The 72,089-nt window shown below is 36.5% G+C and overlaps 2 protein-coding genes across 2 annotated transcripts; one reads left to right on the top strand and one right to left on the bottom strand.

Moving 5' to 3' along the window:
• The first annotated feature begins 17,969 nt into the window (after positions 1-17,969).
• On the top strand, positions 17,970-20,793 carry LOC114476100 (brain-specific homeobox protein homolog). The gene is made up of 3 exons (XM_028467376.1): positions 17,970-18,334; positions 18,935-19,125; positions 20,461-20,793. The coding sequence occupies exons 1-3, from the start codon at positions 18,091-18,093 to the stop codon at positions 20,707-20,709; spliced, it is 684 nt and encodes a 227-aa protein (XP_028323177.1). The 5' UTR covers positions 17,970-18,090; the 3' UTR covers positions 20,710-20,793.
• A 10,532-nt stretch (positions 20,794-31,325) lies between these two features.
• LOC114475303 (jhy protein-like) lies at positions 31,326-58,364 on the bottom strand. The gene is made up of 7 exons (XM_028465993.1): positions 58,249-58,364; positions 51,427-51,980; positions 43,635-43,754; positions 40,806-41,158; positions 39,725-39,989; positions 33,957-34,091; positions 31,326-31,520 (listed from the first exon to the last, which is right to left on the bottom strand). Exons 2-7 carry the CDS (start codon positions 51,538-51,540, stop codon positions 31,326-31,328), a joined length of 1,182 nt encoding a protein of 393 aa, XP_028321794.1. The 5' UTR covers positions 51,541-51,980; positions 58,249-58,364.
• Positions 58,365-72,089: the final 13,725 nt, after the last annotated feature.

Below are 72,089 nucleotides of genomic sequence, written 5' to 3'. Positions count from 1 at the left end.
AAATATGTCTCTGGGTTTGGCTGCACACGCTACACACTCGACCAAAGGTTGGGGTCAAATAACAACAGAAGTAAACAAACCTGCGTTATTTGTGTTAATGTTTTTTTTAATGAATTAAACATCTTATATTAACCTACAAAATTAACGCAATGATTTTGACAAAACTAATAATTATTAGTTCTGGGACTTTAGCACATTAATTTTGATTAACTAATTACAGGAAAATAATGCACCCCAAACAGCGTGGATCTGTTCTCATTTCGTTATATCCATAAAACTGATGCACAGACCACAACACAAGAAACAGAAGAACCAGAGGAGAAGTTGTTGCTGTGCATTGTGGGCGTTAATTTTAGTTTAAATAAAAACACTGGATGGAAAACTAAAGCCCAACTGTGTGAAAATTGTTATAGAAAGTTTGTGGATCAGCTGAGCTCTGCTAGCCTCAGCTAGCACCTCAGTGTTAAATATATAGCAGCTTGCACCTCAATGCTAAACATGTAGCAGCTAGCACCTTAATACTAAACATGTAGCAGCTAGCACCTCAGTGTTAAATATATAGCAGCTTGCACCTCAATGCTAAACATGTAGCAGATAGCACCTCAATGCTAAATATATAGCAGCTAGCGCCTCAATGCTAAACATGTAGCAGCTAGCATCTCAATGCCAAACATGTAGCTGCTGGCACCTCAATGCTAAATATGTAGCACCTAGCAACTCAATGCTAAATATGTAGCAGCTAACACCTCAATGCTAAACATGTAACAACTAGCACTTCAATGCTATCATGTAGCAGCGAGCACCTCAATACTGACATGTAGCAGCTAGCACCTCAATGCTAAACATGTAGCAGCTAGCACATCAATGCTAACATGTAGCAGCTAGCACCTCAATACTGACATGTAGCAGCTATCACCTCAATGCTAAACATGTAGCAGCTAGCACATCAATGCTAACATGTAGCAGCTAGAACCTCAATACTAACATGTAGTAGCTAGCACCTCAATGCTAACATGTAGCAGCTACCACCTCAATACTAACATGTAGTAGCTAGCACCTCAATACTAACATGTAGTAGCTAGCACTTCAATGCTAACATGTAGCAGCTAGCACCTCAATGCTAACATCTAGCAGCTAGCAGGGACAATGGTCCTAGTGGAGCAGACAGTGTCTCCACACTGACACTCAGAACCAAAATGAATAAATCCATGAGTGACAAATGAACAAAGTCAGTGATAAATGATTGTAGTGACAGTCGACCACTCTGTGGTAGAGGATGTGGGCGGGGCTAGAAGCGCTGCTACAGATAGCATCGTCTGACCCAACTTATCAACTGTTATGTAGAAAAACTATTTCAAACTAAATTCATCATCTTCATCAGTTTATTTCATGATATCCACAGATATTCTAAATATTTTACACTGTTCAGTTAATATTTCTCTGGAATGTTCTGGACTAACTGATGTTTTTATTTCAATACAAAAACACATTTGTTTTAGAAAGTTTACCAAAAATCCAGAAAAGCATGAATATATCTTAGTTAAATGTAAGTTAATGCTTTATGAACAATGCAATCATAATATTCTTTTTTCATATTGTACATTATGTTAGCACTCAGTGATGGAAATAATAAACACTATTTAATTGTTTAAGATCATTTATTGTTTTCATTGATTCAGTCAGATACTAAAATACATTTAAAATTGAAAATGTTGCTTCTTGTGTCAAATATTGTTAGGCCATTAATTTTGATGAATTAATTACAAAGTCTCTAATTAGATTAATTCTTTCCACCTCTAATAATTATATATAAAATAAAAAACAATGTTCTATGTGTAGGGGATAATCTACAAAGTGACTCAATGCTGTTTGCTTCTTGTTTTTAATGGTTGTTTTTTGCCTTCATTGGTCAAAAAGTTGCATTAATCACAGCAGTAATTATGGAGATGTTGTTTTTCTAAGAAAATCTTGTTTTTCTAAGAAATTGTTATTTCTATTGATTACCTCTCTGTTAAATGTCGAACGATAAATAATAGAGTCAAAAGAAATGGCTGAAACATTTCATGCGATTAATCTCAGGTTTGAACAAATTTGAGCAGATAAATGAACAAATTGCAGAGAAAGAAAGTCCAGTTATCATTTCTGCCTGATTGAAGGAAATCCCTGGATGTGAGTATATATTAAATATACATTTAAAATGAGCACGTTAGCATGTTCCTCTTTGTTTACTAGTATAACAGTGAAATTGAAAGGTCTGCCACAAAGACAAAAAGTTTCAGTGTGGGCCAACTTATGTGGACTCTAAAGCACCTCTGCTGTCAGTCATGATTAGCCTCAATGATGAGCCCATTTCCACACTTTAGAATCAAGTCCTGGCAAAGAGGAGCCCTTTGCTACAAGAAGGCTTTTCCCTGATATAATTTGTGGCAGCAAATTACAAAACAGAAGCAGAAATAATGTGTAAAGTCAAGTTTGGTGAGGGAGAAAATGGAAAAATTTACGGCTGTGTGCCACTCTAATGGATATCCTTGTAGCTGGGAGAAAATGGGACCCAATAATGTGTCCTTAATGTGTGGCTGTCGTGTTTCAGGCAACATATCAGAAGAAATGTCCCCTGCCATTTCTGCAAGCAATCACTTAATGGGACGGGCAAATACGACAAAATTGATGCACTGATCTATTTCTTGCCTTGACAGATGGACTGAATCAGTAGCTCTTGGAAGACCAAAAAAAAAAGAGAGAGAGAAAGGTTGAAGGCGAAGAAAGGGAGGACAGGCACGGATAAAAACAAGCCTTTCACGATTCATGCAGCCATGCCTGTTTGTGTGCAGCTTAAGTGCAGACACTGACAGGAATTTCAATTATTTAATTAGGGAGGAAAAATGAAAAGACTTAAGTGTTGTGAATTCTGCAGTCTTTCATAGATCAATCTAATGTGCGCTCACATTGGAAATCAACCAAGATGGAAGAGGGGCAAGTGAAGTAGCGTCTTTCTAAATCACGGAATTAAAATGGTAAATTAGTTTCTTGATATATTCATTTAAGTGGTTAAGTGGAAAGGTTTCTCTCCCCTTTCATACGCCCGTCTCGTGGGTGGGTGGGTGGGTGGGTGGTTGGGTGGAGAGAGGCGGCGGCATCCACATGCTCTTATGATTAAAGCTGTCGTTCATTTGGAGAGCAAACTCTGAAAGCACTTGCTGCACAAATTAGCCATCGGAAGGCTTGAAAATTCAATTCCGAGGAGTTGATTTAGGCATTTAGACAAGAACGTAAAGGTTTAGAAGCCTTTTACCCACTAATGTCAATAACTTTCTGGGGGCCATTATAGGTTTTGTGTGGCCTTGTGCTTTGTGAATGGCACAGCTGGAAAACAGAGGTTTGTCTCATGTCCATCACCTTTGCTCCTCGGTTTTAGGTTCATCCTTATGTTTTACTCAATAAAACCAAGCCTGGTTGATTGTACCCACTCGGCAAAATATGGTTGAAAAGACGTCTTTGCCACACGTCTAAAACAACGTCAAAATTTGGTTAAAAAAAAGAGAAAAGTGAAAAGCCGTTGTTTTCTGGTCGTTGAAAAAAATGTTTTTATTAAGACATCTCATTAGTCTAAATATGTTTGAAAAGGTAAAAAGCTGCTCATTTCAGGTCATAGTTCTATGTACTCAAGATGAATTTGTGGGCTGTTACGTTGGAAGTCGTTACAATACCTTTTATTCTTATTTTTTGGGTCATTTGATCCAAATTAGCTCAAGGATTAAAATTGTTGAGCTACTTACCCCAAAGGTGAAGTCTTATTTCCAATGACTATTTTTTAGGGAGAACTAGGACCAACTGAATTTCAATGACCATATTTGAGGCTAAATTTGGAACAATTTTGATGGTCCAAAAAACCCAAATTTCAACAACTGTTTTTGGGATAAATCGATAAATAAGACGGACCAATCAGATTTAGCCCAGAAAGAACGTCTAAATGACGGGTGTTTGGTGGGTATGTGTGGAAATGTAACTGGTGTAGAGATTCCTCTGGGTGGACAAGCACATTTTTTTTAAAGCATGCGTGTCTCCTCTACTCATCAAAGAGGCCAGAAATTCCTCTTTTTCTCATCAACAATGGGAAAACATTTACAACCTGATATTATCAGAGGAAAATGTTTAACATGAATGAGAGGCCATAAACTGTTCTTCTTCTCATATATAATGTCATACACTCTACGTCACGTCTCAAGCTTAAGGCCCGGCCCTTTAGGCCAGTGTTTCTCAAATGGGGGTACGCAATAGCACTACAGGGGTACTTGAGAGAGAGAGTTGAAAATTAACAAATAAAGCGTGAGCTGACCATAAAAGATAAAAAAAACTATAGAAATAAATCTATTCAGGTGCCACTAAATCAGTGTTTATCCACTTTGTGGTCAGGATCCCATGTTGGGTTACCTGGAGTTTAAATGGTATCGCCTGAAATTTCTGAAAAGTCTAAATAAATCTTTGAAATTCTTTAATTATTATTGTTTTCTTTAAATTAAAACACACAATCTTAAACAACTGTATTTCTATTCTTTCACTTTGTGAATCTTGTTAAACTAAAATGCAGTAAAAAAAAAATGAATATCTGAGGTCAAAGATGATCAGAAACTAATTGTAGAAAAAAATACCAAATAGCACGTACCATGTTCCTGAGAATTCAGTGAAATGACTCGGTTCCACCGAATAAAACAAATTAAAATGGTGATCTACGGTGAATAGCCTTTGAAACGTTTAAATTCTGGTAATTTTGAAATCACCCCCCTCCCCCCTTTCAAAAAGGTCTCCGTAGTCATTTGAAAAATGGGCCGTGGCACATACGGAGTAATGGGTCACATTTATATATTGATATGTGTCAATGATTCGGTTCCACCAACAATATTTGACTCACAAATAAATGAGAAAATGACTTTAATGGAAATTGCCTAAAAAAGGGGGATTGGCCCATGGGCCCCTAATCAAATTGTGTGAGGCATAATCTTAATCTACGTTGAATTACTTTTTAAACGATATATCACATGACTATGTTCTCATAAATTTGAAAATTACCGGAAATGGGGGGTGGGCCCCCCGGGCCCAAAGTGAGTGGCGTCCAGTGGCCCAGCCTTAAAACGATCTTTCGGGGTTGCTAGAAATTTTTAATTTAAAAGTGGGGTCACCATAGGAAAGGGGTTGTGAACCACTGCACTAAATACTGTTTATTTCACTTGTTTATAAAATGAGATTCTTTAAAATGTGTGTTATCACTCACTCATTCTATCATTATGATCTATTGTTGTTTTTAGTTTCAAAGGGGAGACTGGAATTCAGAAATGAGAAAGCGGGGGTATTTGATCCGATTATTTGCTGTATTTATATTTATTTTTGTCTCATTGTTTTTATTTTATTGGGTCAAATGCACTGCTACATGTTTTTATGTTATGTTTTTTATGTTCTCCTGTGTTTTATTGTGGCTTTATGTCTTTTATGCTCCCCATGTCTTTGCACTCTGAACTGCCTCTATTGGAGACAAAGAAAGCTGATTGTTGATTGATTGATTGATCGATTGATCGAGCCAAAAACGTTTGAGAACCACTACTTTAGACCATCCAATTTGGCCCACGTGAGAAAGCTAAAAAAGACAGAAAAAACACGAATTAATGTGTAAAATTACCAAATAATTCAGGTGTAGATATCTCAGCCCGACTAAATACACTAATTCAATGAAACTCTAAAATATTTGAAGGATAGTAATTTCCCCATGTTTTTATCACATGACTGGAGTCACTTTAAATCTGAAATTGCTCAAATAAATTAATTTTCCTGAAATTAATTCTCATAATTTTCTGAAAGTAAATAAAAAACAGTCACAAAATTAATGCAATTTAAAAGAGAATATCCTGCAACTGAATTATTTGGTAATTTACAAAAAACTTTTTTTTTTTAATCTCTCAAGTAAACAGAATTTGATGCTCATATTTGCCCTCCTTCCTGGTGTGTTTCTAGCCAGTGTGGATTGTGGGGTTACTTACAAATTATTATCATTATCATCTTTGCTTGAATATTTTAAATGTATCCCAGAGGGTTTGTTGATTAATTATAAAACTAACTCCTATTTTACTGTCTGTCCTTCTATGATAAAAATGAATTTGACTCCCATTGCAAATTTAATCTTTCAAAAGCTGGATGCTACAAATAAAAGACTGAATTTGCTATTCTGTCACAGACAACATTATTGTTGATTTTGATGGGTTTGAGGATGGATATAAAATGTCCTCCAGGCTGCCACACTCCAGCTGGGGAAAAATGTGCTGTGGTCTATAAAAATAAAGTTAGATGTAAGTACAGCACTCAAATCTGGGAGAGAGAAAAATGCTTTTCCTGGAGCATTTTGTTGTTGTCAATTGGTCTGAGCAACTTGCCATAATGCATGTAATGGAGCTACTCTTCTCCTTTCATCTTCAGTCACTGTGCGTGTGTGTGCGTGTGTGTGTGTGTGTGTCAGTTCAGAGGGAGGGCTTGGTTGGATAAGGGAAAGAGGCACAACAGGAACAAATAGAGGCGTGTGATGGTGACAATGACGGGGAGATGTGGATCATAGAGGGAAGATCTACACCACAGTATGAGCTGCTCCTTCAAACATCTGCACATCCATTTAGCTTTAGAGCTCCCAACGCTCTGAGTGCAGTTCCCAACAGTTTCCCATACAGGCCGAGGACAAATATGTTCATAACCATCACACCAGAGGAACTAAACAAACTTCTTCTGAAAACGCCATGAAGCTGGAAAAACTGTTTATTATATTTGTGAAGGGGGTAGACGCTCTTTACATTTGACTGCATGTGTTTTTTAAGTTAGAAAACACAAGTTTTACCAAACCTAATCTCAGCCAATAGAAAAAAATCAATTATAATAATAGGCGATGAACCCATAGAGGGAAGTCACTGACATTTTACAACTAAAATGCAAAATTTAAATACTTAAGATCAATAAAGTACATTACTTCATACCTAATGACATATGAATTCAGCAGAGGTATAAAGAGTACTGATATGTCTTACTCAAGTAGAAGTACTGTACATGTATGTCATACATAAATTACTCAAGTGCAAGTAGCTCAATTAAATATTACTCAAAGTAAAAGTTACGAGTTACTTTCACCCCCATGTTTATTGTTGGTAATAAATCTTGGTACGCGTCCCTTGCATACAGCAAACATCTCATGTATAAACTTAAAAAGGAAGAAACCAAATCTACCACAATTAGAACTTAATTTATTTTCCACAAAAGCATCTGTATAAAATAAAATAAATTTAAAAACAATTTTAAAAAAGTTATCAGGCTCAAAGTAAAGATACATTTATGAACTTTAAAAACTAAGAAAATGACCTCCATTTAATGCTGTTTTGGTGCCGTGCATTACGTTTAATCTGATTGGTCAGCTATGATGTGATGCATTACGTTTAATCTGATTGGTCGGCTATGATGTGATGCATTATGTTTAATCTGATTGGTCAGCTATGATGTGATGCATTACGTTTAATCTGATTGGTCGCTTATGATGTGATGCATTACGTTTAATCTGATTGGTCGGCTATGATGTGATGCATTACGTTTAATCTGATTGGTCGGCTATGATGTGATGCATTACGTTTAATCTGATTGGTCAGCTATGATGTGATGCATTACGTTTAATCTGATTGGTCGGCTATGATGTGATGCATTACGTTTAATCTGATTGGTCGCTTATGATGTGATGCATTACGTTTAATCTGATTGGTCGGCTATGATGTGATGCATTACGTTTAATCTGATTGGTCGGCTATGATGTGATGCATTACGTTTAATCTGATTGGTCGGCTATGATGTGATGCATTACGTTTAATCTGATTGGTCAGCTATGATGTGATGCATTACGTTTAATCTGATTGGTCGGCTATGATGTGATGCATTACGTTTAATCTGATTGGTCAGCTATGATGTGATGCATTACGTTTAATCTGATTGGTCAGCTATGATGTGATGCATTACGTTTAATCTGATTGGTCGGCTATGATGTGATGCATTACGTTTAATCTGATTGGTCGGCTATGATGTGATGCATTACGTTTAATCTGATTGGTCAACTATGATGTGATGCATTACGTTTAATCTGATTGGTCGGCTATGATGTGATGCATTACGTTTAATCTGATTGGTCAGCTATGATGTGATGCATTACGTTTAATCTGATTGGTCAGCTATGATGTGATGCATTATGTTTAATCTGATTGGTCGGCTATGATGTGATGCATTATGTTTAATCTGATTGGTCGGCTATGATGTGATGCATTATGTTTAATCTGATTGGTCAGCTATGATGTGATGCATTACGTTTAATCTGATTGGTCAGCTATGATGTGATGCATTTGATTGTTTTCTGGTCATTTAATTTTTTGTCCATTGATTATTTTAAAACAAAGACATTATTGACTGTAATGTGTGGGTGTAGGAATGTATTTATTTTTATTATTTAAAACATATAGTTAAGTACAAGTAAAATTACTGATTTTGAAATATACTCAAAAAAGTACAAGTATCCATAAAAGAAATTGAATTACAGTAACTTCAGTACAGTAATCAGTTACTTTCACCTATTGAATGGTGCTGGGTGGACTTTTTGCACTCGTATGGATTTAATCAATGCGGTCATCACTCTATAGCTTTAGCATGCGTATTGTAAATGTCATACTAATGTACTACTCATACTAAGTGTGACGTCTAAATGAGTATGTAGTCCGTTCACATTAGATAGTATGAAGCCGAATGCCTTTGAGAAACTAAGAATTTTTGAACAATTTCAGCCCATTATTGCTTATTTTTACAATTTGTCTGCAATTATACCAAACTTGCCATATTTTAACCTATTTTCTTGCCATATTTTTGCTCCTTTTAATGCATTTCTGGCACTTGTCCAACACATTTCAATGCCTATTCTGCACATTTTTTCCACTTTCAAGACATTTTCTGCACTTACATATAAATGTTTTCCATCACTTTTCCACCTAATGTCACATACGTTGACCCATTATTGACATTTTTAACCACTTTTCACCATATTTCATGACTATTTTTGCAATTTAACCACATTCATGATTTGTCATGCCCATAATTTGCAAGTTTAAACTAATTATTCCAATATTGACACTTTGAACCTTTTTATCAATTTTTGTCCACTCTAATTTGCAACTTCTAACCAATTTCTGTGGTTTTTAAAATCTCATTTCACCACCTTTTTCTCCATTTTTGCTCACTTTGAACTCATTTTATTTCTGATTAAAACAAGGATTTCCATCTTTAAGATGACTATAATAATAATAATAAACGTTCCTGGATAACAGTGGATATTATTCAGATGAATAAATAAATGTGGTTATTACAGATTCATAGAACAATGGACCATCATTTTACTGACTTTATGGATGGACCCCAAAAATCTCTCCCCTTTATTCCCTCTTATAGATGGTCCTGTCTCCACATGACTGTTCTTCAATGTTCATGTCTGTGTTCAACCACCTTCAGCTACAGTGGGGGCCCCCGCTCTCTGGGACCTTTATTTTGGGGGTCACGGCTTGAAAAGGTTGAGAAAACCTCATGTATAATAATAATAATAATAATAATAATAATAATAATGCATTGGATTTTATATAGTGCTTTTCATTGATGTGCATTATTCCTTCACTCCTCACACAGTGGTGGCAAGCTACTATTGTAGCTACAGCTGCCCTGGGGCAGACTGACAGAGGCGAGGTCACAAGGGGGATCCATCGGTCCCTCTGACAACCACCAACACTCACATCACATTCATACGAGGCAATGTAGGTGAAGTACCTTGCCCAAGGACACAACAACAATGACTCGGCTGGAGTGGGAGTCAAACCCCCAACCCTTCAATTATTGGACGACCAACTCTACCACCGCTGAGCCCCGGTCGCCCCGTATAGCCCGTTAGTGTTACATAGTGGGTTCTGATTGGCTCACAGCAGCTTTACATCCTGTTGGTTTCCCACTTGAAACCTGATGTTATTAAATAATCACGTTTTATATTTTCAGCTTGGTTTTTAAGAGAGTTCATTAAAGTGAGATAATGCCGAGCACAGCAAACAGTTTGGCTATTTCTTTACTGAGAGTAAAGAAATGTAAACACTTTCATTCAAAGCCAAATATATTTGTTATTTGGTTTCAAATGAAAAATTATTACGCTCATAGAATAAAGTCTTTGTTTTATAGTGGAATGTTTCCTTTAGTGTAAATTACATACACAATCAAAACAAAAATTTGATAAAAGAAATGTGAAGGTCTGTGTTATACTTCAATGCCCGATGTCAATGTTCTATCATTTAAAACAGTGAAGATGTTTGTGTTTTAAAGCTGCAGCGATGTGATTTGGTGATTGACAGTAAAGCTTTCATTGCATTCAAGGCCCCACATTTTTTGAGATACCATGTGCAACGCTAAAAATACTGACGCAATATTGTTTTGTGGAACACTCCAGATCAAATGGAACGTAAAAGTGTGTTGGTTTAGATTGAGGCAGAATGTTGAAAGTTGACTGAGAGGATGCTCAGAGGGAAATATGATCCAGTGGAAGTACCCAGCTTTTGAAATGAATACACACAGAGCTCTTCAACGAGCCTCCCGTTCATGTAACAAGTCGTATCTTGGTATCATCCTCCACCTATAGCAAAAAAATAACCAAAAAAAAAAAAAAAAACATGACAGCTCTCAGTGACAAAGGCTGAGAGATACTGTACGCAGATGAATCAATGAGCAACAGAGGTTTCAAGTATCAAAGCATCCATGTGTGTGTGTGTGTGTGTGTGTGTGTGTGTGTGTGTGTGTGTGTGTGTGTGTGTGCCGGTGTGCATGCTGTGTAATACATGTTTTATTATTTCATTACACAATAGTTATTATTCCATTAACTAGTAATGATCTTGTTTGTGTGTGTGTGTGTGTGTGCGCGTGCGTTCATGCATGCGTGCGTGTGTGTGTGTCCGCTTCTCGACGAGGATATCTGTTCTTGTTGTTTTGCTTTTGGTGCACGAACCCTGAGGAGGTTTTTTCCTAGTTTTATACTGTCCTCCTCACTATGGAACTCAGTCTAAAACCTGCCTTTTCCCCTTTCCTCTCCTCCTGTTGTTCTCCCACTTTTCATCTAAATATGGGGCGCCGCCCTTGTTGCAACCCACAGTTCTCCCGTTCTTGTCCTCCCATGTTATATGTGATTGTCTTTTCATGTTTTTTTGGACGGGATGAAACTGAAATTAAATCTCTTTGCTCTGTTGTTCTGTAACATGTGCAATGACGAATAAAGCTGACTATGATTCTGCATGCATGCATAGCTACGTAATGGATGTTTTATTAATTTCACAATAGATATTATTGCATTAACCACTAATGCTCTTGTTTCTGTGTGCATGTGTGCCTGTGAGTGTGCCTGCATAATAAATGTTTTATTATTTCATTACACAATAGTTATTATTCCATTACCTACTAATGCTCTTGCTTCTGTTTTGGTGTTTGTGTGCGTGTGTTTATGGTGTTGTTCGTGTGTGTGTGTGTGTGTGTGTGTGTGTGTGCAGGATGTACACTTTTGTGGGTGGTGGGTTGTTTTGTGCTGGCGTGGGGGAACATCCTCCTGATTGTTTCCACAGCAACTGATGAACTGATGGCTGGATGCAGCAGCACCAGTCGTGCACACGTACGTGCACCAGGGCCTGTGGAGGTGAAAGTGCTTCCCACACAATGACAGTGTTGGTGCGTGAGTGCAGCCACTGTTTAATCCTTCTACTCTGTAATAATCAGGAACATTAGAGAAGCTTTTTGTTAACGCAGCAAGTCGTTATTTTCCAAAGCCTGAGTGAAGCTTATGCTACTTACTGCCACCTACTGACATAGATGAGTACTTGATTAGTTTGACTAAGGCAAAGATGGCATTTCATAGCACTGTTCTATACAGGAAGTGGTTGTCGTGCGAGCCCATGGCTTTTCCCACCTCCAACAATGTTCTTGACAAACTGTGCATGGCAGCGGCGTCCGTTCCCCTAAACCATGCAGGTCTAGGTTTGACCTGTAATCTGTATCTGCTATAACAACTTCATAGGTCCCCAGGCTAATCTATCTGTAGCTGTGTTTCATCTACCCTTGGATATGGTCAAATCTAAATAGCGCAATACAAACCAGGAACAAAAACACTCAAATATCACTAAAAACTTTTTACGCTTTCATGAGGAGGTTTTTCAGACGTTTTGAGATTGAAATGTATCGCAGAAGCAACAAACACGTTTTCCACAATTACACCTTGCGACGTGACGTACCTGATCACATGACCACTTCTCTCTGAGAAAACATTAGACTTAGACATTAGACGTGAAACAACAAAGGAAGCATCCATCTTACTGCAGAGAAGTCTCACGTAATGAGATTTCATGGGTGTTACCATAGGCCTATAAATAAATAACTGGTTGGCATTTGTTTGGCTACGACGGTATTGTAAATCACACTGAACAGTTTTCATGTGATCAACTTTTTGTTTTTTACACAAAAGGCCTTTTTCTTTCAGATATCGTTCACAAGTTCTAAATCTTCTCCTCTGCAAAGATAATCCGATCAGTATCTTATTACAGTGCTGTTGTATAGCATGATGATTGAACAGGTTTCACTAGCTATACCAACAACCCCTGGTTCCATTTTTCGTAGGTTTTTTTACTGTTTCCAAAAAGAATGCGTTTCACCTCCAGCAGGCACAATTCAGACTCCACCACAACCAGAGACTCGGGAGGACCACACCTACCCACTGGTACCCAAGCCCAGCTCCTAATGTCAGAAACAGGTTGCTGAAGTCAAGTCCCTCCACAACGTCACACGAAGGAAAAAGCTGAGGCTGATTTTACAGAATGATGGCAGCACAGTGTTCAGAAATGTTGGCTTTATTTTATTTTTTCTCCTAAATTACAAACATTTGATCATACATGTGGCATATCAAAGATTATTGGGTATTTTTTAAAAGAAAGTGAAGTTGGCCTCACGTTGGTTGGTTCATCGCTTCAAAACCATTGACAACTGGTGGTTTCAAGCGGTATTGCATGTGTTACAAGTGTCAAAATGTTACAGATGGTGTTTGCCAAGTGTTCCAAAAGTCACGCGTAAACAAACAGTCAATATTGGCCCAGTTCAATTACACAATGTATTTCTTTTTTATAGTTTAGTTTTGTTATAATAATAGTGGCCCAATAGAATAAGGCCTAACCAACTGTATTTTACAGTTTTTCTCATAACTATTAGTTCAACCTCCACAACATTTAGTCATTTGTTTCACATCATAGTAGCAATTTCTCTTTCCTGGAACAAATTATAAATGCTTTTGAACATTTATCAGTTACTTTCATACAATTCTGAGCTGTTTTATAACATTATCATTTGCTTATGTCATGTCAGTCAAAATGAACTATATAGATGCTGAATAGTCGTTCCAATAAAACTAATAGTCTTCATTTCATTGCTTGAGTCATTCCAAACAAAATTGTTGTCAAATTTTGTCAAGCTAAATTTTTTACCTTTCTTTATAATTTTTTCCTGGAAATGTTTCCTGAAATAAACAAGGGATGATATCCGTTGTGATGGAGATGAAAATATCAGGCCAGACACAGGAACATCTGGATGTGCCAGAAGGATTTACCTATGTTCAGTTACAATATGTACTGTTACAGTATATTGTTCATATTTGTGCACAGCTCTACCAAAAGGGTGTTTTTTATGTTAGTTCTAAATAAGTGACTGTAGTGTATTTTTCTTTTGCACTATGCTGTAGAATTGCAAAAGGCATATACAGTAAAAATGTGAAACGTACGTATTCAGTGTCTTGTTCTCACTTACTCCCCGAACTACAGCAATGTGTAACTTTACTGTAGTTTTCAAATGACTGTACAAGTATAGTGTATAGTGCTGTCTGCAGCATTTTCAGGTAGTGTCACTTGCATTGCATTTCATAATGAAAACATGACAAAGCCATTTGACTCTTGTTCATAAACAATGGCGTCATCACTTCTCATTTTGACGAGGCTGCAGTTTCATTGACATGAATACTTGCTTTTGAGGAATGGACTCTCCATCTTGCAACTGCTGTTTAAATGTTAATAGTGATGTGAGAAATGCACCAAAGCCAAAAACTGTAAATAAGGAAGCACGTTTCTTGACCTAACATATCCTTCTCTATAGAAATGAAAACTCACTTTAAGAGATTGTTCCATCGTCTCACCGTAAACCAGTGGTTCTCAACCTCAGGTAGGGACCCCATTTTTATATTACAAATTTCTTGCGACTCCAGAATATTTTTCTTCCTATGAATTTAGTTTTTGATCATTTAGTCTGCTCAAACAAGGATTGTTGTCCATGCTAGCTGCTACATGTTTAGCACTGAGGTGCTAGCTGCAGCTAGAAGAGCTCCAGTGATTCACAAACTCTTTCTTGCACAATTTACACAACTGGGCTTTTATTTACCATTTTAAACTAAAATGAATGTCCACAAAGCACAGCAACGACTTCTCCTCTGGTTCTCCTGTTTCTTGTTGTGGTCTGTGCATCAGTTTAATGGGTATACTGGGAACTCATGAAATGAGAACGGTTCCACGCTGTTGGGAGTGCAACATAAATAAAAATGTAACTGCATTATTTTTTTAAATATATATATATATATATATATATTTTATGTGTTTATATGTTATTTTTCTGTAATTAATTAATTGCAATTAACACGATAAAGTCCCAGCGCTAAAAAAAATATATAAAACATTTTAATCAGTCATTTTTTAGCTTTTACTACTAGATATTTCAAGTGACCCCCATTTTAATTCCAGGCGACTGCACATGAAGTGGGGTCACCTGGAATGTTTTTTTTATACATTTACATTGTTTATACTTTAAACACAAACATCATATCTTGAAGATGTAGTTTAGAAAGGGTAATCCTAATAATAATGATAACAATATTAATAATAATGGACAGTCCTACATGCCGATGAGTGACACTTGCAGTGACATAAGCACAGCTTGAGCTCAGTGAGCAGAGGCTGAAAAACATCTTACGCAAACGTGCCACTTAGTCCATTGACGTCGTTGCTGATCGGCTCCAAGTGTGACTTAATGAAATGGCCCCAACAAGCTGCTTAACGGAGGATCTTTAAGACAAATTCATCGCCATTTCTTTCATTTACTTTCTGTTATTTTCCATTTAAACTTGTTGTTACGCTGCAGGTGAGTGGAATAAAAAGCTCCCTCACAGCTTCTCTCCATCATTACTTTTAATAAGTTCTTCTCTTTTAAAATAAAAGCTTTGCTGTTCCTTAAATCCATGGAGGACTATGGGGTGCTGTATGTAAAAACTCACTCACTGTTTAATAGCAGACATATTTTGAACATTTACCTACTTTTTCTTTCATTTCAGACAGAAATTCATGGAAAACAGCATGTTCTCTATATCATTGTTAAAAATATGTACACAGGAAAAATAAATCTAAATTTAAATGTAAATGTGGGCTGGGCCTTGTGATCAACAGGCACGTACCAGCCCACTTTGTATAATTTCAAAACATTTAGCTTTACACTTGGCGACCAATTTAACATTTAGATTTACATTTAACATTTAGCTTTACAGTTAACATTTAGCTTTACAGTTAACATTTAGCTTTACACTTGGCGACCAATTTAAGTTTCAAATTGAGATTTAACATTTAGATTTACAGTTAACATTTAGCTTTACACGTGGTGACCAATTTGACATTTAGATATAGATTCACATTTAACATTTAGCTTTACACGTGGTTACCAATTTGACATTTAGATATAGATTTACATTTAACATTTAGATTTACACGTGGTGACCAATTTGACATTTAGATATAGATTTACATTTAACATTTAGATTTACATTTACATTTTATATTTACATTTAACATTTACGTTTATTGAACTTTTACATTTAGATTCAACATTTACATTTAGATTCAACATTTACATTTAGATTCAACATTTACATTTAGATTTAACATTTACATTTATTTTCCATGTGTACACATTTTCTACACTAATATAGAACATGCTGTTTTACATGAATTTCTGTCTCAAATGAAAGAAAAATGAACTAAATCTTCATAATTTGTCAGCTATGAAACAGTGAGTTTTAACATTTGACACCCCATAGAGGACAAACAGTGTATGTATTATTTTAAAGCATAAATGAATATGTTTGGTGCTCCTAGACTGATTAGGATTTTTTTGCTATTTGGAGGAGGAGAAAACCTTAATTTCAGATTAAATATAGATATAAAGATATATGTAGAGGATCAACAGGTGTCAACATGTTGATGTGAACATGTTTAATGTGTAAACATCTGACAGTGAATGCAGCACGGCTCCTCTCATGTAATTAATTTGTTCTTCCCCCACCTGATCAAATGGAAATCCTGTTCCTCAGGCCGAGGATTACTACTTCCGTTCTAATATGAGCCCTAATTGCCTAATAGCATTGCAGCGTGAATTGTGGCTGCATTAGGACACTTTCACATTAAGCGGACTGATTGGAAATGTGATGACAACACCGTATCAACAAATTACTGCGCACCGCTTTCTTTGATAAATGGGCCCAGGAGCGGCACTTGGACTCTGCCGGGTTTTAATAGCCACAATTACTGCCAATTTGAGTGGAATTACACGGTAGACCTGTGGCAGGCAGCAGGATTCATGGTGACACACAATCACACTGTAGGAGCACCAAGAATCCACATCAATAATTACTCATTACATGATGTAGGCGTTTCATACAAGTCAAATAGAAAAGTAATAATACTCAAGGACTAGTGGAGTCTCACACTGAGATATTTATCAGAAAATTATATGTATCACATTAGTGAATATGTTATATATACCAAATAAAATATCAATGATTGATAGAGATAGATAACTAGATAGATAGAATGTGTCAAAAGCAGGGCCCAGGGGCCAAATGTGGCCCTATAAAAAAATAGTCACAAAAGTGTACATCCTGCACCTACACACACACACACAACCCACACACACACACACACACACACACACTCACACCCTCTCACACAATCACACTCACACACACACTACAACACACACACACTATCACACTCACACACACACCCACACGCTATAACACACACACACACACACACACACTCTATAAGTGGAAATAAACAATATTTAGTACAGTGGTTCCCAACCTATTTTTGATTGTGACCCCCTTTTGATATCAAGAATTTCTGGCGACCTTAAAGATGCTTTTTTTTTCTTTCTTTCTGCACTTAGTTTTTGCTCATGTTTGAATTCAGATATATATATATACTGCATTTTAGTTTAACTAAATTTATATTTGATGAAGTGAAAGTATAGGAATACACTTGTTTAAGGTTGTGTGTCCTTTTAATTAATAATAATAAAAAAATGTACCCCATTTAAACTCAAGGTGACACCACATGGGGTCCCGAACCCAAGGTTGAAAAACAATGATTTAGTGGCTAAATAGAGTTATTTCTATAGTATTATGTCGATCATTTATAATTCTCTCTCTCTCTCTCCGCCCTTCTGGGCTACCCGTACCCCATTTGAGAAACACTGATATAGAAGATTAAATGCAAATCAAGTCAAAAGTCTTTCATTGAATGTTTGGTTTTTAAATGAGCTGACAGGGTTAATAACTGTCATTACTTTATGATAAACATATCAATGACTAACAATGGCTCTGTTAACATGTGTTTTAATGGTGATCTGTGTGTAACAGTGTCTCCTCCTCATTCTCCTCATCCTCCAATCACAAGACACGCCTCCTCCTCTCTGCTGAGCCTCTGATTGGCCAGAGCTCAGATCAACTTTCTAAACCCTGTTTGTGATTAAAAATCGGTACCTGTGGAAGTCGTGGAGCACACGGAGCAGTGCGATGATGGTCTGAGGATCCATCCTGGCCCTGAAAGAAAGAAAGAAAGAAAAGGAGAATCAGAAGCTGATGAAGCTTTAGAACCAATCAGAAATCCATCCATGATGAGTCTGAATTACGCGTCTGCGGCTCCTCAGAGGTCCACGTCGTTCTTCATCGAGGACATCCTGCTGCACAAACCCAAGCCGCTCAGAGATGTGCTGCCCTCGCCTTTCTGCGGGCCCCTGGCCTCCAGGATGCCCCTGCTGGAGTACGGATACCCGCTGATGCCCACCCCCATCCTGGCCCCGCATCCGCACCACGCGCTGCACAAGCCCGAGCATCACCAGTACTTCTTCACCTCAGGTGAGGATGAGGAGAAGATCCACAATATCTGGATATGGTCAGGAAAAAACAGGAGTTTACACTATAGTTATTGCACAAAATGATAAAGAAATGTTCAAACGGAATCTTAAATCAAATCTTTAGAGAATCATATCAGAATAATATACTTTATTTCTCCAGGGGAAATAGATTTTTTTTTTTTTAACAGATGCTCCAGAAAAGAAGAAACACTAAAACATAAAAAGGAAGAAAAGAAAACGTACATAATTGAATAAAAGACTGTTAATTAAATAGGGATTAAATAAAGGTGCACACCTACAGGACAAAATAATAAAATACAAATGTACAATAAAATACAGATAATACAGTATATACAAATAGAAAACGTATAAATAATTTATATATATATATACACACACATTTACAGGCGGGACAAGGAGAGATGCCTTAGACCAGGGGTTCTCAACCACTTGCTTTTTATTTTGTTTGTTTGTAGAATCAACCAAATTTAGTTGAAAACACATGTATAATCGTTTTTAAAACATAAATCTATATTTCAGCATGCCTGTCAAAAGAAAAGTTTCTTCCAAAATAAAAGCCAGAGCATGATGCTGTGTGCAGGGATGCAGATGCCGGCCCTGTTCCAGCACCACGGGGACCTACCGGGGAAGCACTGCAGACGGAGGAAGGCCCGCACCGTGTTCTCCGACTCCCAGCTCTCCGGCCTGGAGAAGCGCTTTGAGGTCCAACGGTACCTGTCCACACCGGAGAGAGTGGAGCTGGCCACGGCCCTCAGCCTGTCCGAGACCCAGGTATTGAACACACACAAAACAAACAAAAATGTATTTGAAAAAACAACTCAAAAATATATATAAAACGACAACAATAATACACAAATCCTTAGTTCCTTCCTGTGTTAATGCTTATTATTCTAACATGAATGTTTATAATGTGGCATTTGAATCATATGCAATCACATTTATAATATTGCTTATTTCTGTCAATAATATGCGGCTGTTCTCAATGTTTTGGCATTAATGATTAAGTAAATATAATCAGTGTGAAGTGAATGTGAGAAATGCAGCTTTAGAGAGGACTCTACATAATAACACACACACACACACACACATATATATATATATATATATATATATATATATACATATATATATACATATATACATATATATATATATATATATATATATATATAATTCACATCACATTAAACTCATTTTAGTTCAGGGGCCAAATAAGGAGCACTTTGATCTAAAGTGGGCCACGCATTTTATGCAGGAAATTTAGTATAATTTCAACATTATTGTGCCCTAGTTTGCACTTATATACATAAAATACAAAAATATGTAAGACACTGACAATATCTAAGCAATAAGTAATACATATCAGTCCCAACATGGTCTTCACCTTCAATTTCCATTGATTTTGATTTCAATTTCTATTTAATTGAGGGTAAAAATTGTGTAATAATTTTAGGAAAATTAAATAACTTAAGTTTTTCCTCAACAGTTTAACATTAAAAATGACTCCAATCAGGAAACTGAAAACGCTGAATGTGCATTAAATAGAAAACATTGCCAGATATTCAACCAACACTAATGAACGTTCCTACAGCTTTTAATGGTCGGAGCTTTTCCAATCATCCAATCAGGATCGAATGCGCTGTTGCATCCGTTGCAGGTTGAAGAAAGAGGATTTTTTTTTCCTTTCACTAATATCAGACTTTCTTTTAAAAACCCTTTTCTATGTTTTGAAACCGGAATGAGAATTAGCATTGCCTTTTTCTAGTGATGTTCTTTCTTTTTTTAATTTATATGTCTTTGTTTTCATCACTGTATTGTCTTCTACATGCACTATTATCCTGTTAGTATTTATTTTTGTTCTGCTCTTATTATTGTGTTGGTGCTAATGTGAATTTCTCCTCTGGGGATCAATACGTTCTATTTTATTCTATTTTAGTTAGAAATGTGTTATAGTTCTTACTTATATCATTGAATTTTAAATGATTAAATATTACATATAGCTGTGGATAAATCATTTCAGTTATAAAATATTATGGATCACGTGTCGTGGTATTTTAATTGCTTTATTGATTCGTTTTTAATGGGGCTTTTTTTCCACCACTGCAGGTGAAAACCTGGTTCCAGAACCGTCGGATGAAGCATAAGAAGCAGCTGAGAAAAGCCCAGGATGACCGTAAAACACCGGGGGAGTCCGGGGAGAACTCCAGTGAGAGCGACCTGACGGAGCGGGGACCGGAGGAGCTGAAACGGGTTCTGGAACCGGTCTCTTTTCTGCTGGAGGAACGGGACCAGGACGAAGACGAAGACGATGTGGACATAGAGGACGACGTTTGTTCACCGGATCATTTACTATAGTCCACTCTTTTCACTCTGTAAATAACTGTATATAACTATAAAAAAAAAAAAAAACACGGACTTTCTTTTATTCAAAGTGTTAAATCGGTGCAACACTGAGTATAAAAAAAACAACAAACTAAACAATGTTAATATGAGATCGTTTTTTAAAGCGTGCAATGTAGTAAATCAAAATATATTCTTTTTTTTATTTCGAAACGTTACGCCCTTTTTCGTTTAATTTTTCTTTTTTACAAACCTCATAAATAAGCTATAAATAAGCATTTATCTGTAAAATAGACGCACTCACTGTTTACTTTGGCACTTTTTCGTACTAATTTTGTTTTTATTCTGTCTACTTTCGATCATGTTTTTTGCTGTTTAGCTTATTTTTTTGTTGGAATATTTGTAACATTGCTTTGTTCTAATAATATGATTATTGTTCTGTTGCTCTATGTACATAAAAAAAAAGTGGTATATATTCGATTGTTGCGTCTTTTTAAACATTATAGACTTGTTTCCGTTCAGCTCTTTGAAAGTAAAGTGGTATACAGTATTAAAATCATTTTGTTCAATTAACAAACACCAACGGATTTTTTTTTTACACATGAATACAGTAGTTTTTAATCGTCTAGGAAATTACTAATTTAGAACCTAATAGTATAAATAATGAATTAGTAAATAAACAATAGATTTTTCTTAGATTTATTACATTATGTGTTAAATTACATTAGACAATAAGTAACATTACACTCATGTTTTATATTCGAAAAAAGCGCTGCTATTATTATTATTATTATTATTATTATTATTATTTCTCCAAAGTGATGTGAATAGGCCAGAAAGTGGGATGGCTTTTCTGTGACACCATTAAGGCAGAGTTTTTCAACCTTGGGGCAGTGACCCCATGTGGGGTCGCCTGGAATTTTAAATGGGGTCGCCTGAAATGTCTAGTATATGATAAAATATATCAATTACTTAAACACAAACATAATCTTAAACAACCATTCTATACTTCCATTTTCTCAAATATAGTTCAAATAAAATGCAGTATAAAAATATCTGAGCCAGTTCAACCTGTCACTAATCCTGGGTATGATCTTTTTCTAACAGTGTAACTAATTCAGGAAGAAAAAAAAGTGAATTTGGGGTTGCCAGAATTTTTTTGTTGGGATATTTTTTACACACACAAACACATTTTTTTTCTTGTATTTTTCAGTGTGATTTTTTTTTTCTGTTTTTCGAAATAATTTATTTCTTCTGTTTTTCTGAGTCATTTTTTTTTTTTTTCTGTTTTTCGAAATAATTTATTTCTTCTGTTTTTCTGAGTCATTTTTTTTTTTTTCTGTTTTTCGAAATAATTTGATTTCTTCTATTTTTCTGAATCATTTTTTTCTGTTTTTCTTTGTATTTTTTTCTATTTTTTTTGCAATTTTTTTTTTCTGAATTATCGATACTTGGAAATTCCATGAGATGATCCATTTTATTTTAAAGAAATAAATGCACCTGTTGTTTTAAATGCCCTCTAAGCTCAGACAAAATAACATGAAAAACGGAAGAAGAAAAAAGTGTCAAAAAAGAAATAAAAAATAAAATTGCCCAAAAAACAAATTGTCCTCAGGAAGTCAATTACAATTACATTCTCAATTACAATTAATCACAATTACTGAGCCTGAAATAAATAACCTAATAAAAGTTAACCTTCGTCTTGTGTTAGCTTTCTGTTAGCATCTGTAATGCTAACGGGTCCTAAATCAGCTGTAAAATACATTAAAAAAAATTTCTATGATCTAATGTATTTCCCATCTATTGATTACCTTGTTAGGCTTCATAGTCAATGAAATAGATCATGAATGATGATGATTAGAATGGTTTTAATGTTTTTGGTGTGGGTGTCGGTGCCTTTTTAGTGTCAGTATAGATTTATATTTGTTTAATGGCAAAATGTGGGAAAACTTGATACGAAACACATTTTAATAATTGTTAACTATATATGTGTAGAACTGTAACTGTAACATGGTTTCACAGTTTAGCGTTAAATAAATTTATCATTTTTATAGAATTTTCATGGCTAAATGTTACGATTACGAAGTCGACTATATCTGGAGTCAGTTACAAATTAATTACCACAGCAACAGATTTTTAGATTTACAATATCATTATTGTAATTAATTATCAATTACGCAATTACAATATATAATTCACCCTGATCCAGAATAAATTACGATTTCCATTCTTATTTGTAATATTTCCTTGTGAGAAGTAATTTATCTCATCTTCAAAATGGGAGCATCAGGGGGGAAATTGCAGCACAATAGGGCATGCAGAAGGTGATCAATTAAAAGATTAAGCGTTTTGCAACACATGGACGCATCTGCATTTGCTCCTAATAGCAGGGCCATCAGCTCATTTTCAGGAAGCCTGCCGCCTTCTAAAAGCGTTCTCCTCACATCAAAGAGAGCTGCAGGTCTCCTTCAGCCTCCAATGGACAGAAAGGGATGCTAATTTGGCCCTTCATCTATACTGCACTGAAAGACTCCTTCAATTAACTGGATTTCAATGGTTAAAATGAGTAGGTGGGTCTGAAAGAAGATTCAGACTGGACAGGCAGGGGTTCTCATTAAATTAAAAAAGGGATGGCCCGTTTGTTTCCTGCTCGCATCTGAGGATTTAACACTAAAAACATGGGGCTTCAAAGAGCCCATGATGGGTTAAATAGAGACGCTAATCTAATTAAAATATTGCACAGAGGTAAATAGAGCTTTGATAATGATCTGAGGGTTCAATTAGTAAAATGAGTTGCTTGAGAGGGTTTTGTGTTTAAACAGTAAAAACATCTTGGCTGTAACAGTAGCTCTTCTTCAAAGTGATTTTACTTTTACTTGAGATTTTTCCTTAAAAACACTAATGAATAAAAATGAAGACATTTGACAATATTTCATGAAAATGACCAACCAAACACCCAATGTCATTTAGACGTTCTTTTTAGGGCTAAATATGGTCTATCCATATTAGCCTCGATTTATCCCAAAAATAATTGTTGAAATTGAAGGTTTTTCTGGACTGCCAAAACTTCTCCAAATTTAGCCCCAATATAGTGGTTGAAATTTGGTTATTATTGGACCATCCAACCTAGTCCAATTTCAGCCCTTATTTAATTGTTTAAATTGGGAAGGGGGGGTTCGCCCCAACATACCGGTAGTCATTGAAATTAGGTTGTCATTGGCTCGTCCAACTTGGTCCAATTTTAGCCCAAATATAGTCATAGAAATTGGGTTGTTATTGGACAGTCCGACTTGGTCCAGATTTTGCACATTTGGTCCAAGTTTGGTCCCAAAAACAGTCATTGGAATTAGGACTTCTCTGGTAAGTCTCTTCACTGTTTTATTTGGACTAATTTGGACCAAATTAGCCAAAAAAAACAAAAAGGTATTGTATCAACTTCAAACATAACAGCCCACAAACATAAACCAAAATTATTTTAAAAATGTATTGTATTATTAATTAATTACCAAAATTCTAACAAAATTGATCTCGAGTACATAGTACAATGACCAGAAAATGACGACTTTTCACTTTTCTCACAAATCTTGACATTGTTTAGATGTGTGGCAAAGACATCTTTCCATTGACTTTTCGACTATAGTTTGCTGGGTGGGGAGTAATTGTACCAATAACCTCAGTCCATGATAATCCCAATGTTAAATTATTTCTACTTGAGGTCTCACTGATTACCGAGCACTAAAGGCGGTTCCTGAATTCTTCTTAATCGTCTTATTCTTATTACTAATATTATTTTTCTGGCACTTTACTTGGGTTTTTGAGGCCATTCCCAGGAGCGTAATTTAATCAAATTTGGCAGGAGGGTATATGTTGGTGAGAAATATAACGTAATTCTTTGATGTAATTTCAGGACTCGTTAGCGCCACCTAGTGTTTGTAACTTTCGACTGGTTTGAACAGAGGAGACTGTGATGTCCCCTTCAGAAGAACTACCCATGGACAGAACTCTCTCTCTGTGAGGGCCACTAACATCTGGAACAGTCTCCCTCTGCACATACGGGAGAGTCCTACACTGGTCAGCTTTAAAACCCAAATCAAACTACGGCTGAAAAGAAACCAGTCATGTGACCACTAGACTCTGAACATTTCCCTGCGCTGCCTGTATTGTATTGTATTGTGTTATGTTGTATTGTATTGTATTATTCTATAGTATGTTGTCATTTCTTATGTATTTGCCTGCCTCGGGACTACGGATGAAAACTAGCTTTGTAGCTATAATCCGGCATATTTACATTTGTTTTACACTGATGTTCATTAATGTGCAATGTCCCTATCAAATAAATAAATAAAATAAACTAGCTGGATGGCATTCAGTAGGTATATGCAGTGGACCGTGACCAGCAAAAATTTAATTTGGACCAATAACCTAAATCCAAAAGGAAGTCTGCAATTTTGAGTTTAGAGGGCCAAATTTGGCACTTTGTCAATTTTTGGCCAAACCACATCGTCTTTCTTTAAAGGTGAAATCCTCCTAGTGTTAATAATAGGTTTGGGTTTTTTTTGTCCCTTTTAATTTATATTTTATTATTGTATCAGTCTGATTTTTAGGATACAAATACAACTTCCAAATACTTATATACCCTTTTTAATACATAATTTAGAATTCATTGCATGATACAAGCTAAAAATAAAAAAATTAGAAGCTACTTGAGAGCCAAGATAAATAAAATAAAATGGGTTAAAAATGACCAAAAATGGTGGAAAAGGTGGTGAAATGGGACTTTAAAAATCACAGAAAATGGTTAATAGTTACAAATTAGAGCCACTAAAAATTGGTTAGAAGGGTTCAAAGTGTCAATATTGGTCAATTAGTAAGAACAATTAATATAAAGTGGCAAATAATGGACATGACCAAACGTGAATGTGGTTAAATTGGCAAAAAAAAATAAGCATTAAAGACGGTGTAAAGAGGTTAAAAGTGAAAATAATGGTTCAACATATTCAACATTGGGTGGAGAAAGTGTTTGAAAGGGTTTATAAGTGCTGAACATGCAGTCTTGAAAGTGGAAAACATGTGCAGGAAAAGCACTGAAATTTGATGGAGAAGTGGCAGAAATGGGAATAATGTAGCAAAAATGCATTAAAAGGAGCAAAAATATGGCAAGAAGAAGTGATGAAAATAGGTTAGAATATGGTAAGTTTGGTGTAGTTGCAAAAAAAAAAAAAAAAAGAAAGAAAAATTAGCAAAAATTGTCTCAAACCCCTTGATTAATGAAGCAAACTTTTTAAAAACATTACTGATTTAGAATCCTTGTAAATATGCTTATAGTGTCTGTCAGGAACCAAGCAATAAAATTCTTAAAAGTTTTACTTACCACAAAACAATATAAACAACATAAACCATGAACTCAACAGGCCTGTAAAAAACTGACCCTCAAAATGAGCCATGAAAGCACATTTAAGCTCTCTGGGCTAAACTCATTAACAACACAAAGATAAACTCAAAATGAACATAAACTTAAACTGAGAAAAACGAGCTAAACTTACATGGCTGCAGATGATAGAGCCTGATGAGCTGGCACAGGATTTAACAGGCTCCACCCCTTTTTCCTCCTTTTAAGGACACCTCTCTAGTAGCTCATAGAAATACATTTATTCACGATAACAAAACATAATTTTAACATTGTTTAAAAAAAAGTGTGCACAACACTTAATCAAAAGGATCAAATAAAGCAAATTCAAATCAAATAAACTATAAAGTGTGAAAATGAATTGTCTGGGTTGTGGTCGACTGTAGCTAAAAGCTGCAGTAGGCCTCACTATTCATAAATATGCTTAAATAAAGATGTAAAAGGTTGAAATTGCAGCTTGAAATCATCACTGACTCCTAAATACACAGCCACCACTTTACTGTGTCTGTGAAGCTCCGTCCGTTGTTCGTGCAGCGCTGCTCCATGAGAACATCATGTCAGAGTGTGTAACAACATCTCATCTGTGCTACACAACGTTTGTTGCTGTGAATGAGACCATCCATTTGTTGTTGTTTAATTATTACGGTCGGGAATGATGTCATCAGGATCATTTAAATTAGGTGAATTTATATTAAGTTGATTAAAACTTAATCAATAAACCTGATCAGATTCAGTAAATCATTGATCCCTGAGTGGAATTTGCAATTGGGTGACATTAATGCTGTTCTCATACATCTTTATATGACATATAAATAATTAAAAAGGAGCAGTCAGAATAATCCAAGTCACTACAACTTATATCAACCTTTTGATCGTATCTTACTTTATTTTTAACATACATTTTTCTTTAATTATGAGATTTTTATTTATTAGTATTTGTTTTGTTTTCTCACAGGAGTTAAAAACTAATATTTTATGAAAAAATGATTATTTCTAAAAAAAAAAAAAAATTAGATAAAAAAACTTTACGTGGAAAACATGGAATTTGGAACAATAAAACAGATTATTATTGCAATATACAATGTTGATGATTGTTACTGACAACCCCAAAATGAGTATCTCAGAAAATTAGAATATTGTGGAGAGGTCCAATATTTAAGACACCTGGTGCCCTATTCTAATCAACTAATTAACTCAAAACACCTGAAAAGGCCTGTAAATGGGGGTTATCATGTAAAAATCACTTTTCCGAGCTTTATATAATTTTAGTGTGTAATTTCCTCCAGATTGATTCACGTATTTTTTAGTAATCTTTAAATCTCCTGCTAGCAGCCATTTTCCTGCTGTTATGCTCGAGGGGACGAGGCTCCGCCTTGGGGACGAGGCCCCACCTATGTTCTCTTCCTTTCTTCAGCCCACAGCACCCACCTCCACGGATTTAGCTTTTAATTTCCTTATTTTAAATACTTTTGTATGAAACCCCTGGCTTATGTTGTCTGTCTTCATTAATGTACACATTCAAATAAAAAATAAAAATGTAAATAAAACTTGTACCCCTCCCCCGCTTCCAGCTCCATCAAAACAGCTACAGTCACAGCAAACAGCTAAGAGATAACTGCGTGTCGATCGGTTTACTCTGCTCATCGTAGCAACTGCTGCCTTTAGTTTTTAAAAATGCCTTCAAAAACAATGCAATCCCTACTCTGATCTACTTCTTCAGAGCCAGCAGCAGCACGGGTAAGCTTGTGCGTGTGTGTGTGCGTGTGCGTGCGTGTGTGTGTCAGTGAAAGGGAAGAGATCTCCTGTACGTTAGCATTCCTCACTTTGATAATCATTCTAATGTATTGCAGCGAAAATGTAGAAAGTAGCCACATACAGCACACAGAAAAACAGAAGTAAACAATGTCCATGCATGTTTGTATGAGTACTGAAGGGGGCGTGTTCATGGGCACATCAGACAAGCTTGGAGTTTCTTAAAGAGACAAAATTGAAGCGTCATGAACTGTGTGCTACAGAGGGAAATTTAGTTGTTTTTTATATTTGCTGCATTTTCCCAAAAAATGTCGGTCGCATAGTTATTTGAGTATGCTATAGAATGGCACTATGTGCCTGAAAAAACATGATACCCCCCCCCCCTTTAAATGGTCTCTCAGTCAAGTTCAGTAGGCTACACAATCATGGAGAAGACTGCTGATGTGACAGTTGTCCAAAAGACGACCGTTGACACCTTGCACAAGGTGGGCTGCACTACTGCTGAGTGGTCCATAGTTACTGTATGTTCTCTGATGAAAGTACATTTAGCATGTTCTTTGGAGATCAAGGTCCCAGAGTCTGGAGGAAGAGAGATATTTTTTTGTATCGGTCTTAAGTAATATTCTAGTTTTCTGAGATACGGAATTTCTGATTTTCATTAGTTGTCAGTTGTAATCATCAAAATGAAAAAAAACTAGTACAGTGTCCGTCGGAGTATGTATTCATAGAGTGGGAGCTTAAGTAGAGTTGTCAGTTATGGGCATAATAATAACAACATACTCTGTAGCATTATAAAGGGGTATATTTGCGGGTGCAAAGTAAAATAGCGTGAGCAATTTCCCTGGTTTAATTCTATGGGACATGTGCATGATAAATGTGTTTGTTTTTATTCATTTTTATACTTTTTTCTTTTGGTGTATTTTTCTGTAATGTGTTTTTTGGAGTCATTGTGTGTATTTTTGTATGCTTTTTGGTGTAGTTTTGTGCATTTCTGTTGTTATTTTGTGTATAAATATTTCGCTTTGTGTATTTTGAGTGATTTTCATATTTTTGCTGTTGTTTGGTGTACTTTTCTGTAATGTACAATTTTTGTATTTTTTTGGAGCCTTTTTGTATATTTTTGTGCATTTACAATGTTGTTTTGTGTGCTTTTTGTATACATATTTTTATTTTTACAAGTTTTCATTTAGTATATTTTTATTATGAATACCTCTAGTACAGTGCCAGTTGGAAGTATGTATTCATATAGTGGGAGGAGCTTAAGTAGAGTTGTCAATTATGAACAAATGAGTATGTGTTTGAAGGTTGGATGTACAAAGAGGTGTACATACGCTGTACACTGTAGTGTTATAAAGGGCTTTATTTGCTGGTGCAAAATAAAACAGCGTGTGTGATTTCCCTGGTTTAATTCTATGGGACATGAACATGATAAATGTGTTATGTTTTATTTACTCATTTTTTTGTTTGGAGTATTTTTCTGTAATGTATGTTTTTTCAAGTCATTATGTGTATTTTCGGATCCTTTTTTGGTGTAGTTTTGTGCATTTCTGTTGTAATGTTGTTTTTTTGTATAAATATTTAGTTTTGTGTATTTTGAGTCATTTTCATATTTTTTGTTGTTTCGTGTATTGTTCTGTAAAGTATTTTTTTGGAGCCTTTTTGTGTATTTCTGTTGTTATTTTGTGTGCTTTTTATGAAAATATTGTTTAGTTTTTTGTTTTATTTTACTCATTTAGTATATATTTATTATAAATACCTTTTGTGTGGTGAGGGCGTGTGTGCCTGCGTGCGTGTGTGTGTGTGTGTGTGTGTTCCCGTGAAATGTTTGAGACGCTGATGACCAAACTCCATAGCCATTGTAGCGCTTAATCAGAAATAGGAGTGTGACGATGTCTCGATACGGCAATATATCGCGATATTTTTTCGTACGATCGATTATCGATATGCTCGCGCTAAGTATCAATTTTTTTTTGGGGGAATTTTTTTTTTTTCCAAAACCTTTTCTACTTTTTCACTAAAATGTACAGGTAGGTCTTCACAGAAATTTTGTCGCTGTTTGTTGAAGGAACCAATATATTGTTTACTGGAATATTGCACTATAATGATGTCAATGGTAAGAAAGACCCTATTTATTGTTTACATAAAGCACTATTGGAGATACTTATTTGTTTACATTGGTATGTTGACACTTATTTACGGAAATGTTGCACTAAAATAGTGTCACTGTTCATAGAACACTTTTTCAATGTATCGTCTTTCAGAGAAATAAAATAAAAAATGTATTTTTTCACAAATGGCGCAAAACAAAAAGTAAAGCTTCAAACTACGAGTGAATGAGTAAATTAAAGTATTATCTACAATTCGATACAGAAACGTTTTTAATATTGATCTTTTTTTTTTTAACCCAAACAAACTGCGACACAGTAATAAATTCCGAACTGGAAGTTGCGCGCTCAATACCGCGCTCATTACCGAGAGGGCCACAATCTTAAAATTAACGTTTTGCTACACCAAATTACTCCAAAATAACAGATGCACATACTTGGGGCATTTGGAACCCGTTGATTAAGTTTCAGGTCGAACTCACACCGCGTCAGGGAGATATTTGCTCCACACACACACGCATGCACACACACACACACACACACACACACACACACACACACACACACGCACGCACGCACGCACACACACACACACACATGCACACACACACACACACGCGCACACACACACACGCACACACACGCACACACACACACACACACGCACACACACACGCACACACACGCACGCACACATACGCGTGCGCGCACGCACGCACATACACACACGCACGCACGCACGCACACAATTTTGCACATTTTTGCACAATTTTGCACATTTACAGATATTGTACATGACGTGTGTTATAAAGGCTATTTTGTACAATAGGTGTGCCTTCAGATCTTTACTTGTCCTTTGGTGTACCTTGGGCACAAAAAGTTTGGGAACCACTGCAATAGACAATGAATGATAATTTTCCATTTCACTTCAGACATCCATCCATGACCCACTTGCTCCTTTTTTCAGGGTCGTGCAGGTCTGCTAGTGCCTATCTCCAGCTCTCATTGGATGTGAGGTGGGGGTACACCCTGGACAGGGCACCAGTCCATCGTAGGGAAACATAAAACCTCTCACACTCACTTCTACATAGTTTAGAGACTCTAATCAACCGAACAGTCAGTTTTTAGATTGCGGGAGGAAGCCCAAGTACACAGAGAAAACCAATGCAAGCACAGGGAGAACATGCAAATTCCACACAGAAAGGACCCAAGTGTCCATCCTGGCGCTTGAACCCAGGACCTTCTTGCTGTGAGGCGGACGTGCTAACCACTAAGTGACTTGTCTGATAAAGCACGTGGCCGTTAAAAGCAAATCAAAGTTTAATTACCACTACCTTGATTATATAAATTACATTTTAGGTTCAATATCAGGCTTTTCTAAACAGTGCAACAGCCTTCTTTTCTTCTTCATGCCGTTTTATATAAAATTCCAGTGTTGCAAGCTGAGAGGTATCAACTCCTTCCTGGTACAAAGCGTGCTCTATTCGTCTGTTGGATTGTTCCTTCTGTCTTTGTTTGGTTTGGCGAGTGGGTTTGGCTATAGTCTTGGCGTATTCCAAAGCCTGAGATGGAGAAAAAAAATACATTTATGCATTAGACAATTATCGGAAAACAGCTGCGGTTAAATGCAAACAAAGACTATTTTAATTCTGAAATGTGCGATTATTATGTTGTAATTTTGTTTGTGAGTTAGTCTAAAGTCTTCCTGCTTCAATAGAAATCTAAATAATGAGGTATCGTAAGGTATGAGGTACACGGTGTCCAAAGAGGGCAAGGGGCCCACATCTATCCCACCTGGACCGCATACCTCTGCGACCCAGAACAAAAACAAGGGGGTCAGAAGATGAATAAATGAGTGTTTCTGCAGTTCTTCCTTGAGCTTCATACTCCACCTCCTACTTCTGGACTTTGCCTCTATTCCATCATAAAGCTGTATTAATGTCCAAATGTAAATCTGATCATTCTGACACATAGTTTATAATTACTAACCCATGGAGCACAAAACATTTTCCTATTCTATGACTTTTGAACTGGAAAAGCTGGGGGCCTCAATTCATACTGGACGTTTCTTAAAGCAAATGTATGTTATACTATTTTTCATAATGTTTCAGCCTATTTACAGCTGTGTGAAAACTTTCCACTGAATGCATAACTGATTCGTAACAGCAACGGCGCTGATACGTTCCATTAAAGTCGTGTGTCAATTTCCAGTGCATCACAGCTGAGTAACGACCCTGTCAGTCCCTAACCCTCCAACAGATACGCAGAACTTCTACTCTGCGTACGCGCAACAACGCATATATTCAGCAAAGATAAGCTTGTGTGGGATAGGAAGTAGTGCACTGACATAAAATAAAACATCCGGTTTATTTAAAAAAATAAAATACTCCATGTTCAAAGCAGATCAAATTTCCATCCATTTCCTCTTGCTAAGGGGCGGGGCTACACCCTGGACAGGGCGGCAGTGGATCGTATTTCACATATAAATATTGATCTTATTCATGGTTGAATCACAATAATCTCAACAAAAGCTTCAGATCTAAAGGAAGGGACTGAGTTTATTTCATTCTGCTCCTCTCCAAGGACACAATCATCTGTTTGTATGGTTTTGTGCTTCTCTTTGTATTCACTACAACTTGCTATATCGCGCAAGAATTAGCAAGATCTCCGGAGTCCTTGCCGCAACAGTATGTATCTCTAGCTGTGTTTCCATTACAGTTTTTTTGCAAAATAAAAGTGATATTTCTAAATGTCGACAAAGTAAAACAGGAATTAATGAACAGTTGATTAAGGAAAGTTGCGGGAGCGCTCTGCAGAGGATAGTAAAAGCAGAGAGGAGGAACAGTAAAGAGGGGACGCTCACGGACGCACAAGGATTACGCGTGAAAGAGCAGCCTTCACCGGGATGTGCACCAGTAGCTAAGGACGAGCGGGGCCAGGACGGACGGAAGGAAAGATCACCGTGCAACGCTAAGTTGAATTGAAGTGCTCAACTTACCTGTGTGGGTGTGGTCTCTATCTGTGTGGGTGTGATTTCTATCTGTGTGGGTGTGATGTCTATCTGTGTGGGTGTGGTCTCTATCTATGTGGGTGTGATCTCTGTCTGTGTGGGTGTGATCTCTATCTGTGTGGGTGTGATCTCTATCTGTGTGGGTGTGATCTCTGTGTGGGTGTGATCTCTATCTCTGTGGGTGTGGTCTCTATCTGTGTGGGTGTGATCTCTGTCTGTGTGGGTGTGGTCTCTATCTGTGTGGGTGTGATCTCTGTCTGTGTGGGTGTGATCTCTATCTGTGTGGGTGGCAATCAGAGGGTGACTGTGTTGCTTCCCTGTTGCGACCAGGAAGAGGATCACGGACTCGGTGCTGGACGTGAACCACAAGGCTCGGCACATTGAAGCTACAGAGCTGCGCTGGAGTAACAGATCGACTCGCTAACTAATCATTTATAAGTTTAATGCTAAGAAATGTATCGATCTACTCTTCTGTCCACACGTACTGAACCATGTTTTCTCAAAGAAAAGTGGTCATGTGACCGGGATCGGGTACGTTATTACTTGTGACGTATATTGCAGAAAAAGTGTCTCCATAGCGCTTTTGCAATATATTTCATTATGGAAACGTCTGAAAAATGTCTTCATGAAAGAATTAATTTTTTAGCAATATTTGAGTGGGGGTTTTTTCTCTCGAAATTCAGGTATTTCCATTACCAGTTTTTATCGAAGTACTTAGATTTTGCACATTCCCAAGAGTAATGAAAACCCAGCGACAGACAGAGGTGGTGAGGATTGACGGACAGCGGAACACAGAGACGTTACGCAGCAGTTATGCATCGAGTGGAAATCCGGTTTTCGAGAGGATGAACATTGTGTGAATACTTGGTAAAGTAAAGCAAATCGTTAACACCATGGCCTATTTCAGTTTTGAACACATTAGTCATCCATTAGCTTTCTCTGGTAAACAGCACCAACCATGTTACCCTGTTGAGAAAACGACACACACCTTTGTCCTGGAAACATTCTTGTCTTTTCCGTCCGAGCCTTTGGCAGCAGTAACGGGAAACCTACTTATCCTTTTCTTCTGGTTGTCAAACCCTTTCAAACGCACCGTCTGTCCTTCCATTTTCTCAGCATGGTGCTGGGGTGAGAGAGGGTGGGGGGGTGGGGGGGGGGACACAGACAGACGATAAAAGGGGAATTAATTAACAAAACCATTTCTCCTTTAAGACTCTTTTCTCTGTGTATCCTCTTGGCAGAGCCTCTTCATGCAGCCGCACAAAAACCAAACACAGCCAGCCTTTCACTGGGCCCATCAACATTTACACATATCATTCACTAATAGGATTAGCCCTGGTGATCCACAATAAATTGCCCAAACATGCTCACTTTATACCTCTGTGCATTTACAAAATATACATACTTGGAAGAGTTCACATTTCCAAACAACACTATTTGTATGCAAGTCATTACTTGAAGAAATTCAGTTAATATAATAGAAAACTATATTATTCTGATATAAAAGGAAATGTGATCTTATCATCTCTTAGTGAGACTGAATACTTTGTCGGAGCCAAAGTGAGACTTTGCATTAATCAGACAGCCATAGATAGAAGTACCGTATGTGTTGTGTTGGAAAATTGAATCATGTTAAAATCTACATAAAATATATCCTTGAGGGGGAAAAGCAGATATGATTAGTAAGTCGACAGGAGAATTCTCCATTCATCTTTTAAGCATTCATTCTAAAACCAAAATAATAAATCTACATCAGATCAAGTTTCATAAAACACATTTGCACAACAAAAATTTAGGAGAAAATAGGGGCTACACGTGCACAGCATTAGCATGGTGAGCTAGGGACAGGGGAGACGGGACGTCAAGCAACCTCCATTCAAGCGACTCAACTCACATGATTACAGCCACTAAATCGCGTGACTCAAACCAAGTTGCTCAAATTTTAAAATTTCAAACTTTTTAAGCAACTTCGAGTGACGCGACAACCAATCGGCGATGAGTTTTTGCCCACGTCACTGAAGCAATGAAGAAACAAAGCGAGCAAAAAGCGTGACTATGTGCAAGCGACTCATCACAGGCGATTTAAGCAACTATAGTCGCTGAAGTCGCGTTTCCCAAAATACCAAAACCTGCTGAATACATATATTCAAATAGTGGTATGAAGTAATGTAGTTTATTAATACTAGTCCCACTCTTCGCATTTTAGTCTAAGTATTTCAATTTAGCGTATTTTAGATGTAAAATGTTGGAGTAACTCCTATAAAAGCTGGGAGGAGGGGCTTGTGTTTCTTGCACTCTCAGCCCTCAGTGACTGATTCTGGTCTATCAGAGTTTTAATAAAGCTATGTGTGTATGTACAGACACTGCATGTGTGTATCCCCGTCTGTCTCTGTGTGCATTCAGATGTGTGCTATAGTGTCTGCAGGGTTGTGTGTGCGTGGGTGGCTCCACGTCGGGATGCACAGCTAGTGAGTGGCTATGTTGTAAATGTCGTACTAACGTACTACTAATACTAAGTCTGACGTCATAATGAGTATGTAGTGCGTTCACATTTGATATTATGAAAAGATTGAGTGGGTAGGTATACTATATGGGGACATTTTTAGGTATGCACAGTGGGCACACTAGTAATACTCAACCGTCCCATGATGCATTGCGAGTGGAACGTAAAATGGTCCTTGGACCAGCTTCAAGCTAAACATCCCCTTTTCAAAATAAAAGCATCTCTTCTCGTCTTCCATTTGTTTTTAACAGTTTTATAAATAAAGCTCTTGTTTTGAAGTTAACAGGATGTTTAGTCAGTAGCATAATGGAGGGTCTCTGAAAATCTCTGAAGTGTGTCTACGTGAGTTTTTTGGATCAAATGAGCACATGTTGATATTCTACTTGGTCACTTTCTCACTTCAAATGTTTTCAGAACTTTCAAAGTAAAGGTGGAGAATCAACAGAGATATTTAGTCTCAGCGCGAACAAGGATTTTAACACTGTAGGGTCAAATTGCATCTTGGGACACTTGGAAGTATACTACTCATCATCCTAATAATATTCATAGTATATAGTAGACAGTATATACGCATTGCGTTTGTAGTGGATAATATGGATGGTGACATTTCGAACACAGCCTTTTTCTCAGTAAAGACGCAACAGGATACTTTTCTTCACAAGCCGACTTTTCTCTTTCCGCTTGACCTCTTTCACAATTTCTGATACTCTAACCTCCGCCTGTTTTACAGACCGAGGCTGTAATCTTGTCAGACATGAAGGCTTACCTGGTGGGAGACATGCTAGGTCAAAGAATAGGAAGTCGAGGGCATCACAGGAAGACGAAGGAAAGGCTCCACCGTGAATTTATCTCTAAGCACCTAATCGTCATATCTGTTATCCCTCGTCACCCTTTAATGTCACTGTTTGATTGTAAAACTCTACAAAAACTACTTTACAGGGTTTATCTATAAAAACATTCATTTAAGAGTAACACGTTTCTAATACATAAATTGTTTTTTAATCTGTCACTTCTAAATGGAAAACTTTTATTTCTATCTTTCATTTATTTCGAATCCTTGAGAGAAAAAACTACCAGTGTTTCTTCTTTTTCTTTGAGTCCTAAAAGCTACAGCAGATATCAAGAGAACAAAGAAGAAAGGCATTAGGTCATGTTAGAAGGGGACAAATAGATTGGAAAATGACGTAAAAACAGAACAAAACAAACATTCAACAGAATAAAGTTAAGGTTACTGATCAGATGAGAAGTCTTTTTTGTTCAAAGCAGTTTTGAAGCTTCCTTGTCGTCACCCTGCCCTCTCCGTTTTTCATTGGCCTAATGGCTTCTTCAACCTTTGTTTGTGGGAGAATGTGAAAGCTAATGTGTTCCGTCCTCTCAGTACGAGGATGTGTTGTTTAATCCAAACTGTGTTTGGTTAATGCAGCTTTGTGTTCAGCAGCTGCTGCTTTTCTCATTGATTCACTAACCAACAACAACTCAATGCTTTGATTAATCAAAATACTCCATATAAAAACATCCCCGTTAGCAAAGAGAAAGGAGAGAGAGAGAGAGACGAGTGAGTCGCTTTCTCCTAATGACCCACCTGCACTGGTCGACTGACGAACCAGAACAACAACCACGGCCAAATCATTAAATGCAAATGGACATCTTCAGCAGCACTGCGCTTTACAGACTTGTTCCCATTTAATCACCTTATTCTCTAACACATCTTCAATTGGCTTTTCAGGGCCGGCAGCCCGAGGCTTATATTGTGATCATCCCATAACAATTAGGTGAAACTTAGTGAAGCTAGACAATTAGCCTGATGTTTTGTGTCGTCAGTCCCCAGAACACTCCGGCTGGATTAGCCCGTCTCTGAGGGGAGACAGCTGAAGGGATTATTTGGAACTTCAAAGGGGTATTTATTTGTGTAACCTCTTGTACACATGGGGATTAACGAGGAATGCCACTCACGGAAGACTTTATGTGTCACTTTTGTAAGGTGAAACTGCCGAATGTGTGCGCGCTTATTTTGTGATTTAAATTTGATCATTTCAAATGTTCTGAGTGTGTTTTGTAAGCAGTGAGCCGTGTTTAAGCACAGTTTAACAAGCTGGTGCACAAATGAATAAATTATAGGGTCATTCCATGTCATTTCAACACATTTCACATTGAAGACTTCTGACATTTTTACCAATTGTTCCTTAATAATTCAATTGGCAACAAATGATTATAAGACACAGAGGCAAGCTACGATGGCCTCATGGAAAGGATTTTCAAAATCGGAGAAATAACCCAAAGTTGGGGTCCAAAATAAAAACTAACAAGTTGCACAAAGAAAAACAGTTTTATATCCTAAGAAAGAGAAACCTTATAATACTATAAATCAAAACAAAGATCAGATTTTCTTACATTCCCACATGCTGATATGGGCCAATGAAAATAGCAAAACAAAAGTATTTTTTTAAGATTTAAGAGACTGTCACCCAAGAACCAATCGTTGTTTGGCTATTCCGTTTTAAAGACAAATCAAAGTAACAAATAAACGGTGTGGTTATTTTGTTTTACTGAACAGAATTACAGAAAAATCTCAAATTAGACAAGCAGCGTTTTACTGTTTTAAAATCAAATATTCTGATTGTGTGATATTTGGATATTTACGGGAAAACTATGAACGAGAGCTTTATGTTTTATTCTCACCACACAGAGGGACCCACAGACGGGTGTGGACTTTTACTCTGTTGTGCACCTCACACCGATGGTAAAGATGCGTAATTTGTGTTGATGACATTTCGTTAAAGAGTTATTGATGCTGGAAGTCCGAATCTGTGAATATCTGCCAACTTTACCGAGTTGTGTTACGGTCCAAATCGTATCCAAATAAAGTAGCGACTGACTATCGACTGTGAAGCTGGTGTGAGGAACAATAGATGTTAGAACTTCTACGATTTCACACTTTTGCAAAAACAATTAAAGCTTTTTTGAGGGCAGTAAAAATATTTATTTTGCATGTTATAATACCGCTAGCCTCTAATGGCAGCAGTCAACACACACATGAAAGTTGATCACAAGAAACGAGGAGCACCATTAGATTCATTACACCACCTATGGTTCCTTTAATCACATGTTTTACGTAACATCCATTTTTTGTTTTGATTCATTCATGTATTAATAATTCACCAGTTCATCAATAATGAGACTTATGTGTTGGAATAGTAGTCCGCCCCCGTCTGAGGGTCACTCTGTGTGGTGAGATCAAAACATGAAGCTCACGTCCTAGTTTCCCTTAAACATCAAAGTATCACACAAACAGAAGATGTAATTTTAAAACTGAAAAATGCTGCTTATCTGGTTTTTGATTTTTCTGTTTTGGTTTTGAGTCAGTAAAACAAAATAACCACTCCGTTTAATTAGTTCTTTTTTATTTGGTTTTAAGACTAAATAACCAAAGAACTTAGGGTACACGAATTGGCTAATCATTAGTGATGTGAACAGTATATACATCGCTCAAAGCTGATCAAATTGCAGGGAGCTGAGGCATATGATTGGGTAACACTTTACTTGAAGTTTCAGACATAAAAGTTGACATTACGCTGTCATTATGACATGACATCTGTTATCAGCATGAATAAGGTGTCATTAAATGTCGTTCGCTACCATAACCCTAACAACTAATCTTAACCATAACACTACCTAACCCCACTAGATCCCTTCACCTAACCCAAAAAACACTTCATGACATCTTAATGACAGCCTTCGTGACACTTTATTCATGCTAATGACAGATGTTGACAGCGTATAGCAGATTTTCTTTGTATATTATGAGAGAGTAGGTGGAGCTCTATTATGATGCCAAATTTCAGTTTCCTATGTAATGTAGTTCCGGAGATATTGGAAGCTAAAAATGGAAGAAAAATCGACACATACCCTCCTCACTAAACTAGCAATATCTCAAAAAGTATTCATCCAATCAAACTAAAATGTATAGTGTCCTTATTGAATAATCACAGAACAATTGGTAAACATTTATGATTTTTTTTAAACCAAAGTGTGTGGGCCACTTGTTGAAATGACATGAAATGACCCGATACGGAAGTGTTGTTCTTTGATATTTTGGGGGATTTACTTTGCAAAAATACACTGTTGACGTTCACATTTCCAGCTACACAATATTAATTGACACGTTTACAAGAATTGTTAGATCTTGATAATAACCAAGTTCTGCATTAATGTGCCCCATGTTTTTTTTGTTTCCGGCCCACAGTCACACTCACCTTGTGCGCGACTCTTGCTTGAATCTGCCTTTGTTTCTCCATCTTCACCAGGTAACCCTCCGAGCTGCATCTCTGCATGGGTTGAGCCGTGCTCTGAGCATCATCATCATCACAGCTTCCTCTTTTCACGTCTTCTATTGGAGGCAGCACTGTGAAGGAGCTCATGCTTTCAGATAAGGACGTCACTGGTGTCATGACGTGCTGTGGTGTACACGTTTCATCATTTGGGTTCCACCTTTGGTGTTCCCTTTCCATTTCCAACGCCCTGAAACAAAGAAAAACCATCAGTTCCACATCCAGCTACAAGCACTTCAACACTGGTTTTGTAACTTTAGGTTCTATTATTCAATTACAAAACATAGTAATGGGTCATTCCATGTCATCTCAACACATTTTCAGGACATCCCATGCACTTCGGTCTCAGAAAATTCTGAAATTTTTACCAATTGTTCTGTGATTATTCAATAGACACACTGTACATTTTAATTTGATTGAATTATTACTTTTTGAGATATGGACAATTTAGTGAGGGAGGTACAGTATGTGTTGAAATTCATGCATCCTAATTTTTCCTCCATTTTCAGCTTCCAATATCTCAGGAACTACAGCACATAGGAAACTGAAATTTGGCATAGTAATAAAGATCCACCAACTCTCTCGGAATATACAAAATATCTGCTATACATCCTATGTGGTGAACATGCTAGCTCCTCAAAGTTGGGAAAACGTTTGTCTGGATTTCAGGCTTGAACATGTTTAGGTCTTCAATAAACAGTTTTGAATTGGATGTATAGCAGATCCTTGTATATACGGAGGGAGTTGGTTGAGCTGTATTACTATACCAAATTTCAGTTTCCTATGTGATGTAGTTTCGAAGATATTGGAAGCTGAAAATGGAAGAAAAATAAAGACGCAAAAAAAATTGACATATACCCCCCTCACTAAATTATATAGTGTCCTTATTGAATATTCAACGACCAATTGGTAGAAATGTAACACATTTTTGAAATGTCATGGAATGACCTTACTGCCATTTCCGTGTGGTCTAATTTAGTTGAAAAACAATAAAAAAAAGATTCACCTTTGGCATTTTTCAGGGCGGCCACCATGATTGTTGGGCTGTTGCCAGTTCCGTGACTTATGAGGAGATACTTTGTGATTAAAACGCTGACTTTCTGAGCATAAAACAAGGTCGGGCACGGAATTCCATGAACTATGATCATTCAAGGACTTGAGGTTGATCATGGAATCCTGCCTTGTTTGTTTGGGTGGAAGGAGGAGATGGGAGGGAGTATTAACGTGGACGTTGTCGTGGATCTTCGAGGGAAAACGACTCGGTCTTTCTTCATGTGCAGCTGTATCCACGAGGACAGAAAACGACGTGCCAGGTTGTTCCTTGTGCTGTTCTTCGTTTCCTTTGCTTTGGTGGTGGACCTATGGTTTAAAAAAAAACAATTAACAGAGGAAAAATATGAATGGAGCATGTTATGAAAGCAGATCAAGTCATCTGGCTTTCATTTATACAGAAGTAGTTACTAATGGTTCTATTAATGTAGGGGTTCTCAACCTTGGGGTTGTGAGACACTGGGAGGGGGTCGCCAGACGTCTTTAAGAAACTATAATGTTTTTTGAAGAATTTGAGCCCATTTGTACTTATTTTTACCCTTTTTCTGCAACTACACCAACCTTACCATATTTTAACCTATTTTTCATCACTTTTTCTTGCCATATTTTGCTCCTTTTAATGCATTTTTGCTACATTACTCCCATTTCTGCCACTTCTACATCAAATTTCAATGCTTTTTCTGCACATTTTTCCACTTTTAAGACATTTTCAGCACTTATAAACCCTTTCCACCACTTTTTCCACCTAATGTCACATATGTTGACACATTATTGTCACTTTTAACCTCTTTTCACCATAGTTGCTTAAATTTATCAATTTCATCACATTCACAATTTGCCATGCTCATTATTTGCCCGATTAAAACAATTTTTCAGTCCATTTTTGGCCACTTTTAACCCATTTTATTTCTAATTTAAAACAGGATTTCCATCTTTAAGATGACTATAATAATAATAAACGTTCCTGGATAACAGTGGATATTGTTCAGATGAATAAATAAATGTGGTTATCACAGATTCATAGAACAATAGACCATCATTTTACTGACTTTATGGATGGACCCCAAAATCTCTCCCCTTTATTCCGCCTTATAGATGGTCCTGTCTCCACATGACTGTTCTTCAATGTTCATGTCTGTGTTCAACCACCTTCAGCTACAGTGGGGGTCCCCACTCTCTGGGACCTTTATTTTGGGGGTCGCGGGCTGAAAAGGTTGAGAACCCCTGCATTAATGTGATGTGTGATAACAGTGGAGTTTTCAGTCATTCATGTAACTAGTCCTGCTGCCCACAAATGCTAAACAGATGTTATCACAGTCTGATAACACCAACTTGATCATAGCCTCAACCAATGAGTTTAGATTCATCACTTAGGCAGGTTGATTATTAAAGAACAATGTCAGCAAAGTGGAAATACTTTAGGGTTTGTGAGATTTGACAATTATAAGGCAAACTGAAGCTTGTGCGATGCAAAATTGTCACGAGAACTCATATTGGTACTCAGAATCCTCCTCACTACCCTACATACTACTGAGTTTACTCATTTTGTCAGCTAGAGAGGACATTCAGGACTTTCCAATGATACCAAATGTGAAGGGGCGGGGCTTTGGTACCTTTCTGTCTCTCAACAACAAGGATGATGGCGTCTATATATGAACAAAGGAAACGTTTGTTAAATCATCTCTTAATAACAACTGTTTGTTTTGTCAACTAAAAATGTCCATTATAGTTTTCATTGACTACATATTTTTAATAATATGCTAAGGTTTCATTTATTCTAACCACTTTTTGTTAGGAGGTGTACTTTGACCTCCTGACATGTTTCGACTGCAGAACTGCAGTCTTCCTCAGAGGGGTCTGCTGATCGCTTGTATCAGTTATATACAATAACTAGACTATGACTGATTTATAAAAAATACATATTGATGAAAACAATATCACAATCTATTGATGTCTTTATTGACTAATGTTGTTTTACACATTGGTCACATCAAATCTGTATGTGTTTACAAACATTAATAACATCCAATATCAGGTTTATCGATTGTAATTGAATCTTTAAAAAATGCATAAACTTTTATGCTTTACATTTTAGTCGACTAAAGTCTTAATGTAATTTATTTGACTTAATTTAAGGGGCTGACACGTCCACCAGATAGGATGTATTACTATATATTACTGATGTGCTGTAGTTGATGAGATATTGGAAGCTGAAAATGGAAGAAAAATAAAGATGCACACAAATCGACACAATTTTTTTAGACCAAAGTGTGTGGGGTGTCGTGAATTATTTTTTTTTAAACAACATGGAATGACGCAATGTTGATAATTTATCGGGGAGATATCAAAAAACTTTCTCCTATGTGTCACTGATTCCTTAGAATGATTCGGAGAACAAGATCAACTCTGAATCAATTCCCGGGAATATAACGGCAATAACAACTGAGGTAAGAAGAAACATTCTTTACAGAGGGTAGAAGGGCTTTAGCATTTCCCTCCATAATCCTCACGTTTATTTAGCAGAACATATGATTGTCTCATGCATCCAATGGGTTGAAATTAGCAAGCACCAGGTTAACTATTACAATAGAGGAATTATTCCATCAATACTATTATTTTCTAGCCCATTTTTTCCTTTTCAGGGTCTGCTGGTGTATCTCCAGCTGTTAAGTCCATCACTGGGGAAATATTCTTATGACCTTTTTATAAGTTGTGTTATTTTATATACATAGACTTTTTTTTCCCTTCATGACTTCAAAGACACAATGAAGGAAGGTGAACATACCTTGGTTTCTGCACTTGAACGTATCTGCATCTGCTGTGTTTTCTGTTGCAGTCTGAGCATAGGAACAGAAACGTCCTCTTGACCTGCTGGATGCAACGTCTCCTCAAGAGCTGCACAAACCTTCACAAAAATCACAAACAGAAACGTTTAATATGCTGAATTATTGTGTGGTTTGGCTGTTACTTTCTTTCATATAGTCACAGCTACTTCATATCGCATCAATGCAGCGTTTAATTCAATGTGTCTGGAGCCGTTTGGAGGCCAGGAATATTGTGTTAAACATATAATGAAAATCATTTTGTTAACTCCCCAGCGTGACGGAGTACGAGTGAATCGATTCCATTGACGAAGCGGAGACTTTTCTCTAAATGTCACTAATTCTGTCAGCTTCAATAGGTCACAATAAATAAGTGGGGACTGTTTGTGTCAATATTCAACAAAGTGTTAGTTACATTTTAGCAGAGCACAATAACTTCCAAAACCTTTATTGTTTTAATATAGGAAACCTTCATTTGACTAAAACTGTTTACTGCCTGTTTAAATGTCTAACATGCGAGATGTTTTTTATATTTTCCTGTTACCTACAATCAGGGTTGGGGTCAATTAAAATTGTAATCATATGATTGATAATGAATTACAATTATGGCTTAATTATAAATGTCATTTTAAAAATCTTTTGCTGTCGTAATCGTAAATAATTTGTAATTGAGTTCAGATAATTGACTTTGTAATTGCCATGAAAATTCTATAAAAATTTACAATTATAATTTAGTGCAAAATTGTGGAACCATGTTACAATTCTATGTACAGTTCTACGCATATGTAGTTAATTATTAAAATATGTTTCATATCAAGCTTTCCCACATTTTACCATTTAAAAAAATGTAATCTAGGAGTATACTGACATAAAAAAGACTCCCACACCATAAATATAAAAAGCTATATTTTCATTGATTAGGAAGTCTAACAAGGTAACCAATAGATAGATAGATATTTGTTTTTAATGTATTTTACAGCTGATTTAGGACCTGTTAGCATTAGAGATGCTAACAGGAAGCTAGCACAAGACGAAGGTTAACTTTTATTAGGTTATTTATTTCAGGCTCAGTAATTGTGATTCATTGTAATGATTGAACGTAATTGTAATTGACTTTCTTAGGATAAAAAAAATTGTAATTTAATTGGAATTGGAAAACATGCTGATAACTTTAATCATAATTAAACATGGGTAATTGGAAACGTAATTTTAACTGAAAAAAGTAATTGACCCCATCCCTGCCTACAATAACTTCGAGCTAAACGCTCCAAGTTTGAAAAACCAGACATTCTATTAAACTGGACGCTGTTACAGATAACAGAGAGAGATAAAACCTCCTTTTGGCCTCACCGACAGCCATTATAAAAATCCCAATCAGTTGGCAGAAATGACCCTGTATGTATTGCATTTGGAGCCCAGTAAGCTGTGTAATACCTTTCTTTTTTACTAAACTGGGCTCATAATTGCTTCTCTGCAAGAATATGTCACAACAAAGTCCGGCAATTGCTACTCGCCGTATTACCTCCTGTACCGGGGAAACATCTGCTTTCTGCAATGAAGACTTCAAAGGGCCTGTGGATCTTGAATTGCATTTAGCCGCTATTGTGGTTGGCCCAGGTAATCTTGATTAGGTGTTTAGACTGAGCCAGGGAATACAGTGGCAGAGAGCTCCCCAGATCTTTGGTCTAAAGCTATTAAAAGATTGTACATTATGTTACCCAAGCTTTGAAGTGAGGGCCTGCGAGCGGAGAAGGGACTCTGAGGGTTGAGTGCAATAGCACAAGATTGATCTACTACTTCTGTTTTTATCAAAGGAGGCCCCGCGACTCCATGGAGCCAATCATTGCTTCTGCCACTCAGCCACTTGGCGCAGCAAAACATTTGTTGCATTAGGAGATTGTGTACATTTAATAACGAGTGTAATTATCAAAAGATGCTGATTTTCTCCAAAGACTACAAAGAGTGCAAAATAACAACTGGCCCGTAACGGCTTCATTTGATATGAGAAGCTGATTTGAACATGAAAGTCTGGTATTTGTAAAGTGATAATGATGAGGTGGTGGAGAAGCAGTCAAAACATGAATTGTTTTGTCTTTGTCATCTTCAACTCTTCCATTCTAGAATAGTTTTATACAGAGTAGGGGTGTACGATGCCATGAATCTGACGATACGATACGACTGTGGTGGTAGAGGGTTGTCTTCTGATCCCAGTACCTAACTATGTGTCAAAGTGTCCTTGAGCAAGACACTGCTCAAGTGCTATATATAAGTCCAATGAACAATTTTTGCATTTTACAATATGATATATCCCAATATATTGATGAAAGTAGCTGATTATAGGTACTCACATTACTGTAATGTTGCTTTTATTGGTACTTGTACTTTGAGTATATTTCTAAATCAGTAATTTTACTTAAGTACGATCTAAAAGAAGTAAAGTAATCTGTTACATTTCGACACTCCTTACTTTAAGCAGTAAATTATATTTTTTTTTAAAATGATCAACGGACATTGTGAAACTACAAACAATAAAATGACCAGACAACAATCAAATGTATCACATCATAGCCGACCAATCAGATTAAACATAATGTACGGCACCAAAACAGCATTAAATGGAGCTTATTTTTCTCACTTTCAGAGTTCATAAATGTATCTATACTTAGAGCCTGAGAATTTTTATATATCACTGAATCAATTATTTTATTACACCCTTAATAGAGAAGGTCAAGTAGAAGTACTGGTACTTGATTGAGATTCTACCCAAGTACAAGTACAAGTAAGTCATACATAAAATACTCAAGTACAAGTAAAAAGTAGCTCAATTAAATAATACTCAAAATGAAAGTTACTATCACAAATTTGTTTGGTAATAAATCTTGGTACGGGTCCCTTACATACAGTAAACATCTCATGTATAAACCTAAAGACCAAATCTACAACAATTGGAACTTAATTTATTTCTCACAAAGGCATCTGTAGAAAATAAAAGGTTTGTCAAAATGTACAATTCTTTTTTAAACAAAATAACACCAATGAATTCAATTCAAAATAAAACATTTATGAAATCTAAATCTGAAAAAATAACCAGCATTTAATGCTGTTTTGGTGCCGTACATTATGTTTAATCTGATTGGTCGGCTATGATGTGATTACATTTGATTGTTGTCTGGTCATTTCATTTTTTAGTAGTTTCACAATGTCTGTTGATCATTTTAAAACAAAAAAACGATTTACTCAGTAATGGTTAAGTGCAGAAATGTAACTAATTACTTTACTTCATTTAAAACGCACTGAAGTACAAGTAAAATTATTGATTTAGAAACATACTCAAAAAATTACAAGTACCGATAAAAGCAACTCAATTACAGAAACGTGAGTACTTTGTAATCAGTTACTTTCACCTCTGTCTATATGTTAAACATAAACAAGAGTCATCAATAGCATTATTACCACCTTCACTATTTGTTGTTCCACGATTAAAATGAAAAAAAACACTGTTTATTATGGACCGTGAAGCTTTCCAGCAGCTTGTCTATTCCATCCTACTGTTCCATCACACTTCCCTCTCCACATGTATTAATTAGCTCCAGCGTCTATAACGTCACTGGTTCACTGCAGTAGCAGAGCCATCGCGAGCAAAGCTGTTCACCTTATAATAATATAATATACAGCCAACACAAGTGCTATGATTAACATATCAATGCTATTCTGCAAGGATGGGGTCAATTACATCTTTAAATTACACTTTAATTTTCCATTTTCAATTACAACTCATTACAATTACAGCTATCCGCATTTTTTTCAATTACAAAATTATTACAGTTATTATTTTTCACCTGAAATTCAATTACAATTATGTTCTCAATTACTAAAGTTCAAAACCAATCACAATCACTGAGCCTTTAATAAATAATCATATGAAAGCGTAACCTTCCTCCTTGTGTTAGCTTTCTGTTAGCATCTCATATGATAACTTATGTCTTAAATCAGCTGTAAAATACACTAAAATAAATTATCTATCATTCAAGTTGTTTTTCATCTCCTGGTTACATTGTTAGGCTTTTTTTTAATGGTAAACTGATCCTAGTAGAGAACTGACAGGTCAACCTGGACTGAAACATTTTAATAAAAACATGGTTGCCCAGTTTTAAATTTATCAAATTGTAAATGACAGTTTTTGTGGAATATATACATACATTTATAGAATATATTCTTATGACAATTACAAATACATCATAACTGTAATGAATTACCAATTATGCAGATACAATTATAATTGAACCCAAACCTGCTATTTTGTTTACCTGAAGTCACGATGTGATGAGAAAATGGTGTAAATCATTTTAAAGAGACAGTTAATTTTGTTCATAATGGGACATAATGGACAATGACATTTCTATTATGTCTTACACATATCATTTCACAGACTCTGCCACACACTGTCTACATCTAAAATGTAGTCATTTTATATTTGCCAAACTTACTCCAACTCCAAAGACAAAAAAGCTGTTGTTGATAATTATTGGTACAGTGCTGTGGTTTTGTCCTGTCAGAACACATTTACCAGCATAACTGTCACCAGGAATGGAGTCAATTATAATTGTAATTGTGTAATTGATAAATTATCACATTTATGATGCAATTGTAATTGGGAAAAATATCAGTTGCTGTTGAAATTGTAATTGAGTTCAGATAATTGACTTTGTAATTGTAACTGGCATGGAAATTCTGTATTTTCTTTCATACAATTTAATTAAACGCAAACCTGAGGAACCATGTAACAGTTCTATGGCATACACACAATTAACAATTACAAAAAATGTGTTTTTTATCAACTTTTCCCACCGTCTGTCAGTTCTCTTGAGGATCATTTTACCTTTTTTAAAAAAAAAATTGAAATCTAGTGGTATACAGACACAAAAAAGGCTCAGATCCCACACCAAAAAATATTATTACCAATATTTTGATGGATAATGGAGCCTAATAAGGTAACCAAGAGATGAAAAACACATTGGAGAGTTTAGACAATATGTGTATTTTAAAGCTCATAAGAGATGCTAACAGAAAGCTAACACAAGAGGAAAGTTACATTTTATGGGGTTATTTATTTTAGGCTCAGTAATTGGGATTCATTGTAATTAAACGTTAGTAATGGTAATTGAGTGGCAATTGAACATGGATAACTATAGATGTAATTGTAATTCCCCAAACCCTGACTGTTACCATACAACGTTGTCTCGTCTCTAAGTGTTGTTTTCATCTTTATTTCATACTTGTGTTTCTCCCAGTTTTAATGGGTTTTGATAATACAATACACCGTTGCCATAATGCATCCAATTGAAGACAAATCTAGTTGACATGGAAGAGACCTTATGTAAATTACGGGCCCTTCCTTTATGCCCGTGTCCCCCATTAAAGTAGACATGTCTTATGGGAGACAGGGCAATGGAAAACTAATAAGTGCATTCAGAGTGAAGACGACAAAAAACACAAAGGTTGAGGAGAGGGAAAGACTCGGGCTCTGTTTACCATCGCACAAAGCTAACAGCTCTTGACTATGTAAATGGTCATGATATGAGACATTGTTGAGGGCTGGGGCTCAGATGGGTGACGCGCTCGGGGATATTATAGCCAGCAAAACAGTCTTGTGGCTTGACAAATGGGGTATGTGGGCCATCCTGACCAATTATGCCACTGTGCCAGGTGCAGGGATGTCTAAGAGCCCATTGGTAACCATGTGTCTGATGCTCTTGTTGTGCACATCATCTAATAATAAGCGCTGCATCGTCAGGCATGTCTATTTATGAGGTGGACAACAAAGCAGAAAAAAAGCAGCTCTGCTCCTTGGCCAAATAGATTTTTGCAGACTCAAAGTAAAACGTTGTAGAATATTCCCGGTTCTATTGTTTGATATTATAACAAGGCACATACACTGGACGCCAATAACAATGATGAAGAGAAAAGTGAGCTGAAGAAAAAAGATTTAAAAACATGTGACATGTATTCAAACAGTAATTATACAAATCTTTGGCTTTGTTTCTTTTCTAAACGAACAAACTGACATTTAAACACTTAGTAAATTCATCCTGCCAAAGTTTAATGGCCTGAAGACCTTTTAAACACCATCATTATTGTGTAACTGGCATCTGCAAGAACTAGAAAATCTACAGAGCAAAAATACCTCTAAAATATGTCATTAATGTGCATCATTAATAGAAACATTCAACTGTCAGTGGATTCAATGCTCCACATTGTCTATAATGGCTCACTTGGTGTTGATAAAGGATTCAGAAACCTTTTAGGATTCCAATGAAGAATAGAATGCTATGAAATAGAGTGACGGCCCAGGAACTATTAATAATGCTAGTGCAGCTCCTGCTGTCAGCTCCTAGAATTGCAATATATTTAAAAGGATCCTCCACTGTTCTTACAATATTTGAAATGTTCTTCTATCTTTGTCTAACAAACACATTATTATGCACCATGTTCGTTTTATTAACTTTTTAAAATGGGACTACTTTACAGTTTTAGAGCCTGTGTTCCACCATCTTGAAATTAAGCGAGTAATCACGGGCTGTTGACAGATTCCCACTGAAAAGGACTTCTACTCTTATGGTTTGTGTGTCTTCAACAGTCCGTAATTACTCACTAACTTCAGCCACCATAGCGTCAGCCACATACTAGTCCCTTGGGAGAGCTTTTCTTCTCTGCTTCACAATCTACTACCAAACCCCTGAGTTGGAACTGTCGCCCCCTTCAGTTACAGATTTTATTTTTGGTCATAACTGTTTTTATCCTCTCTCAGTAAAGTAAAGAGTGTTACGTTGTCATCTTTAACTTTTCTTGGTTATTTAGAGCAGTGTTTTTCAAATGGGGGTACGCAATGACACTACAGAGAGAGAGAGAGTAAAATATAAACATCAAAAACATGAAAAATATGGCGTTTTATGTTTATTTTTAGTAAAAATGACAACATTCAACATCAATAGAAATATTTGACAAAAAAATAACATAATAATGAGGGAAATGATCTTGATGAGAACATGAACTGAAAATACAAGGGTCAGGCTTCACACCCACACCAGGTGGGAGATGACAGGAAATGATTAAAAAATATATATATATAGAAATAAATGTATTCAGGAGAAACTAAATACTGTTTCATTTGACTTATTTACAGAATGAGATTCTTTAAATTGTGTGTTATCACTCATTCATTCCATCATTATGCTCTACAGTCGTTTTTTCATAATATTCTGAGCAAAATGCTGTTGTCGGACAAAGGGGATACGTGGATTCAGAAATAAGAGCCGAAAAAGTTTGAGAAGCACTGATTTAGAGCGACCAAAAGCAGCACAAGATGTCATTTTGACTGAAAAAGCTGTTAAATGATCTAAAAATCAGGCTGAATGTTTCACTCCAATAGAAAACTATGGGATGTTTACAGGTAGTGGGGCCGTGTGACATCATCAATCACATGATTTCAAGATGGCAGAACATAGTCTCTTAAACTGTTAAGTTGTCCCATTTTTAAAAAGCAATGAAATGAATATTGAACATAATGTGTTTTGTTAGGAATAGATCTAATAAGTACATTTCAAAGGTTTTAGGCCTAACTTGTATAAACAGTGGAAGATCCTTTTAAAAAGAAGCCTAAAGTGTTCATTTCGATAAATATAAAAAACACTTTTTAAAAAGATTAAACCTTGATTACTTTAAGCGTTTCAAGAGAAAACTTTGCTTTGTACTCACCTTTTTCACAGCATGCAGCGTCTCCTCTTTAAGTGCATGTTTCACCATGTAAGAACCTGACTGAGTTGTTTTCCGCCCCAATGTTTTCTTGTTGCGTTCAACGATATCCTCCATCACACTTCCTGTTTTTCTGTTCTTTAAACACTTTGTGCTCTTTGGCTCCTTCATAAAGACTCTTCCTTGTTTCTGATGTTCTGGTATCTGCGTAGCTTGAAAATCCTGAGACATCTCCAGATGCCTGGTAAGATTCCCACAAACACATTCACAGATAAACTCTTCTCTGTTCTGCAAAGTGCTCTGGCTTCCATTGTGAGCAGAAATGCCGTCTGTCCTCAAACACTCAGACTGTGCTGACAGAAGCAGTCTATGATCATGCAGAGATGTTTCTGCACCAGTCGGGGTGTTCGGTGGGTGTAAGTAATACGGGTGATCTGAGTCCTGGTTTATCACCACAAAACTGGGGTTAGTGTTGATTATATATCTATGGCCTCTTTGAATACTGTTGGATGCAGGGGTCTTCATTCAGGTTGTGGATCAGAATATTCATCATCGAGCTGTAACAGAAGAAATAGAAAAAATGGTATGATTTTCAATTGTTTTTTAAATATATGCGTTCATAAGCCTTGAGGACGACTTTTACCTTGTTATTATCAAACAACATAGTTCCTTCTTGAATAAATAATTCAATCATGCAACAACAAAAAAACAGATAACCAGGTGAACAGAGGTATTACAAGAGGGGGCTGCAATATTCCTGCTTAAAGGGATCCTCCACTAATTTTACAAGTTTGACTTAAATTTTTTAAAATGCCCATATTAGAAGATGTATGCTGAACAAAACACATTCTTATGCACCATATTCTTTTAATTTCCTTGTAAAAATGGGACTTTTAGAGCCCGTGTTCCTCCATCTGGAAATCATGTGATTGATGATGTCACACGGCCCCACTGCCTGTAAACATCCCATTGTTTTCTATTGGAGTGAAACATTCAGCCTGATTTTTAGGTAATTTAGCTGCTTTTTAGATCATTTAGTAGCTTTTTCAGTCAAAATGACAACTTGTGTTGCTTTTGATGCTCCAAAAAAAAAACAAGAAAAGTTAAAGATGTCGACGTAAACCTCTTTTGTTTACAGAAAGAGGATAAAAACAGCTGTGGCCCGAAATAAAATCTGTGACGGCAGGGGAGACAGTTCCAACTCTGCAGTTTGGTCGTAGACAATAAAGCAGAGATTAAGAGCTCTCCTAAGGGACCTTCACTCTCCCTTAAACAGTGCGTGGCAGAAGTCAGCGAGTAATCACGGACTGTTGAAGGCGCACAAACACTAGGATAGGGTTGCAAAGAAAACAGTGGGACATCTCTCAAACAGGGAGCAGTCACATATCAGGCACCTACAAACCAAAGTCTCCAAAAGCTTTGCAATAATTAATACGTCCTTGATCAAAACTCACTCCACACATTGTACTGTTCCCTAATTATTCTATATCTTAACATATTGCATTGAAATATGGGGTAATAATTATAAAACCTCTATACAATTACTTTTTTATTTACAAACAAGAGCGGTGCGTGTCATACACAAGACTAGATATCTTGAACCCACTCTTGAACAGGCAATGTGAGAAACATTTACCGCTTTAAATCTCTATATAAACAAAATGTCTGGTCACTATACAGAGAGTGTGAGGTCTAACTATTATGTTTATTATTGTTAAACTGTATTTTGTTGTATGCACAGTACCTATGATGTCTTACCCCTGTGGTATTTTTTAGTTTGTTTTTTTAACCATTACCTGTCGTAATGTGATTGTCTCAATGTGAATCTAAGTTTGTATTATTTTTAAGCAATTAAGAAATCAATGCTTTTTTTCTCTTTAATATCATTTTTTGACACTGGGGTGGGTTCAAATAAGTTTGATTTCATCCCACTCTAATTCGGGCATTTACGTTTTATTTTTGTATCTCGTTTCATGAACCAGATACAGATTTGCTTTGCACAGAATGTCTTTCCTTTTTTTTATTGCCCAGCTTGAAATAAATTAATAAATAAATATGTCAAGGAAAAATAATAAATAACTAGGCAAGACTTGTATTCGCGAGACGAATACATATTTGGCAATTGAAAATTGGCAAAAATGTATCTGGATTTGTTGACAAGTTACATAATGTAGGAAAAACTGAAGACTGACCTTGACCTTAAATATGACCTTGAGCGAAGATCAAGGTCACACATTGAAAGGAAATGTTGTTCAATGGTACCAGTCTGAGTACTGTATCTCAATTTGTGGCCAAGTTATAGAGAAAATTTTTGTTTGTTTGTTTTTTACCCCTACCAATCTTTTTACTGGTAGGTCGTACAGCTTTGGTGTGATTAAATAAAATACTCCACTTGAGATGAGCTTTTCATAAATGTAAGCATCAAACTTGTATGATAAATATTCGTAGAGATATGGACATTTTTGGTTTTTGACACTTGATAAGGCCTTGACCTTGACAACATTTTGGCTCCAAATAAAGTCGACAAATCATCCTTGACATTGTCCCTATTTGATGACATACGTGTCATTAGTGCTGCTTTAATAGCCTAGGAGGAGTTCCACAACAATAACTGACTGCAGGCATGGTTACATTTGATATCAAGGATATCATTTTCTATTATTATTGTTGTGTTTTTTCATTTTAACTCCTTTCTTTAGGAATCTACAGTACTTTCCACTAAATGCTGAGCTGATATTCAGGTGTAAAGTAAAATAAATGTGAAATGGTATCAATATGACTGTACATGTCTCTCTGTTAGTATATTTTAAATCTGAGTAATTAAGAAGAACATATAACAGTAAAAGAAAATGTATGCATGTAAGGGTGTGATTAGATAATTTTTACTTGATAAAATTAAAAGCGTAATAGATTAATTTTCACGTTCAAATAAAGAGTAAAAGATACGTGAGCTTCACAAAGGCTTTCATTTGGGGGTCAAAGGAACAAGAGGCATTACACCATTTCTTCAATGATGGAGTGATCAGACAATGAGAGCTCAAGCTTATCAGAGTCGACTCAAATTGAGCAGGTGAGAGTGATTATGAGGCTGTATTTACAGATCATTTTCATGTTTTCACCTCAAGGCTCACTAATGACAGTGTGTTGGAGATCTCGTGAGGAAATGGTTCACAAATGGCAATTTTCAGCTTATGAAATGGCTCGGGAAAATTTTCAGAGTGAATTGCTCTTTCTGATGGTGATGAAAAGATCTCATTAAAATAAATAGCAGAGAGGCCCTTTGTTGTGCTAGCTCGGAGGACGAGGGAGTCTAATTCTGTGGCTATAATGCTTTGCTATTGGGGGGGGGGTTCCAAAATGTAGGGTCCTTCACTTGGATGAGGCCAAAAGAGTAAAGGATGCCTCTCTAATGACTCAAACAAGTTGAAGAATGCTTTATACACAACATGCAGCTGGGCGTGATGCCTCTGATGCTACAAAAACACACACCAAAGATACGGAACACAAAAGAAGAAAATATTATGACTATGACATACAATGACTTCCTATTCATTCTGACTCGAACGTGAAATTGAAAAATAGAGCGAAACAAACAATATGCAACAGTCATTTTTGCAAGTTTCGCTGTGAGATGGAGTGAAATATAGTGAGGAGGGATGAATGGAGTCGTCTAAATAGGATTTATTTATTTTTTTGCGTGAAAGAGGAAAGCCAGTGAATGTGTAGACTTGGCTGTAGCATTGTGTGAAAAAAAGGCTCCCTTTGAGGCATGAGGAGAGAATAAGCTGTGAGTCCACTCCTGCATCTCTATGAAATGAGGCCTTTGTGACAATATGTCATGGACGCGCTCTCTCTCACTCTCTCTCTCTGTCTGAAACAATGGCCAATGAAAGCCAACTGTGCATCAAACAGCACAGGTAATAACGGGGAAATTAAGTATGACCATCTCATGTTGTAGAGGGAAATGACAATCAGACACAATGAGCCGAGCACAAACAGATGGAGACTGTCCTAGCTATCAATGAGGGTTGGCTGGGGGTCTTTTACAGCAATAAAGACCCTTGTTAATTAACCACGAGTGGCCACTTATTGTGATCCAAAATGTAATTTCTCTCCAATGAAGGCTATTATTGTGAATGTGAATAAATTGGAGCGTTCTCACCGCGTGCTCCATCAGACCCAGGAACTCATTTCAATAACAAATAGTGACACAGTATTATCGCTCAGTCACAAACGGCGGCTATTTAACCATTATCATCAAAACACTGTTTTCAACTAAGCATTTTAAATGAGACAAGGACTCTCTCTGATGCGTTTCATAAAGGGACCAATGAGCATCAATCGATTCAAACTTTGATAATAATCAGGCCTCAGTAGTTAAGCCACATTACAATTGTTTGCTGCCCCCCACTGGCCACATTAGAGAAATGCACCCGTGCCTTTAAATCAAAGGGTTAGTTAGAGCATGTATGGAAGCACGTTTCCACCAATTTAAAAGAAAAAAATAACCACGGCAAGTCATTATTATGAGACAGAAAGTCATAAATATGAAAACCAAGTCATAATAAGCCTTTTGACACTCAGGAAGTGTGCATCTGCGACCTGGGGGGGTCATAGGTCAGAGGGATATAAACGTAAACAAGCTCGTCCACTCTGTTGATATTTCCAACCTAACAGTGTTTGTAATGTTATTCTGGAGATCATTAGTGTTTATATTATTATTATTACACATATTATTAGGACTCTACCTGGGAATGATGTACATATCTGAGCACTTTTATAAAACCGAACCGATGAGAGAAGCATTATCAAAGCGACAGACCTCAGCTTCCACACTCCTTCTACAAGCTTTTAACTTGTGATCGTTATGTATTTACTGTATTAACTTTATTGTTGTTGTTGGTTTCTTTTTCTGACTTGTGTATTTGTTTAACAACTGTGTTTCAGAGTTTTTGAAAAGCACTTATAAATGAAATGTATTATTATTATTAATGATGGGACAAGAGCGATTTCCGAGTGTGAAAAGGACAGTATGAGTTCTCACTTAGAAAAGGTACATTTCAAATACAAACCAGGTCCATGATTATTTTTATTAAGCTATTATTTTAATTTCATTTAGAAATTTGAAGGAAGTGCACAAGATGGACAGGTCGATAAGTGAACTGGAATAACGCCATCAGCTGAAACAGTTTGAAAAACTTGTGTGCAGCAATAGCATTAGCAGCATTAGCTTTAGCAGCTAACTCGGTCTTTCTGCCTCGGAGACCAGTACCACGTTTACGCAAAAAATCTTTTAAGGAATCAACGCTCAAATGGGTAAAATAATCTAAATCTCTGTCAGACTCGCTTCCTACACCATCAGCCATGGAGAGTTTATCCCTCTGACCTTTGATCTAATGCTTTTCTGGTGCTAAAATATATAAATTATCTCTATATTTTCCCTGTTGTTTAAAATGTCAATTAAACCATTTTCTGTGCTAAATCTCCTCTCAAGTTTTGCTAAAAACATCTTTTCCATTCCCACTTTGGTGTGATATATTTGCAGCGATTTCTGCAAATGACAGAATACGGTTCCAAAATACACTTTAAAAGGCAGGGAAAATATAGAGACAGTTCATGTATTTTGGCGTCAGAAAAACAGCAGTGTCCTCATGTACATGCTCTTATTTTGGAAAGAACAACTTCCAGTCTCACCATCATGAAAAAAGAGCTTTTTTTTTTGTTTTTTATTTTTTTGTGCTCAGGTATTTCTGTTTCTGAAAATCAACGGATTTTAAAATGTTTGTTTATCCCTTTTTGACCCTAATAAAGAAATATGCCTTGAATTAAAATTTTAGTTGTTCAATTTGATAACAAAAATCAAATAACCAAAAGTTTTAGTTTTTCAATGACGTTTTCTGAACGGAAAATTCAATGACCAAAACAATGACACTGACCCTAAAATGGGCAAAAACCAGTCATGAGTGGCAAAAGAAGAAAAAAAACGCCGATTAAAGAGGAAAAATGATGCCAAAAGGTAGCATAAATGGGCAAAATGCGGCAAATAATACTGAAAAAGAGCAAAAACGTGGAACAAAAAGAGGCGAAATGTAGGGATAAAAGGAAATGAGTGGTAATTATTGAGCAAAAGGTTACTTATTTCGATAAAAAGTGTCAAAAATGGTTAAAGAAAGGGCAAATAAAAATCCAATCACCAAGTGCAGTGGTTCTCAATCTTTTTATCCTGTGTACCAACTTAGCATTTAGGTCAAATCATAAGTATCTCTCTATAATTTCTTATGCTTTTTCATTTCTGGAACAGCAGGCTCTCCTAAACCTCTAAATGTGTTTATAACATTGGTTCCCAAATTCAAAACAATGAGTGGAATTTAATGTGGAATTTATTTAAAATGTGAATACTTTAATAGTAGTAAATACAGTCTCCTTTTTATAATGTAGCTAATTATTGTCTCCTATTTTTATAACTGTGATAAAATGGCCTCTACAGCATAAAATAATCCTGTTTAAATAAATTATAGGAAAATATATTATTTTATAGAGCAATATTACTGTGAGTTTGTGGTGAATTTGTCTAGTCTAAAAAGTGGTTCCCTGTTTGGGAACCACTGCACTACACCCACCTTGCACCCAATATTAAAGGCAAAATTATGTCATTCTGACTAAATAGTAAAGTAGTTCCAAAGCACTTTACAATATCAGCTCATTCACACGGGATTATCAATGAATAAATAATTACCATATTATTAAATAAGCAGTTTTTACTAACTTAATACAGGAATATCACTGAATTAGTCATTAAAGTTTACAATATTACAAGAAACTCACTTTGGTCACAAACGTTGCTCACTGACGACATCTGCTGGTCAATGTTTACAGGTTGTTTGAAAGATTTCAGTCTTAGACCTACTTTAGTGGATTCTAAGAATCTTTTGAACAGTTACTACTGTAGATTCTAAGAAGCTTTGATCTTACCCTGAGTTACCATGACTACCTGTCAACATGGAGCAGTTCTACAAAGCTGTATTTAATGAATAAATAATTATCATAAGACATACAGGTCTAAAAAAACCATTTCATCTGTGAAAGTCATTGTGCAGTGTTGCTAAAGATGAATGAATTAAGACAAGACTTTTATAAGCAATAAAAAAAGTTGTAAAATGATGTTGACCCAAAGTGACGTGAGTGTTTTGTTACATTGAGCCAAACAGCAGTGCTTGTGTTAAAATAACTCATTATTTATTATAATAAAGACTACAATATTTCTCTTGACGCGTAGGGTGATACATTTATAATGAATAATAATGGCTTTAAGAATACAGAAAAATGTGTTTTATGTGGTAAACGCTGCATTCAGTTAATTAAAGATAGCATCAATGGATTTTGAAGGTTATAAGACCACTACACCACTGGTTCCCAATCTTTTTTTGTACCGTGTACCCTCTTTGCATTTATGTCAAATCATGTGTACCCCCTCTTCATATTTATATATAAACGAGTGGTAATTATTGAGCAAAAGGCTACTTATTTCGATAAAAAGTGTCAAAAATGGGTAAAGAAAGGGCAAAAAAAATTTAATCACCAAGTGCAGTGGTTCTCAATCTTTTTATCCTGTGTACCAACTTAGCATTTAGGTCAAATCATAAGTATCTCTCTATAATTTCTTATGCTTTTTCATTTCTGGAACAGCAGGCTCTCCTAAACCTCTAAATGTGTTTATAACATTGGTTCCCAAATTCAAAACAATGAGTGGAATTTAATGTGGAATTTATTTAAAATGTGAATACTTTAATAGTAGTAAATACAGTCTCCTTTTTATAATGTAGCTAATTATTGTCTCCTATTTTATAACTGTGATAAAATGGCCTCAACAGCATAAAATAATCCTGTTTCAATAAATTATAGGAAAATATATTATTTTATAGAGCAATATTACTGTGAGTTTGTGGTGAATTTGTCTAGTCTAAAAAGTGGTTTCCTGTTTGGGAACCACTGCACTACACCCACCTTGCACCCAATATTAAAGGCAAAATTATGTCATTCTGACTAAATAGTAAAGTAGTTCCAAAGCACTTTATAATATCAGCTCATTCACACGGGATTATCAATGAATAAATAATTATCATATTATTAAATAAGCAGTTTTTACTAACTTAATACAGGAATGTCACTGAATTAGTCATTAAAGTTTACAATATTACAAGAAACTCACTTTGGTCACAAACGTTGCTCACTGACGACATCTGCTGGTCAATGTTTACAGGTTGTTTGAAAGATTTCAGTCTTAGACCTACTTTAGTGGATTCTAAGAATCATTTGAACAGGTACTACTGTAGATTCTAAGAAGCTTTGATCTTACCCTGAGTTACCATGACTACCTGTCAACATGGAGCAGTTCTACAAAGCTGTATTTAATGAATAAATAATTATCATAAGACATACAGGTCTAAATAAAACCATTTCATCTGTGGAAGTCATTGTGCAGTGTTGCTAAAGATGAATGAATTAAGACAAGACTTTTATAAGCAATAAAAAAAGTTGTAAAATGATGTTGACCCAAAGTGACGTGAGTGTTTTGTTACATTGAGCCAAACAGCAGTGCTTGTGTTAAAATAACTCATTATTTATTATAATAAAGACTACAATATTTCTCTTGAGGCGTAGGGTGATACATTTATAATGAATAATAATGGCTTTAAGAATACAGAAAAATGTGTTTTATGTGGTAAACGCTGCATTCAGTTAATTAAAGATAACATCAATGGATTTTGAATGTTATTAGACCACTACACCACTGGTTCCCAATCTTTTTTTGTACCGTGTACCCTCTTTGCATTTATGTCAAATCATGTGTACCCCTCTTCATATTTATATATAAACGAGTGGTAATTATTGAGCAAAAGGTTACTTATTTGGATGAAAAGTGTCAAAAATGGGTAAAGAAAGGGCAAAAAAAATGTAATCACCAAGTGCAGTGGTTCTCAATCTTTTTATCCTGTGTACCAACTTAGCATTTATGTCAAATCATAAGTATCTCTCTATAATTTCTTATGCTTTTTCATTTCTGGAACAGCAGGCTCTCCTAAACCTCTAAATGTGTTTATAACATTGGTTCCCAAATTCAAAACAATAAGTGAAATTTAATGTGGAATTTATTTAAAATGTGAATACTTTAATAGTAGTAAATACAGTCTCCTTTTTATAATGTAGCTAATTATTGTCTCCTATTTTATAACTGTGATAAAATGGCCTCTACAGCATAAAATAATCCTGTTTAAATAAATTATAGGAAAATATATTATTTTATAGAGCAATATTACTGTGAGTTTGTGGTGAATTTGTCTAATAAAAAAACAAATAAAATGAAAAATAAAAAGCCTAAAAAGGAATAAGGAATATTTCCTATTATTTTTAAATTAATTGTTAAATCTTTCCGAGTACCCGCTGCAATGAACTCCTGTACCCCTAGGTGTACACGTACCCCTGTTTGGGAACCGCTGACCTGGTGGTGATGCTGGTTAAAAAACAACGCTGTGCTAATGGTGTCATGCTGGGGACTGTTTATCTCCACCTGTAACCAAGCCTGAGTCTATGTGGAGCAGCTATTATATAAACATCAGTTAGTGAACGCACCACCTTCATATTCCATCAGGGAATAACGACTGTTTCCATTCAATCATCCACATGTTCTAGAACAGAACGAGTCACAGTAACGTCCACATGTATGAAGGACAAAACCATGACAATTGCAAATAAATAAATAATGAATTCAATGAATAATTAAATTATTCTTGTCTTTAATGCCATATTTTTATATTCATTAATTAACCTATTTATGTATTTGCCATGTCTGCAGATGTCATCAAAGGTTAACAAGTTCAATCTTTTTGCGACACACATGCATGTTTTGTTATTAAAAAAAAAAATTTCATTAATTCATTTAAAAAAGTAAGAATTGTACGATTCCTTCTTTTTTCTAAATTAATAAATAGAAAAAGATAAAAAGATAAAACTCCTATGAAGGCAGAATACACAGAATAGCTGAATTCTACTGTAAGACTGAAGTTTCCCATTTTATTTTTGTATGTTTTAATTCACATCTGAAATTTGGAAAAGCAAGTACTAAATTATTATTAATTTTTTTCTTCTATATATAGATAACCAGAACAATTTGGGTGATTAAACTCACTTTCAAGGGCTTAAATAACTTTGTTTTAAATGTTCCCTGCTTGTTTCCCTTTGCACAGCCCTAATATACATACATATATAATACAATAGTTTACCACAGCAGGAGGTAGCGTTCACTAGCAGCCTGTATGCTACATGTTAGCTTAGCTTAGCATAGACAGCTAGCTACACTTAGCAGATCTGACTTACCATCATCATCGTCAGCAGGAGGATGAAGAGGAAAATGTGCGCAAAGCACATTAAACTACAACAGCTTTTCTTCACTTGATCAAACCTTCCCGTTTAGTCACAGCCTGGTTTCCCTCTGCCGTCACCTAGCAACGTAGCCATGGCAACGTAAACAACTGCTAGATTAAAGAAGAAAAAGAAAGAAAAAGAACTTGCACTGCAAGTAGTGACGACAAAATGCAGACTGTGAAAAGTAGAGTTGTGAATTATGACCAAATAAGTGTGTTTGAAGGATGGATGTACATAGAGGTGTACATACTCTGTACTCTGTAGTGTTATAAAGGACTTTATTTGTGGGTGCAAAATAAACTAGTGTGTGATTTCTCTGGTTTAATCATATGGGACATGAACATGATAAATGTGTTTGTTTGTTTGTTTTTTAACTCATTTTAATATATATTTTTGTTTGGTGTATTTTTTTTTCTGTTGTCTTTTTGTGCTTTTTTTGTATAATTATTGTTTTTTGTTGCCATTGTAGTGTGATGCTGTTGTCATTTTGTGTATTTTTGTATCTTTTTTATGTAGTTTTGTGCAATTCTGTTGTCGTTTTGTGTATAAATATTTAGTTTTGTGTATTTTGAGTAAACTTCATATTTGTGTTGTTTGGTGTATTTTTCTGTAATGTATATTTTTTGGAGTCATTTTGTATATTTTTGTGCATTTCTAATGTCGTTTTCTGTACTTTTTGTATAAATATGTGTGTGTGCGTGCGTGCGTGTGTGTGTGTGTGTGTGTGTGTGTGTGTGTGTGTGTGTGTGTGTGTGTGTGTGTGTGTGTGTGTGTGTGTGTGTGTGTGTGTGTGTGTGTGTGTGTGGAAACCAGTTATTTATTTATTAATTTTTTTTATTATTATTATTATTAGGATTTAAAAGGTTACCTTATTCAGATGTAGCCTACGTATATGTTCATTACAGAAGTTATGCACAAAAATAAAACAATATTTAAAAACGTAAATATGCAGTGAACTAATCACCGGTAAATAAAGCCCTATTAAACTCCAGAAAACAATAACCAGGAATAAATACTTACTCACTGGTAAAAAAAAAAAAAAAAAAATGATAAACTTGGTGATATTACAACCTGTGCATACAGTACGGGGCAGAATTAACCCTATGTCTCCAAAATGTTTCCGGGTTTTAGTATCTCCAGTCATCCTGAGTGTGGACTGGAAACATTGGCTGCGTCCGAATCGTCCCTCCTATCTCCTTTCCTATCCACTTTTCCTTAACCCCGTGGAAAACGTCACGGAGTTAAGGAAAGGTGTTAGGAGAGGAGTTAGGAAAAGGTGATCACGTTTGTTTGGACGATCGACGCACTTCCACTAGGTGACGTAATAATCCTACGGCCGCGCCTCCTTTCCTCAGACAATATGAACGCTCTTTTATCATGGCCACCACTTAAACACTTCTGGGGGTTAAAGAACAGTGGATAGGAAAGGAGATAGGAGGGAATATTTGAACGCATGTTATACACACCGGTGTCAATGTTTGTCTCGTTTCATAAGTAAATAGTGCAGCTGTTCAGATGCTAAACAAGAGTCCACTATTAGAGGTCAGAAGTAGCGCAAACACACCTTGTGTTGTTCATTTTAATAAACAAAATAATAAAAAAAAAAAAAATGTGGAGAAAAGCATGACAAAACATATAGGAGAATTAAAGAAATGAGGTAGGAGCCAATGTAAACACTGCACCGAACACTAAATCATGGTACAGTTCTACACATATGTAGTTAACAATTATTAAAATATTTCTATGTCAAGTTTTCCCACAATATACCATTAAACACACAAAAAGGGAACCCCTGCCTCCCCTCTGGTCACACCATGAATTAACAGTAAACAAATCCAATTTGAGGGCTGATATTATTTATGTTTGTTAAAACACAAAATTTTAATAAACTGTATTTTTCAGGCCCTTGGGACAGCAGTTATATCACCAAAAAATAACATTTCCCCAATTTGAGGGTTAATAATGACTTTGTATTTTCAATGGTATATTTATTAAGTTTCTGGTTTATTACAATTTAATACAATGTGTATTTCTCTGCATAAAAACACATCATAAAGACTGTGATGCACAAGCAGAGCATAGAACATGAGTTCCGTTCACATAGCAACGCTGCAGCAAACCCACAACATTCTATTTCACCTCATGTTCCTCCTTTGATCTCATACATTCACCTTTCATCTCACCAAACGTTTACACATTGGCTTCTTTTGACACTAATTTAATAATCGTTGCAGAGGACGACACACAAATCGGAAGTTTTACGACAACTGAATGCTATGAAGCACAAAACTAAGAACAAAAAAAAATCAATGGCACCGACCATCAGGAAGCACATTTCTGTGGTCGGCATGGAGAAAGGCAGTGGAGAAGTTCCAACCCCCAGCAGAAAAAAACGGAAGAATGAAGAAGATCTGGTTAAAATGTCGTGCAGCAAAAAAACAAAAGTTCAAGATGAAGTTCCAACGCTGAACAGCAAAAAACGGAAGGCTGAGGAAGAAGTGGTGGAAAGTCCTGAGAAGAGATGCTGCAAGGACAGTGGTGACCATAAGAAGAGGAAACATCGACCAAACGTCAAAGCTAAAAGATCCTCACCTAAAGTCAGAGCAGTGGAGTCCCAAAGCTTTGGGTCCAAGGAGAGATCCAGCAACCCTCCAATCCCCGTACATGACGAGGACAGGCTCCTTTCCACATCTTCTAACCAATCCAAGGCTTTACCTGAACCAGTCCCACCAGCAGCACCCGACTTCAGTGAATGTTTCTCCAATCATACTTCAATGATTCCATTGTTAGACAATTTCATCAACTTTCAATTTTCAAAGAATGAGTTCAAAGCCAAATATGAGGAATGCCAGGTGCTCGGAGAAGGAAGTTTTGGAACCGTCTATGCAGGAATACGACGTTCAGACTTAACACAGGTGGCAGTAAAGCACATCCCTAAAGAAAAAGTGACCTACATGTGGGTGCGTTACCAGAACTCTTTCTACCTGTGCGTGTCCGAAGTGATCCTCATGGCCCAAGCGGCCGGCCTACTCTACAACAGCAGTGATGAAAACCGTGGCATCATCGGCCTGATCGATGTGTACGATCTAGAAGAGGAAGTCCTGATCGTGATGGAGCGGCCTCAGAAATCAATGGACATCTCTAAGTACATTGAGCAGCAGGAGGGACAGGTCACGGAGCACAAGGCAAAGAGCATTTTGAAACAACTCGTGGATGCAGCCCTGCTGATGCACAACAATGGGATCTTCCATCAGGACATCAAGGACCTGAACGTCTTGGTTTCCCCGGAAGAAGATTCTCTCCCAATCCGGATCATTGACTTTGGCTGTAGTGACTTTGTCAAGTTTCAGCCCTATAGTGAATATAATGGTACATTAAGCAGCGCTCCGCCTGAAGTGTTATACGGGATACAGAATGACGCAGAGCTTACCACAGTGTGGCAGATAGGGTCCCTGCTGAAGGAACTCTTTGAACATCAACGTCACATCCTCAAAGGCTACAGTTTTCTGTCTCAAGAATGTATCCATTTCATGAATCAGTGTCTGACCTTCGACCCAGAGCAGCGACCGGGATTGGAAAAACTACAGTGCCATTCCTGGCTGCAGTAAGAACTAGGGATGCAACGTCAGGATGTCTTCCACAGCACAGGGACCCTCTTCAGACTCAGGCTCATGGTGAAGATGTGCTGGAATATTCCACAGAGCTGTGAAGCACAAGCCTTCAGAGCAACAGAGAAATTCAGTTTCTTTAGGTTCTCTTAGATGGGGATTACTCCTCAACAAATAAGCAACCAGAACCAAAGCTTTTTTCCCCAAAAAAATATATAAAATAAAAAAGTGGTTGCATGCTTATCTGAATGGATAAACTAAAGAGTTCCTATTTCTTTTAACTTTCAGAGAAGCTGTAAACACGACAAAATCCTGATACTCATCAATGTCACAGTATGTTGTCTTTAAAACCCATTCAGATTTAAAAAAAACAAAAGAGAAAAAGAATTTAAATCTTTTTTTAAATGTTTCGTCTTTCACTCAGTTTTTCATTTTATTGGTCATCATTATACTGCACTGGTGTCAGTTGACTGTTTTGAACTCTCCTTATTTTAAACATGTCCATTACCCACACATTGCTCTCTAAGACTTTGTTCATTTTGTGTCAAAAATCTGGGTAGCTGTCATAGTTTACAGGCAACTCCAAGAAACAGCCACACGTATGAGCAACAGACGTCTAGTTGCGTGAAAGTGCCACTGATGGTCTTTTCAGTCAACAAATTTGACCCTGTGCAAAATCGCAGGAAATAAGAGAGATGTTGGGTGTTGGGCTCTCGAAGATACGCATTCACATACTTGATAATTTGTTTCTCCTGTGCATTCTGGGCACTTGGGTAAGTAAGGGATTTTATGATCTTGCGTGATGTTGGCTGTAGTGCATCATAGGCAGCTCTAATCCCTTTCAACTCTGATCATACTGGTGCAAGCATATTACTCCACCGTTAAATTACAAAAGATGGCTCCTGAATAAGTTTTTGATGAGCCAATTCCCTTAAAATTTGCTCAAAGTCCACAGCCGTTGGAAGCCTGCGGCAGCTGTGACTATCCAATATTTCCAACAATTCTTCTTGGTCAACACCATCAAAATTTGTACGGCAAGATTAAAAAATGATTAGTTCAGACTCAGACACATGCTTGAGAAAGCTATCCACAACATCACTCTCCACAACCCCAAGAACAGCTTGCTCAAGTAGTACTGGTGCAAGCTTTATTGGTAGATGCTTCTCTTTTTGCCAGCCGAATGAAATTATCCAGCCAATGCTTTCCCATTCAGCTTTACCAAAGTCGTGACGTAGGTAGGGGATCTTGAACTCGTTTCCCATCGTACACTGCTCATAGAAATCAATCCATAACTCTGATAACACATCCCTCAAAACACCTCCATCATCTACAACCTTTTCAAGCTTTCCGTCAGGAAGAACAACTTTGAAGCAGATGTCACTTTCAATAATGTTTTCCTCAGTAAAGACTTGAATAAGTTCCTCAAGTATCTGCCCACGATGAAGCACAACAAATTTCTTCACTTCTTCTTTTTGACTGAATGGTTCATGTAGCAGTTCTTCAGTGAGTGGAAGAGTATCATCAAGAATACCTGCATAATCCATTCCAGAGAGATTTTCTGACCGAATTGTTACAATACCACTATCATCTAAAACATCCACATGAATAAATGAACCAGTTAGGTTGACATTGGCATAAGCATGGGAATAACTCTCATATGTATCTCCTAAAAATGTGCTGCTTTCAACAAACACAACGTCCAATGCGTCTGGAGAATGGTGATGGACATCAGGTTCATTGTGTGACTTTTCTTGCTCTTCCACAGTTGCCTCACTTGTCTCAATTATAATTATGTTTACAACTGCCTCTCTCTTCTTGGTGGTTATGTAGAAACGTAACAAAGGTAACTTAACCTTTTCGTATAATTCCCAAACTGAGATATTGTCATCGAGAGGATTCTGCTGAAAGTCAGTTATATCAATGCCAAAATCAGAAAGGCTCCCCTCTTTCAAAAATCTTTGACCTGCGACTGCTTTGCTGTGGTTCCTTCCGTCGGCAGTATCCAAAAACTGCTACACAGTCACCATAGGCAGGTAAATATTCCTTCAGTTGTTCATCCGTTATGTATGGTATGAATTTGGCATTAATCTAAAACGACAAAATATTCCATCATTGTATAATCATCATTGGACGTGGTTTTAAGATCAAACAATGCACAAAAAAACATAATAATTATCAATAATTTATTCTAATTTACTCAAAGAAATGCATTAAAATTGTTCAACATTAACAACATGTTAAACAACAGCTTATTACATCATTATTAGTATTACCTCTGATTAGACCTTAGATAGTCACTTAGCTCATCCATCCTGTCTGATTGTGAGAAAGCATAAAAGTGTAAGGGAAAAAACATTTTATTTTTCTTCTTTTCAAGTTTTGTTTCTGTCTTTTTTGTAAATATAAATATCAGCTTCAGAAGCAAGAACAGAATGAAAAAAAAAAATTCAAGCAAAAGGGGGTACATATATGGAGCCTAGTGTACAAGGCAAAAAGCATAATAAATATATATATATATATATATATATATTAGTAATCGAAGCATAGGGACAGAGGAGATTAGAGGCATATGGGCAGTCTGTAAACAAATTTACATAAACACATCCACATACAAACATATACACACATACATGTAGTTTTGTGCAATTCTGTTGTCGTTTTGTGTATAAATATTCAGTTTTGTGTATTTTGAGTAAATTTCATATTTGTGTTGTTGTTTGGTGTATTTTTCTGTAATGTATATTTTTTGGAGTCATTTTGTATATTTTTGTGCATTTCTAATGTCGTTTTCTGTACTTTTTGTATAAATATTGTTTCGGTTTTTTTTAATTTACTCATTTAGTATATTTTTATTTTTATTATAAATACTGTGTGTGTGTGTGTGTGTGTGTGTGTGTGTGTGTGTGTGTGTGTGTGTGTGTGTGTGTGTGTGTGTGTGTGTGTGTGTGTGGAAACCGGTTATTTATTTATTTATTTATTTTATTATTATTATTATTATTAGGATTTAAAAGGTAACCTTATTCAGATGTAGCCTACGTATATGTTCATCACAGAAGTTATGCACAAAAATAAAACAATATTTAGAAACGTAAATATGCAGTGAACTAATCACCGGTAAATAAAGCCCTATTAAACTCCAGAAAACAATAACCAGGAATAAATACTTACTCACTGGTAAAAAAAAAAAAAAATGATAAACTTGGTGATATTACAACCTGTGCATACAGTACGGGGCAGAATTAACCCTATGTCTCCAAAATGTTTCCGGGTTTTAGTATCTCCAGTCATCCTGAGTGTGGACTGGAAACATTGGCTGCGTCCGAATCGTCCCTCCTATCTCCTTTCCTATCCACTTTTCCTTAACCCCGTGGAAAACGTCACGGAGTTAAGGAAAGGTGTTAGGAGAGGAGTTAGGAAAAGGTGATCACGTTTGTTTTGACGATCGACGCACTTCCACTAGGTGACGTAATAATCCTACGGCCGCGCCTCCTTTCCTCAGACAATATGAACGCTCTTTTATCATGGCCACCACTTAAACACTTCTAGGGGTTAAAGAACAGTGGATAGGAAAGGAGATAGGAGGGAATATTCGAACGCATGTTATACACACCGGTGTCAATGTTTGTCTCGTTTCATAAGTAAATAGTGCAGCTGTTCAGATGCTAAACAAGAGTCCACTATTAGAGGTCAGAAGTAGCACAAACACACCTTGTGTTGTTCATTTTAATAAACAAAATAATTTTTAAAAAAAAATGTGGAGAAAAGCATGACAAAACATATAGGAGAATTAAAGAAATGAGGTAGGAGCCAATGTAAACACTGCACCGAACACTAAATCATGGTACAGTTCTACACATATGTAGTTAAGAATTATTAAAATATTTCTGTCAAGTTTTCCCACAATATACCATTAAACACACAGAAAGGGAACCCCTGCCTCCCCTCTGGTCACACCATGAATTAACAGTAAACAAATCCAATTTGAGGGCTGATATTATTTATGTTTGTTAAAACACAAAATTTTAATAAACTGTATTTTTCAGGCCCTTGGGACAGCAGTTATATCACCAAAAAATAACATTTCCCCAATTTGAGGGTTAATAATGACTTTGTATTTTCAATGGTATATTTATTAAGTTTCTGGTTTATTACAATTTAATACAATGTGTATTTTTCTGCATAAAAACACATCATAAAGACTGTGATGCACAAGCAGAGCATAGAACATGAGTTCCGTTCACATAGCAACGCTGCAGCAAACCCACAACATTCTATTTCACCTCATGTTCCTCCTTTGATCTCATACATTCACCTTTCATCTCACCAAACGTTTACACATTGGCTTCTTTTGACACTAATTTAATAATCGTTGCAGAGGACGACACACAAATCGGAAGTTTTACAACAACTGAATGTTATGAAGCACAAAACTAAGAACAAAAAAAAATCAATGGCACCGACCATCAGGAAGCACATTTCTGTGGTCGGCATGGAGAAAGGCAGTGGAGAAGTTCCAACCCCCAGCAGAAAAAAACGAAAGAATGAAGAAGATCTGGTTAAAATGTCGTGCAGCAAAAAAACAAAGGTTCAAGATGAAGTTCCAACGCTGAGCAGCAAAAAACGGAAGGCTGAGGAAGAAGTGGTGGAAAGTCCTGAGAAGAGATGCTGCATGGACAGTGGTGACCATAAGAAGAGGAAACATCGACCAAACGTCAAAGCTAAAAGATCCTCACCTAAAGTCAGAGCAGTGGAGTCCCAAAGCTTTGGGTCCAAGGAGAGCTCCAGCAACCCTCCAATCCCCGTACATGACGAGGACAGGCTCCTTTCCACATCTTCCAACCAATCCAAGGCTTTACCTGAACAAGTCCCACCAGCAGCACCCGACTTCGGTGAATGTTTCTCCAATCATACTTCAATGATTCCATTGTTAGACAATTTCATCAACTTTCAATTTTCAAAGAATGAGTTCAAAGCCAAATATGAGGAATGCCAGGTGCTCGGAGAAGGAAGTTTTGGAACCGTCTATGCAGGAATACGACGTTCAGACTTAACACAGGTGGCAGTAAAGCACATCCCTAAAGAAAAAGTGACCTACATGTGGGTGCGTTACCAGAACTCTTTCTACCTGTGCGTGTCCGAAGTGATCCTCATGGCCCAGGCGGCCGGCCTACTCTACAACAGCAGTGATGAAAACCGTGGCATCATCGGCCTGATCGATGTGTACGATCTAGAAGAGGAAGTCCTGATCGTGATGGAGCGGCCTCAGAAATCAATGGACATCTCTAAGTACATTGAGCAGCAGGAGGGACAGGTCACGGAGCACAAGGCAAAGAGCATTTTGAAACAACTCGTGGATGCAGCCCTGCTGATGCACAACAATGGGATCTTCCATCAGGACATCAAGGACCTGAACGTCTTGGTTTCCCCGGAAGAAGATTCTCTCCCAATTCGGATCATTGACTTTGGCTGTAGTGACTTTGTCAAGTTTCAGCCCTATAGTGAATATAATGGTACATTAAGCAGCGCTCCGCCTGAAGTGTTATACGGGATACAGAATGACGCAGAGCTTACCACAGTGTGGCAGATAGGGACCCTGCTGAAGGAACTCTTTGAACATCAACGTCACATCCTCAAAGGCTACAGTTTTCTGTCTCAAGAATGTATCCATTTCATGAATCAGTGTCTGACCTTCGACCCAGAGCAGCGACCGGGATTGGAAAAACTACAGTGCCATTCCTGGCTGCAGTAAGAACTAGGGATGCAACGTCAGGATGTCTTCCACAGCACAGGGACCCTCTGCAGACTCAGGCTCATGGTGAAGATGTGCTGAAATATTCCACAGAGCTGTGAAGCACAAGCCTTCAGAGCAACAGAGAAATGCAGTTTCTTTAGGTTCTCTTAGATGGGGATTACTCCTCAACAACTAAGCAACCAGAACCAAAGCTTTTTTCCCAAAAAAAATATATAAAATAAAAAAGTGGTTGAATGCTTATCTGAATGGATAAACTAAAGAGTTCCTATTTCTTTCAACTTTCAGAGAAGCTGTAAACACGACAAAATCCTGATACTAATCAATGTCACAGTATGTTGTTTTTAAAACCCATTCAGATTTTAAAAAAAAACAAAAGAGAAAAAGAATTTAAATCTTTTTTAAAATGTTTCGTCTTTCACACAGTTTATAATTTTATTGGTCATCATTATACTGCACTGGTGTCAGTTGACTGTTTTGAACTCTCCTTATTTTAAACAATGTCCATTACCCACACATTGCTCTCTAAGACTTTGTTCATTTTGTGTCAAAAATCTGGGTAGCTGTCATAGTTTACAGGCAACTCCAAGAAACAGCCACACGTATGAGCAACAGACGTCTAGTTGCGTGAAAGTGCCACTGATGGTCTTTTCAGTCAACAAATTTGACCCTGTGCAAAATCGCAGGAAATAAGAGAGATGTTGGGTGTAGGGAACCAAACCACATCAAGCGTGAAGACCCCCTTCCAAGCAGGAATTAAACTAGGGGCCTGTTTTTTTATCACGAACTGTTTACACGATAACTGCCCCCGCAACTTTGAGATGCATAGCTAACCCCACTATGTGGCCTTTGAACTCAATACCGTAGCCGAAAAGACTGGCCCAACT

Source organism: Gouania willdenowi, chromosome 14 (genome assembly GCF_900634775.1).
Source record: "Gouania willdenowi chromosome 14, fGouWil2.1, whole genome shotgun sequence".
Lineage (NCBI taxonomy): Eukaryota > Metazoa > Chordata > Actinopteri > Blenniiformes > Gobiesocidae > Gouania > Gouania willdenowi.
Note: the sequence above shows the minus strand (reverse complement) of the source record. Positions and strands in the feature narration are given on the sequence as shown.

What these genes read in the sequence shown, in the direction of transcription:
- LOC114476100 (XM_028467376.1), top strand. Translation starts at nt 18,091, where the DNA reads ATGATGAGTCTGAATTACGCGTCTGCGGCTCCTCAGAGGTCCACGTCG. An exon ending in CCAGTACTTCTTCACCTCAG is followed by an intron (nt 18,335 to 18,934) that starts GTGAGGATGAGG and finishes TGCTGTGTGCAG; the next exon opens with GGATGCAGATGCCGGCCCTG. An exon ending in TCAGCCTGTCCGAGACCCAG is followed by an intron (nt 19,126 to 20,460) that starts GTATTGAACACA and finishes CCACCACTGCAG; the next exon opens with GTGAAAACCTGGTTCCAGAA.
- LOC114475303 (XM_028465993.1), bottom strand. Translation starts at nt 51,540, where the DNA reads ATGGAGGATATCGTTGAACGCAACAAGAAAACATTGGGGCGGAAAACA. An exon ending in CGCCCTGAAAAATGCCAAAG is followed by an intron (nt 39,990 to 40,805) that starts GTGAATCTTTTT and finishes TCTTTGTTTCAG; the next exon opens with GGCGTTGGAAATGGAAAGGG. An exon ending in AGAATGTTTCCAGGACAAAG is followed by an intron (nt 31,521 to 33,956) that starts GTGTGTGTCGTT and finishes TCTCCATCTCAG; the next exon opens with GCTTTGGAATACGCCAAGAC.